This window comes from Pelecanus crispus, chromosome 2, assembly GCF_030463565.1.
Source record: "Pelecanus crispus isolate bPelCri1 chromosome 2, bPelCri1.pri, whole genome shotgun sequence".
NCBI lineage: Eukaryota > Metazoa > Chordata > Aves > Pelecaniformes > Pelecanidae > Pelecanus > Pelecanus crispus.
Window position 1 is genome coordinate 124311402 of NC_134644.1, and position 60948 is coordinate 124372349.

A 60948-nucleotide genomic window follows, 5' to 3' on the forward strand; every position below is an offset into this window, starting at 1 on the left:
ATGTCTCAAACAGCTACCACGAAGGAAAAAAAATGACTGTGGACAAGAGAGGTGGAGAGAGACAAAAATTATATGGAGTTTTCCTAGAGTTTCTGTCAGCCCCTAGGAGATATTTATTACTCCCCTTTCTTGCTCCCATTAGAGAGGCCCATTCCTACTGTTTGCTTTGTCCTATACTTGCTCCATCATCTCTTTTTCCATGTAGAAATGTCCTCTCCCTCATTTCCCTGTGATTCTTCTCAGTATCTTTCCTTATGTTAGCATATCCTTTTGCAAAAAAGGTAACTAAAAATACCAGTAGTACTCAAGATGCACACACCCCATGCATTTATGTAATGCTACAAGGATGCTATCTGTTTTATTTTCAGTTCTTTCCCTAATAATTCCCAATGCACTATTTGCCACTTCACTGCCATGGAGCTGACTTTTCAAAGCACTATCTGTAATGACTTCTACATCTCTTGCTAGACTGGTAATAGCTAATTCCCCTAGCTAATAGCTAATTTAGAGTTCATCACTGTGTACATAGTCATACGGATTGTTGGTTTTTCTCCTTCATGTGCCTCACTTGCATTTATTGACATTTCATTTGTGATTTTCATTGAATTTCACCTGTGATTTTATTGCCTCATCACTCAGTATTGTGAGATCATTCCATAGCTGTTTGCAGTCAATTGCACGTTTCACTATCCCAAATAATTTTGTGTCTTCTGCAGACTTACTTGCCTAATTTTTAACCTTCTTGTCCAGATTACATTTGACAATTTTGAAAAACACACATCGCAGTACAGATCTTGTGGGACTGCCCTGGTAACATCCAACCATCATGAAACATCATATTTTATCCTTGCTCTTTTTTTCCTGTTTTTCAGCCAGCTATTTATCCATGTCAGGACACATGGACTTTTTTCATTAGCTCAGTATATTCGAACGCTTGGTGACTGACTCTCCCAACAGACACCTCCATTATATCTTTCCAGTTGTCCTTGAGCTATACCTAGTCAACCTGTACCCTGTGGCATGTAGGCCAAGTCCCTGGGTGTCCTTGATCTCTGGAGAGATGTAATGGTTGAAGGAGACCATGAACTGTCATGGGGAAGACTCTCTGGAGTCTCAGCATCATAGTGGTATTGCAGGGTCACAGTGCCACCATACAGTGCCACAAAGGGACCAGGAGGCCCACAGGGATTAGATCCTGTTATTGCTCCATCCCCAAGCTCTTATCCACACTGTGAAGAACTGAATGGCTTTTGGAGCAGGGTACCAGAGAAGATTTTAATTTTGTTTTGGATGTGGCTGGTGTGTGGGAGAGTGCTGCTGTTAGAGCAAGTATAAGTAATTCTAAGTCTTAATTTTTAGGTCATGAGGATTCACTGAGCTCCTGAAACCTTTTGTTCATCATACAGGAACCTGGTAGAAATAAGTCTGTAAGACTGAGGGGAAAAAAATAATTTCTTAGGTCCCTATGTTGTATTCAAGTAGAAGTAAATATGTGACTCTTGGTCTTTAGAGCATAAGAAAACTTCTGCAGCTATGCTATCAACATATTTTCCTTGTGCAAATGCTGTATTTATATCCTTCTACTGATGAACTAACAGCCCAGATCAGTCTTTTCTGAATTCTTTGTACCATAAGTATGAGATTTAACTGTAAAAAAGTCAACACAGCCTAGAAGGAAGATAAATTATTGCATGTTTTGAGAGCAATTGCAAGGCAATGTGAATTGCACATTCTAGCTGCTTTGGACCTCTTTGCCAATCTGCATCATACTGCGGAAACAGCAAGTTTTAAATCCTGGTAGGATTAGTCTATTATTTTAATGCCTATTAGCTTTTCCCTCTCAGTACGACTGATTAGTTGTTGTCCCTTTTCCAAAGCAAAAAAGTATTTAATCCAAAATCTGGCACATTAAAAATCCCACCCCAAACATAGTCTCCCACCCTGCCTCAGCTCATCATCCATGTAAGGATTCATCAGTATAAACATGTTTAAATGTTTAAGTAAAACAGGACAATAAAGGACATTTGTCCAAACTTCTAGGGCATATAAACCCAAATATGGGGCTTCTGGATAGAAAAAAACAATGGTTATATTTCACTTAACTTGACCTTTTAAGCTGCCAACCTTTTTACACATAAAACATCTTTATATGGTGGAGCTATTCTCACTGTGCTTTTCTAATATGTGTAATGTTTTAAGTGAGGTCCTAGATGAAGGGCTGAAACAAGTAAACATCTATAACAATCTGAGTGCAACAACATGCCACATGTCTTCACAAAAATGTCCAACGATGATCTTAGATTAGGCTGGAATTTCCAACCCATTTTGATTAATCATAATTGCATGCGTGCATGCATTAGCAAGGAAACCTCCCTTCTAGATAAAATGCAACTGCGTGTTCTGGCCTGGTAACCTTTCCTCCAAAAGTACTGGTACAGCTCAGCCATTCCTCAAAATGGCATAGTTTTCCATAGCTCCTTTCCCTCTGGGATCAGTGAGGTCAAAAGTGGCTGGAAATGTACTGAAAATGCTATTAGTTTATTTTTTTAACAGGGAAAGCCATGCCAGGATATGACTCCATTAGTGCTTTTTTTTTTCCCATGCACCTCCAGAGACATATGCCCAAATGATATTCTACACAACACTTCTGAATTTTGTTGTGAAAGCAACATAACCATAGAGGATGAATAATAGTCTCAGTAGCAAAAACATGCCTTGGCTATTTGTGCACTGGGCCCAGCTGTACATCTAGTGAAGGCAATGGGAAACCTTCTATTAACATGGGGGCAAGCAGCTCGGGCCTCAGAGTAATTCCTTATACCAAAGTGAATTAAATACTACCTAGTATTAGTAATAAAGATACATGTGGCTCTTGGGGAAAATTCCCAATGCCCTTACTCCAATTTATAGCCCTCTCATCATCAAGCAACTGATCGGAGAGAGGAGCTTATCTGGAGTTTCAGTGGCTGCCTGAAGCAGCTACCGGTTTCTGAGAAACTCTGGTGTTGAAGATAGCTTGTCTAGGAAGAAGGGAGATAATTTTAATGGGCTTTGATTTGTCTGCACCTATGTTTTGATGTATCTATCTAACTGGCTCAGAATCAAACACATCTGGGGCTAAACTGCTGGAAAATTGAACCTAACTTCCTTGAGTTCAATGCCCTGCTCTTAAGGCTGGTTTTCACCGCATCAGTGAGAACTTTGTGTCCTCTGGGTTGGACTCCACATAACACTTTCTTTCCATACAGGTTTCTTGCTGGAGTCCTACGCCTGATATAACTTAGTCCTCCATTCACACATTTCTACAGCTGGTGTATGCTGGGATGTACTCTAAACAGCTGCACCCATATGTGCATACAGCATCAGTGGCTGTATGGGTAGTGAGCACTTGCAATTATGCTGTATTTTATGCTATGGGGACATGAAGAGAAAAAGGGCATGGACCTGGCCTGTTATTGGTGTGCAGCGTACAAAGAAAAGCAAGAGTAGGACAAACAGGTCTCCTGGCTTCAGGAAGGGTAGATTGCTCTGTGTCTCAGGTTGCACATCAACCACCACAGGTTTCCTTCCAGCAGTTCCTATTCTCCTCTATCACTCTGTTGCTCTTGCTGAGGCCTGAACTTTTTAAAGTAAGAGAAGAAACAAAGTAGGCTTTTGTTGAGAATGTCCTTGGAAATAGTAGTCAGAAAAAAATTACGTTTAAAAATATGTTCCAGCTGTTTAGCATTTGGTCAAGTTAAAAGCTGGCCTGGGCCCCAGAGACCCTTCTCTTTTTAGTCACACAAATAGTACCAACAACTGCATTGGAACTATTCGCATGAATTAAGGCAATTAGAGAGCTATCTCAAGCTCAACCTAAAGCTGTACTTTAACATGTTGCTCCCTCTATATGTATGTGCATGCACTGTATACCTTTTAACTTGGTTAACTGTTGTTGCTATAAATAAATATAAACTCACCATCTTGGTGCAAGAGACTTCACCCTTCCAGTCCATTGCAATACTTTTGCCTGCAGCTTCCTGCCTCACTGATTCCTGCTTTCTTCCCACATTTTATTAAAAAACTACTTTTTTTCCCCCTTTGCTTATAGCTTTTAATTTGTCTCTATTATTTAATGCTGTAACTGTTGGATTTTGCTGGATGTTGCAAATCATACAGCATAAAAACCTTCTGTGAAGTTTGGACTAATAATTTATTGTCATCCTCAGGGATACTTATGTTTTTCCTTCCCGTAAATGAATAAAAACATTCTTTTGCTCCTTTCATGTAAAAGGTGGCATTCTCTTGTGGATAAGACCTGGGAAATTAAGGAGACCTGAATTTCTTTCTAAGCCATTGACTTGCTCTGACCTTGGGTGAGTCACCTGGACATTGTGTGCTTCTATTATCCCAGTGGTCAAAAGAGGGTATAAAACCTACATGTATCCAACTCTCCATGTGATGGAGATATGTAGATGGAAAGCATTAGGCAAGTGCTTTATGTATCCACTAATTTCCTTTTAAAATCTGGTTTATTACAGAATAAACAGTCTTATTTTAAAAACATTTAAGAAGAGATTAAAGAAAAAGAAGGGACAGAAACTGAAGTCCACCCAAGTCAATGGGGAGGTGCACCCATATTTCAGCAGGTTTGAAGCAGGCTATCAGTGCCAAGTATATTAAACAGATGCTGCTGTAGGTCAAACATTCTATATCACAATATTCACAGTCCACATTACTGTAGGATTTATGTGATCCCAAACAAATCGCCTGGCTGAGTCCTTTTCGTGCACAAATCTTCACTGAATTCATGGAGGGAGGGAACCAGCTATATGCATCTCTCTTCAGGATCAGGGCTCTATTTTCCTTCTGACACACTGATTGGAGGATTGGCTTTTTGGAAGAATCTGAGTGTTTAAATATCCCAAAAAGCGGAAATGCTGTAATTCAGAGACCCATTGTTTCAATTAGCAAAGCGCTGAAGAGCATGCTGCATCCCCCTTTAGCTGAGCTATTCTTTGGCTTTTTGTTCAATTCTCTGGATGTTCAGTCTATGAACATTAGAAGCATGTGTGTCCTTATCCTTACTTTAAAAGCTTGTTTGTGGTTCATTATGAGCTATTAGGGAGCACACATCAAGCAGCAGTTTTGGCAGGGAAACAGGGATTGTTTCACATTCTGGCAGGAACAATTCTCTCATACCGAACATGAGCCTTCATGGTTGGATCTGATGCTCTCTCCCTCCTCCTGAGCATCCTTACGTTAGGAGAGCACCTCTTTGAAGGAGAATATGGAAAGGAGTAATTCTCAAAATGTCAGCTGTAACTTTAATGTGGAGGGTATTTTTCCATTATCCCACATTTCCAAAAATCGTAGAACCATAGAATCATAGAATAGTTTGGGTTGGAAGGGAGCTTAAAGGCCAGCTAGTCCACCCCCCCTGCAGTGACCAGGGACAGCTTTAACCAGATCAGGTTGCTCAGAGCCCCATCCAACCTGACCTTGAATGTTGCCAGGGATGGGGCCCCTACCACCTCTCTGGGCAACCTGTTCCAGTGCTTCACCACCCTCATTGTAAAAAATTTCTTCCTTATATCCAGTCTAAATCTATCCTCCTTTAGTTTAAATCCATTATTCCTTGTCCTGTCACAACAGGCCTTGCTAAAAAGTTTGTCCCCCTTTGTTATAAGTCCCCTTTAAGTACTGAAAGGCTGCAATAAGGTGGCTCCAGAGCCTTCTCTTCTCAAGGCCGAATAACCCCAACTCTGTTAGCCTTTCTTCATAGGAGAGGTGTTCCATCCCTCTGATCATTTTTGTGGCCCTCCTCTGGACTCGCTCTGACAGGTCCATGTCTTTCCTGTGCTGAGGGCTCCAGAGCTGGACGCAGTACTCCAGGTGAGGTCTCACCAGAGCAGAGTAGAGGGGCAGAATCACCTCCCTCGACCTGCTGGCCATGCTTCTTTTGATGCAGCCTAGGATACGCTTGGCTTTCTGGGCTGCGAGTGCACATTGTTGGCTCATGTCCAGCTTTTCCTCCACCAGTACCCCCAGGTCCTTCTCCACAGGGCTGCTCTCAATCCCTTCATCTCCCAGCCTGTATTGATACTGGGGGTTGCCCCATCCCAGGTGCAAGACCTTGCACTTGGCCTTGTTGAACCTCATGACGTTCACACAGGCCCATTTCTCCAGGTCCCTCTGGATGGCATCCTGTCCATCAGGCATGTCAGACGTACCACTCAGGTTGGTGTCATCTGCAACCTTGCTGAGGGTGCACTGGATCTCACTGTCTGTGTCATTGATGAGGATATTAAACAGTACTGGTTCCAATATGGACCTCTGAGGGACACCACTCATCACTGATCTCCATCTAGACATTGAGCCATTGTCCACGACCCTCTGGATGTGACCATCCAAGCAGTTCCTCATCCACTGAACAGTCCACCCATCAAATCCATGTCTCTCCAACTTAGAGAGAAGGATGTTGTGGGGCGCTGTGTCAAAGGCCTTACAGAATTCCAGATAGACGACATCCATAGCTCTTCCCTTGTCCACTGATGTAGTCACTCCATCACAGAAGGCCATAAGGTTGGTCAGGCAGGACCTGCCCTTGGTGAAGCCATGCTGGCTGTCTCAAATCACCTCCCTGGCCTCCATGTGCCTTAGCATAGCTTCTAGGAGGATCTGTTCCATGATCTTCCCAGGCACAGAGATGAGGTTGACAGGTCAGTAGTTCCCAGGGTCCTCTTTCTTCCCTTTTTAAAAATGGGTGCATGTTTCCCTTTTTCCAGTCACCAGGGACTTCACCTGACTGTCACGACTTTTCAAATATCATGGAGAGTGGCTTGGCAACTACATCAGCCAATTCCCTCAGGACTCTGGAATGCATTTCATGAGGTCCCATAGACTTATGTATGTTCAGGTTCCTCAGGTGGTCATGAACCCGATCTTCTCTTACAGTGGGAGGGACTTTGCTCCCCCAGTCCCTGTCTTGTGGTCCATCTGCTTGAGAGGTGTGGGAAGAGAGGTTGCCAGTGAAGACTGAGGCAAAGAAGTTGTTGAGTACCTCGGCCTTCTCCTCATCCGTTGTTACCAGTTTGCCAGTTGTGTTCATCAGGGGGGTATGCTTTCCTTGACTTTCCTTTTCTGGGTGACATATCCGTAGAAGCCCTTATTACTATTCTTTGCATCCCTTGCCAAGTTCAGCTTCATCTGCACCTTGGCCTTCCTGAACCCATTCCTACACAACTGTGCAGCATCCCTATACTCTTCCCAGGATACCTGTCCCTGTTTCCACTGCCTGTACATTTCCTTCTTGCCCTTTAGTTTGACCAGCAGGTCTCAACTCAGCCATACTGGTCTCCTGCCTTCCTTTCCTGATTTCTTACACCTGTGGATCAAGAGATCTTGGTCTCTATGGAAAGCATCCTTAAAGATCTGTGAGCTCTGTTCTGCTCCCTTGTCCCTGAGGGCAGTTTCCCAGGGGGTCCTATTGACTAACTCCTTGAAGAGCTGTGTCATGGTTTAACCCCAGCCAGCAACTAAACACCACACAGCTGCTTGCTCACTCCCCCTGCCCCAGTGGGATGGGGGAGACAATCAGAAGAGTAAGAGTGTGAAAACTCCTGGGTTGAGATAAGAACAGTTTAATAATTAAAATAAAATAAAGTAAAATAATAGTAGTAATAATAACAATATAATAATAAAAATAATAATATACAAAACAAGTGATGCACAATGCAATTGCTCACCACCCACCAACTGATACCCAGACAGTTCCCGAGCAGCAATTGCTGCCCCCCGGCCAACTCCCTGAAGCTTATATACTGAGCATGACGTCATATGGTATGGAATAGCCCTTTGGTCAGTTTGGATCAACTGTCCTGGCTGTGCCCCTTTCTGGTTTCTTGTGCACCTGGCAGAGCATGGGAAGCTGAAAAGTCCTTGACTAGTGTAAGCACTATTTATCAACAATTAAAACATCAGTGTGTTATCAGCATTATTCTCATACTAAATCCAAAACACAGCACTATGCCAGCTACTAGGAAGAAAATTAACTCTATCCCAGCTGAAACCAGGACAAGTTGGAATTTTGCTTTCCTAAAATTCAGGGTCCTGACTTTACTCTTCACCTGACCCATATCCCTCAGGACCGCAAACTCCACCAGTGCGTGATCACTGCAGTCCAGGCTGCCTCCAATCTTGACATCACCGATTAGCTCACTTGCGTTGGTGACCATCAGGTCCAGTATTGCACCCCGCCTCTGGTAGGGCTGTCTGTTAGCTGGCTTAAGAAGTTATCCACAATGCATTCCAGGGGTCTCCTGGATTGCCTACAGCTCGCTGTGCTACTTTTCCAGCAGATACGTGGGTGGTTGAAGTCCCCCAGCAGCATGAGAGCCTGTGAGCGCGGTGCCTCCTGTAGCTGGAGTAAGAAGGCTTTGTCAATAGGGTCCCCTTGATCGGGTGGCCTGTAGTGGATGCCAACCACAAGGTTCCCTTTGCTGCCTCGGTCTCTGATTCTTACCCATAAGCTTTCAACCTGCTTGTAGCTATTCTTCAGAGACAGCTCTTCACACTCTACTCATTTCTTGATGTAAAGGGCAATGCCTTCGCCCCCCATTCCTTGCCTGTCCCTTCTGAACAGCCTGTAGCCATCGATAGCTGCACTCCAGTCATGGGATTTGTCCCACCAAGTTTCAGTAATGGCAACTAGGTTGCAGCTTTCTAGCAGCATGGTGGCTTTCAAGTCCTCCTGTCTGTTGCACAGATAACAGCACAAAAATCCCTTCAGCACATCAGAAGCTCAAGAACTGGAGAGAGGTGTAGGTATCAGTAGGTTTTGAAGTAGAATCATAGAAACATAGAATCATACAATCGTTTAGGTTGGAAAAGACCTTTAAGGTCATCCAGTCCAACCATTAACCTACACTACCAAGTCCACACTAAACCAATCAAGGGTAGACTAGACTAAACCATGTCCCACAGTGCCACCTGTTTTTTGAACGCCTCCAGGGATGGTGACTCCACCACCTCTCTGGGCAGCCTGTTCCAATGCTTGACTACCCTTTCCGTGAAGAAATTTCTCCTAATTTCCAGTCTAAACCTCCCCTGGAGCAGCTTGAGGCCATTTCCTCTTGTCCTATCGCTAACTACTTGGGAGAAGAGACCAACACCCACCTCACTACAACCTCCTTTCAGGTAGTTGTAGAGAGCAATAAGGTCTCCCCTGAACCTCCTCTTCTCTAGGCTAAACAATCCCAGTTCCCTCAGCCACTCCTCATAAGGCCTGTGCTCTAGACCCTTCACCAGCCTTGTTGCCCTTCTCTGGACACACTCCAGCACCTCAATGTCTTTCTTGTATTGAGGGGCCCAAAACTGGACACAGGATTCCAGGTGTGGCTTCACCAGCGCCAAGTACGGGGGCACAATCACTTCCCTGCTCCTGCTGGCCACACTATTCCTGACACAGGCCAGGATGCTCTTGGCCGCCTTGGCCACCTGGACATGCTGCTGGCTCATGTACAACCAGCTGTCTACCAACACCCCCAGATCCTTTTCAGCCAGGCAGCTTTCCAGCCATTCTTCCCCAAGCCTGTAGCGTTGCATGGGGTTGTTGTGCCCGAAGTGCAGGACCCGGCACTTGGCCTTGTTAAACCTCATACAGTTGGCCTCGGCCCATCAATCCAGCCTGTCCAGGTCCCTCTGCAGGGCCATCCTACCCTCGAGCAGATCGACACTCCCACCCAATTTGGTGTCATATGCAAACTTACTGCGGGTGCACTCAATCCCCTCATCCAGATCATGAATAAAGTAAAGGTGTTGTCGGCAACCTCTGGGCTTGGGAGAGGGGCTGGCTGAAATAAGTCACCAGTGCAGTGTTAGGAAGCTTATGTGTGGAGTTTCTAAGTTAGAAATTTGCAGGCAGGACCTCCCATAATACGGTGCTTCTCAGACTGACAGCGGGTAGATGTGAACAGAGACCAACATTAGCACTAAGTTACCCAGAAGCAGCTGAAGCAGTTCTTACGTGCTCCTTCACCTCTTGAAAATTGGACAAGCTCCAAAAGGCATGAAGTTTTGTCAGAGAATTACCATAAAATCTTATGAGCTTTGGCTCTGGTAACTGCTACTTTTTTGGCTAATATAACCTACTCAGAGTGTAGATACCTTCCAAATCTCTCCATATTCCCCCAAATTATTTTCTTTCTTGGTTATTATCCCTGTATCCCAGGCAGAGGCTGTAGTTCTCCACTCTGAAAGTGGTGTGATGTGAAAGACTAGCTTGGCAAAGCAGGAAACACCATGGTCCCTTCCTAATGATAAAATCATAATCATAAAATTACCCAGCAGAAAATAGTAGAAGTGTATTAAGTAGTCTTGGTTTAAGTTCTTGACAGTGAGTTTCCTGAGGGCAGAGACGCTATCAGTGCTATATGTACATCTGGTGGCCAGCCCAGGAGAGAGCTGATTCTCCATTGGGATCCTCTACCAAAGCAATAATTTCTTGGAAGGCACCAGACCATAACACTTCTGCTCCTAGAAAGTGTTCATCCCAATCCTACTGGCTGAGGAGGAGGCTGAGGATGTGGGGTGATGCTGTTTGAGATAACCCGTTGCAGCACCAGCAATGAGGCTGTGGATATGCATGGATACAACCACCAGCTGGAGCGGAGTGAGAAGCCCCCCAAGGGCAGCCCAGAGCTCGGGACAGGCTAATGCCACCTGGCCACTCACTGACCCTCTCTGATGGCTGAGGGGAAAAAGGGGGATGGGGACAAGGTCTTTTCTGCTGTCCCGCGATGTGCTGTGCCTGAGGAGTTCACACCTCATGCCAGAGGAGTTGAACTGGCTGGTGGTGTCAAAACCATGCCTGTGACTGCAGCGCTCGTTTCTGTGCACAGCTTCCCCTCCTGGGGAGCAGTGGTGGTGTTAGCTGCTGTTTCACAAAACTGTCTTGGCTAGGGGACCCTCACCTGCTATAGCTCAACCACGTAATAATGTAATAAATGCAGGTAATTCTGAACAACTCCTTGAAATCCCCAGACCTTGACTGAAACTCATTTAAGCCACTTCTTATTAACTTCAGCCAGATTTGAAGCAGGCATTGGGATATTATTTTTAAACCTATAAGAAAGTCATTTCAGCCTTAATGTTGTTATAGACACAACAGAGAAAGGCACTAAAAGCTCCCAGGTAATTTACAGAAGCTGCGACCAAGGCAAGGAGCCGAGCACTGAGAGACAAATCTGATAACCTGATACAATACAGGTTTGTATCTGTTAATCTGTTCCAACTAGAACTTAATCTGGCTAGTGCCATAAGAGACAATAACATATGTTTCTATAAATACATTAGCAAAAAAAGGAGGGCTAAGGAGAATCTCCATCCTTTATTGGATGCAGGGGGAAACACAGTGACAAAGGATGAGGAAAAGGCTGAAATACTTAATGCCTTCTTTGCCTCAGTCCTTAACAGTCAGACCAGTTCTCTGGGTACCCAGCCCCCTGAGCTGGAAGACAGGGATGAGGAGCAGAATGAAGCACCCATAATCCAAGGGGAAATGGTTAGTGACCTGCTACACCACTTAGACACACACAGGTCTATAGGGCCAGATGGGATTCACCCAAGGGTACTGAAGGAGCTGGTGGAAGTGCTCACTAAGCCACTTTCCATCATTAATCAGCAGTCCTGGCTAACCGGAGAGGTCCCGGTTGACTGGAAGTTAGCAAATGTGATGCCCATCTACAGGAAGGGCTGGAAGGAGGATCCAGGGAACTACAGGCCTGTCAGTCTGATCTCTGTGCAGGGCAAGGTTATGGAGCAGATCATCTTCAGTGCCATCACATGGCATGTACAGGACAACCAGGTGATCAGGCCCAGTCAGCATGGGTTTATGAAAGGCGGGTTGTGCTTGACTAACCTGATCAACTTCTATGACAAGATGATCCGCTTAGTGGATGAGGGAAAGGCTGTGGATGTTGTCTACCTAGACTTTAGTAAGGCCTTTGACACTGTTTCCCACAGTATTCTCCTTGAGAAGCTGGAAGCTCATGGCTTGGAAGGGCATAGTCTTCGCTGGGTAAAAAACTGGTTGGGTGGCCAATCCCAGAGAGTTGTGGTAAATGGAGTTAAGTCCAGTTGGCAGCCAGTCACAAGCAGTGTTCCCCAGGGCTCAGTTTTGGGGCCAGCCTTGTTTAATATCTTTATCGATGATCTGGATGAGGGGATTGAGTGCACCCTCAGTAAGTTTGCATATGACACCAAGTTGGGTGGGAGTGTTGATCTGCTGGAGGGTAGGATGACCCTGCAGAGGGACCTGGACAGGCTGGATCAATGGGCCGAGGCCAACTGTATGAGGTTTAACAAGGCCAAGTGCCGGGTCCTGCACTTCGGGCACAACAACCCCATGCAGCGCTACAGGCTTGGGGAAGAGTGGCTGGAAAGCTGCCTGGCTGAAAAGGATCTGGGGGTGTTGGTAGACAGCTGGTTGTACATGAGCCAGCAGCATGTCCAGGTGGCCAAGGCGGCCAAGAGCATCCTGGCCTGTGTCAGGAATAGTGTGGCCAGCAGGAGCAGGGAAGTGATTGTGCCCCTGTACTCGGCGCTGGTGAGGCCGCACCTGGAATCCTGTGTCCAGTTTTGGGCCCCTCACTACAAAAAAGACATTGAGGTGCTGGAGTGTGTCCAGAGAAGGGCAACAAGGCTGGTGAAGGGTCTAAAGCACAGGCCTTATGAGGAGTGGCTGAGGGAACTGGGGTTGTTTAGTCTGAAAAAAAGGAGGTTCAGGGGAGACCTTATTGCTCTCTACAACTACCTGAAAGGAAGTTGTAGCAAGGTGGTTTTTGGTCTCTTTTGCCAAGTAACAAGAGATAGGACAAGAGGAAATGGCCTCAAGTTGCACCAGGGGAGGTTTAGATTGGCTGTTAGGAGAAATTTCTTCACAGAAAGGGTAGTCAAGCATTGGAACAGGCTGCCCATGGAAGTGGTTGAGTCCCCATCCCTGGAGCTGTTTAAAAGATGTGTAGATGTGGCGGTTAGGGATATGGTTTTGTGGTGAACTTGGCAGTGGTTGGTTAACAGTTGGGCTCAATGAACTTAAAGGTCTTTTCCAACCTAAACAATTCTATCCAGTGTTCATGAACTGCTGCACTTTGTCAGGGATGATTTCTGTGCAAAACCCATCTTTGCAGTGGAAAATGTTGCAAAAGTTATATACAGACTATTCCCTCCACATGCAGGCAATTTCTATGACCAGTTCAAACTCTGGCTTTGTCCTGTGGCTATGTCTCAAACATAGAATTAGTTTAAATTGGTCTAATCTCCCCTTTGTTCAGTTTCTGGTCATTTTGAGCCACTCCATTCTGGGAAGCAGTTGAAAGGAGCCTTGCTCCTTGTCCCGGGGCAACCTGGCAGTTGGAAAAAGGGGGTTGCAATGGAGGGCAGCACCCATTCAGGGTCGGGCACCCCCAGAGTATTTTGGCATAGCAAATATTTAGTTCAAATTAAAAATTCCAACCCAAACATCAGGCAGTTTACCAACAGGATAAAAGAAGACTCGAACCTGCTTGAAGAGGTGTGTTTAGATGAAGTCCTGTATCACACTGGTAATTACACAGACCCTGTTATCACAGTAACTCACTGCCAGGTGAGAAATCCCATGTAAAATAATTACACTTAAGCTCACATACTTATGTAAGGCAAGGCAGTAGTAGCAAACTTTTCATTCTTCCAGCTCAGAGGACCAAACTGCTCTGTACTAGGGAAAAAATGTAGATTAAACCAAAGGAAGCCAGGCATTCACATACACAACTCTAGCCTGAGTAAGTATGAAGCAGGAATTACAACCCATTGCTGACTGGAAACAGCTACGTATAGAAAATAAGCATAAATACTTTAAATATGTGTGTGGACTTAATAGGGTAGAGCCAGAAATTAGATAGTAGGGGAGGAGGGTGGGTTGCAGGTAAATAGGCTTATCAGGAGATTAATTATCTGCCAAACCACACTGATCCTTGTTTATAGTAAACAGCCAGTGCTTAGTATTCAAGTTTCTTAGTATTCAGATTCATTCAATTTGCCAGAAGACCTCCACTTTCAGCCTAGTGGTGGCAGGCACCAGGACCTCCCAAGCTGTTGGCTGGGTTTTTTTAAATTCTTAATTTTGCCACCACTTGAACAGAGATAAATGTAAACAGCAGGCAGAAACTGCCCTCTCTTCAAAACATTAATGTTTTCAAGAAATGGCTGCAGAACTTATACGTTGCCTGTGTTACTGGAAGAATATAAAGAAGAAATCTGGCCCTCCCTTTCTGCAGTTTTCCCCAGAAGAAACTTAGGCACAGAATTAACACACAACATATCTTCAGATAATTTCTTAAGTCCAGGGAAATTGTCCAGAGAAATGGGGAAAGCCTCTGTAAGTATCTGCAACTGTTTCATTTAGCAACCCTTGAAAGACAGGAGCAGAAAGTCCACTTTGATACATGGTATTAGAGACAAATATTCAGACTCCTTCTCAAAATACATGACAAAATTTGCTATGTGGCCTGTGTGGAAAACAGCATTTAGTTTTGGTATTTATTTTTCTGACCAGGCAAGTAGCTGGTTTGTGGGCTCATCTGCTGAGTTTGCACACCGAACAGAGATTCTCACCAACTGCATACACAACCAATGACCTCTGTGTTGCTCTAAAAGCCTGCAATGGATGGGCAGGCAGCACGGGAGGAAGCTACTCATCAGTCTAGTTCTACAAGCATGACTACCACGTGCTCTGCTTCACTGCCATATTGTTCAGCTTCTTTCTTCTTTTGTTGTTCACATCTCTCAGTATTCAGATGCTCACTATCAATTTGACCTCAAGTCGTTCCATGGAGGCTGTCAGGTCTGCACACAAGAGGTGATACATTCAAACTGCTCACCCAGCTGTAAAACCTCTCTGTGCAGCAAGGTTGCCAAATGGCATACTTTCACAAGTGTTGTGACTTTGGAAGAATTATTCTTTGTTGCAATGTGCAAACAAATTCTTCGTGTCTGAAGATTTCAGACCAAAATCTTCTTGATTTGAAACAATGCTTAAACCACTAGATGCTGCTGTTGGTCACCATCAGTCAAGACAGCGCTGCTCAAACTACTACCAGCTCTCTTAGTACTATGATACAGGGCAGAAGGATGCCAGATGTGGTGTCAAAGTGGAAGGCCCTACCCATTCCCCTTCAGCTCCTGGAGGCCAGCAGTGGTAACAATGAAAAGGAAGATGTGCCTCATGCCTTGTCACAGTTTACAGACTATTGCACTCTCTTCTACCAGCCTGTCTTGCTAGTGCAAAGGTAGTAGAGAAGACGGAGTTTGGTAGGACTGGATGCAGAGGAAACAGAGAATCTCTTCACTCTGTTTATGGTGGATTTTACTGAAAATTTCCCCCCTCAGAAAAGGGTAATGCAGGAGTTAAAAAATAATAGTAATCCAGATGACCAATATATAACGAGGTTTCAAAAGAAAGTACGATGATCCCACAGGATCCTTTGAGTGGATATCCTGAGTTTTCAACCTGCAAACTTTGCAGTATTGATATTCCATTAGCAGGATCTCTAAGCTTTCTAGCTGCTTATTCCCAGCTAATCAATGTCCAAATTCTCTGGGGTAGCTCAGAAAGCACATATTTTTGGTGAGGTAAATGATATCTTTATTCCAGTTTCCTTTCTCCTGCATGGAGCAGTGCAGTAGGACAGAGGCACAAGTAAGACTGTGTGTGAATATCTCAGAGGAAAAACATTTAAATGGAGACTGAAGATGATAGCAGTGTTTTGCTTGCAGCTAGTATATAGTGTTCCCAATCACTACCTCATGATGCATCATGATTCAGGATGTAATAATATCCATGTGTACTTCACCAAGCCAATGCTACCCTTTACTGGTGCTACCACTAATAAAGCTGGACCGCAGAGCTTCTCAGGTAGAAATCTAGTGGCAGCCAAAGAGAACCTGACTCAGGAAATGAGGCAGTGGTTGCTGCAGGCTGTAGCATCTTCATCTCTGCCTTTGTGGCCAAGATGAGATTTTTTCAATGTAGGGTAACAAAGCTTCAGGATGAAGCCAACATCAAATAAGCATGTGGAGAGCTGTTTTCTTCTACCACTGATCAAAGAACAGTGTCAGAAGACGGAGAAATAGCACTGCTGCTAAAACAACTTTGTCTCCATGCCTCATTCCCAAGCCTTGGTACAGATGCTTCTCTGTTCCTTTCTACCTCTCGCTTCCTGAAAGGGTTTCCAGGAAACAGGCTGGAAGGTCCCATCTGGAGATCAGATGCACAGCAAAGACCCAGCTTCTCTATTCTGTATGCTCCATTTGACACTTCTCATCCAAAACAGGAGAGACTGGGGAGCTGCTGGGCAGGAGGGCCTGGAAACGTGGTGCAGAGCTCGCAGCTGTTACTGAAGCTGTGGCATTTCACCGCGGGCAGAGTTCCCAGGGTTCTGCATGCTGGCTGATGGACCTCAGGGGAGCATGTCTTGCAAAACAAACACCAGAGTTACTCCCTAAGGACCTTTATTAAAAAAAAGAAAAAAACCTCTGTGTAAATGAAATGCTTGTTTACAGCATAGTGCTACAACTCTATGTGCTAAGTTTCATAGCCTTAGTGGGTTATAATAATAGCCATATTATAGATACACATGATATAAAAGATAGAGAAGATACAGAAAATATAGATAATACAGATAACAAAGATAATAACACCCACTCACCAAGATTTTACAAACAGCCTCCCAGACATTTAATTTTGTGTTATGCTCCCAAAATACAGAAGTCAGCAAAAATTAAGTCAAGATACAAGTGTAATAGCTGTACATAATAAAGCCAACATGTGCTCCTAATCTGTGACACTACTACTTCGTAATTACTCCAAATGTTTCGTCAACTAAGGGAGACAATACTGCAATTATATCCAAGTCTTTGCATCTGTTGTCCCATCTTAGGTGTAGAAACTGCCTTCTCTGTACACATAAAGGGAGGGGTAGGCATAACTGGGGTTATACGGCTTAATATTTATAGAGAGTTTAAAGATAATCTGAGAATTGCCTGAGAACAGCCAAGAACCTGAATTTAAAAGTATAATACAAGCATTTAGAGCAGTTTAACAAAGGGAAGAACAAGTCAAAGCATACCCTGGTCTCCAACTGGCCTTGATGAAAAAAGCAGAATGAAAACCAGGTACATAACAGAGGATTTCTGGGCACAATTTCCACTTGTGATGCTCTGCGAGAGACCCATGGAAGGAAGAAAGGGACACTGACTGCAGTACATCAACAAGGACCTTGGAAGAAACTGCTCCCCAACCTTTGTATCTGCAAGCCATTTCATTGTCTGTCCTCACCTGTAGCACTTTCTCTTTCTTGTGCATTACAATTCTGTTTCTGCAGGCCCCAGGGCAAGACTTGTGATTATGCACAGATAAGTGAAATTTTCTTGAAGTTATTTCCACTGCAAAGAAGAGAGAATTCTGAAGCTGGAAATCAACAAAGAGAGATTGTATTTACAGAATGCTCCTTTGCCTTATGCAGAGGGGATCCGTCTGGCTAATATTTGGGTTTCTGCAGATGTTTTACCATCCTCCTGGGTTAGAGGTTGGCACATTGGAATGGTAGGAGTTGAAAAGATGTTATTTAAATTAAAGAAACCAAACCAAAAAACATGCAAACCCAGTTTCATTTTACTACAAAAGCGAAAAACAGGCCAAAAATGTGTTAAAGTATACAGTACCGAGTGATGTACTCTGAACACTGCAACTGATTATGAGGATACATTGGCATTTTATTGAGAAGGTGGGAGAAAGAAAAGTCACCATTCAAATTGTCATCTTAGCTGAAAAAGTCTAATGTAACTGTGCAACATTCAAAACTCTTGAACTGGAAGTTTTTTTAAAAGTGATTTAATTTATAATATTAGTTTCTAAACCAACTGTTCCATTAAAAACATGCAATGTCTAGGAATTCAGGTAACAAAAAGACTTTGCCCCAGCCTTTAACATGCCAATAAGAGTCTTGTAAAATATCAGTTTTTCCCTAATGACAGAGGAATTGTGCCATTTACTGAATAGGAACACCTCATCATTGTGGGAGTTTCTAGAATGCTTTTGAAATTGCCTTTAAAATGCTTATGTGAAGACAATATTTCTCTTTAATCAACAGAGGCAGCTTATGCCTACCCTGGGCTTTATGGTCTGCCAAAATAGACAGCGACTTCTTCCCACCATGGCACCCAGCAGAACGCAGAGCTTTCCAAACCCTTGCACAACACTGTGGTGCTGCATCATCCCACTTCCTTCCATCTCCTGCTTCAGTAACAAACTTTTCCATCTGAAAGCCATTCATCTGGTGTTCTCACCTATTACTTTTCAAATTTTCCATGTGTTACATTTCTTTTTCTGTGGGCCTCCAAATGAAACTTGTAAATAAGCACAGTTCCACCTCCCTATTTCCCTCTCTTTTCTCAGCATGCTCACCAGCTTGCTACTTAGTAAAAGGAAACCCCTTTGCACTGAGAAGAAAAGGGCACCATTGTTGATGCTGGACATCAAATTACCATGATACAGGATGTCTATGAGGAAACAGTCATATCAAGATAGCCATATAGTCAGCACACATCTATACTCAGATGTTTTAAAGGGAAACCCAGTGAGTTTTAAAGGATAACCCAGTGAGATAGAAACATGAGAGTCTCAATAATTATCAGCTCTCCAAATGATCCCCAAAACTATAAGTGAATAGATCCCTCTCACAAAGTCATGCAGATATATGCTGTGTCCTAAAGCGAGTGGTGGAGGGGGGACAAAGATTTTTGTGAGATGCATGCTTTTGACAAAGGTTCATTCATATTTCTAAGAAGATGTGTTTTGCTACTCAGGCATCTCTCTATTATTGATGTAGAACTTCATAAATTTACTGTAGCCCTGATTGAAATGGTGTATACAAATGGAATTTCACGCTCTCTTTCTCTTAAAATTAATTTCATATGGAAGTTGCTTTTACCCTTAATTTCAATAGAATCAAGATTTTATCCAAATTGCTACTTACTCTTAATAAACCATTCACTAAATGGTTTCACTAAAGTCAGGGTAAACTGACTTTATTTTAAAATAGTAGAACACAGTGTCCTAGAAATAAATACCTTTTCCTCTGTCAAGAAGCTGAAAAATCAGATGTTTCAGCTTACAAATATGCACACTGCTATGGCTGAGTAGCCAAATCCAAATTAAACTCATTTGCCACCTAGCTTAAGCAGGTGGGGCAAGAAGATGGAGGAATCCGAAAGAATTATCTTCCCTAATTTGTCAGTTATCTCCACCTACATATAGGCACTGAAACACCATACTTAGCCCCAAGACCCAGCTTATATCACTCTTAGAAGCACATAACAGAGAAGAAAGGAGAAGAAAATGACTACATAACAAGCACAAGCCAGCTCTCCTGAGCTCCTAAAGGCCATAGCTGAGGATCCAGCAGAATTAGTCCCAAGCCATTATGCACTAGCTGCACTTTTGCTTACATTAAGCCAATCAATGCTTTGGAGAGTACTATGCTTCTAACAGTCATTCATAGCATCATAATGGCAGTAATTTAACTCCTTTGGGGTTTCTGTAAGTTCTCTGCAAAAAGCAAGTGGAAGAGAGTCTATGGCTGCTGCCTTAGGCCTTCTGTGGGTGTTAAATACATGTAGGCAAATAGCTGACAAACCACATATTCAAACTAGCATATGCATATTCATCTGTTTTACTCAGGTTTGCGTAGGACTGGTTTTAACTTGGTCAAGAAAAAGCGTTCTCCCTTTTTTCCTCTGTTAGTCCTACCACTATTTATTGTAAGCAAGTAGCACCCTAACCTATACTTGGTGGATGTGGCCTAAAGAACAATGAGAAAGAGGGGGAATATATATACCTACTGTGTGTATGTATCTCTTGTAGGGTCAGTTCCCCAGCATGCCTCCTCTGCACCTGGTGCTTTTTAGCCCAGGAAGAGTACTGTTTTCAGCAACTCCACTACAGCATCTCTTTATTCTCACATTAACTCCTGTAGTTAAATCCTCTCAAAGACAGTGGAAGTGGGTGGCCACTGTCAGCAGGGAGACTGAAATATAAGGCAGTTAGCAGTAGAACTGCAGTCTCTGCACCAGGATTTTTCCAGGAGCATGGCAGAAAGGGGAGCTGCTGCACAACTGGTTCCCTGCAGGAGTGGGTGGTCACCACAGGCAACCCTGAGATGGGAGATAGGGCCACGGCTTCGGGAGCAAGCACGGGAGAGATCAAGCCCGTGAGAGATCATGTGGTAGGGTCTCAGGCCATTTTTGCCATTTCTCCGCAACTATCTTATGCTCACATAGCATCATGATGATAAACCACCAGAAGTATAGTGGCTGGAAAGGTAAAGGACTCTCCCTCCATCCCCAAGGAATCAGGAACAAGGCCAAAGGAACTTAAAACTGCTGGACTGTACTTCTCAAGTTCACATGTTCAGGAGTCCTACCTGGACTGAGAGAAGATCAAGGTGAAAGTTGGTGTCGTCCCACTGGAGACAAGAAAGGAGCCCTGGCTCCTACTCTTCATTTTCTCCTTTTCAGGAACTAGATATTTGGCATTTGTGGTACCTTGTTTCTTTCTTTCCTTCCCTATCTGCCCTATCTGACCTTATTCCAGGACACAGGCAGCACTAATAGCCAGGATTCAGGTATATTTGCCCCATTCTATTGTGTGCTGAGATGGGCTCTGCAGGACACCCTGCTCATGCTTGCACTGGCTGTGATCAGCAGTCTTTCTAGCTCTTCAGGCTAGTGGTGACCTGTGCCACCCTGCTTCCTGCTGCAGTGGTGAGAACAGCTCCTGCCTCAGTTAGATTTAATCAAGTCAGACTTGTTCTTACCTCCTTGCCGCTGCTCCTTGGCTGCTCCCTCTTTCTTGTTGACCGCAGCTGGCCCTGTTCATCTTCAGCAGGTACCTCTGTCCCCTTCTTCTTTTCTTCTGTTCCCAGCCCTCCCTTTCGCCATTCCTTCCCCTCCTTTTCTACAATTCTGCTCCACATTATAGTTAGCTGTATACACACAGAAATTAAGATAGCATTTCCTTTTGTCTAGCATTTGTCTACCTTTCAACTGATGTAATCTTTTCAAATAGGGCTACCAGGTATTACGTATAACACATACTTTTACTTCTAACCCCCATAGAATGTCTAACACAATTGATCCTCGAAATAAGTTGTGACATGTTGCTGCCTGTTTAATATAAGCAAGCATTTAATAATTATTGAGCACTTTTGATGCTGGAATCCTTTTATCAACATCTTTCCCTATCCCGTGTATTTATATATATATATACACATATACATATATATACAGGGAACCCAGAGCCAAACTTTTTTTCCAGGTGCAGCCTCTTTGCTGAGTAGAAAATCAATCCTGCTACTGGTCAAAGCTTATTCTTGGCTTCTGTGGATGTTTCTTAAAGTTACTCTTTTCCAGTATCTCTTTCAAGTCATTGGATTAATCATCATGAACTTTCTTAGAATTTCTAGTTCTGATGCTTTAATTGGATGTCTCCCCTGATACATTCGGCAAAACTTGCAGTAACTTTTGCTATGAGTGGCCTTCCTGCTGTGTTCCTGCCTATCACTCCAGTAAGGATTGTTCAGCAGAGGTCCTCTCAGATCTGGAGAGTATATTCAGCAGTCAAGGTCTGCTGCGTACTTACTGCCTTGTACTGGCACCCAACCAGAACCTGTGGTGCTCACAGCTGCTGCACCTTTTTTGCCTGCAGCACATTCTGAATTAGCATGTACTGAAAATATTCATTTCACAGATGTTCCGCTTCAAATTCCAATGTTTGGAAGACAGACTCTATTAGAAAAAGAGCAGATTTTAAGGAAAGACTCTTCCCATGGACAAGTGGAACTTTCCACTGAAGCTCTTACTTTGCTTTCTTTTTGAGAGTAGTCTTTGACATAGCAAAATGTCATTACTTGGAAAAGTTTATTTAACTCATATTAATTGTTGCTGTGTGTCTTAGGTTATGCTTACACTTGCAGTCAGTGTACTAGCCCTGAACTAATTAGATCAGTCACAGTAGGATCTGAGAAGGGTCACCCACCTATATTACAGCCCATATATTAAACTTAGGATTGCTGTGGTGGGATGGTTACTGATATCCATATTCTGTATCCTCAGTCTCTTGATGCCCTTCTGGTATAAAATCCTAAAATAACTTAATTAAATGGATTTTTGTGATGGATTTCAATGGAATCAGGATTTCACTTCTAGTTTTTGTTTTGCCTTTGGTGCAAGGCTACAAAATCTCCAAGTAGTCTGAAGATGTCTTTTTCCTTTCTGTTGCACAGCATAAATTTTACTTTTACCTTCATCACCAGGACAGACATTACCAGGAGCTATCCTTTGGACAGAAGGAACATGAAAAGAACTGCAAAATTCTAGCTTGATGAATGCTTGCGAGGAATATTTTCAAATGTGTTTTTCCTCAAGGTTGCTGCTTCTGTGTGCAATGGTTGTTCATTTAATTCAGACAGCACCTGTCTCTGATCATTATTTTTTAAAGAGTTCTAGTAATCCATAAACTTAATCTAGGAAAGAAAACGTCCTGTTGCTAAAATACTCCAGTGGAATCACAGTCCTGTTTTGATTACTCCTTACTAAGGTGCACACACTGAGGCATTCTCTTCACTAGAAATATATAGTCTCTTCCATGCCTTGCTGTGGCCTCCTTCCTCCCCTTTCCTAATTTGCAAATACTTTTTCTTTTACTGCTTCAGGATTTCCTTACTGTTCTTACAGTGAAAATTCCTCTGATATCAGAAGCTAATATGAGCAGTGTGGATTTTAAGGCCACCCCAGGAGCAGAAATTCCATAATTTCTTATTGTTGTAGGCTATAGGAAGTATCATGAAAACCATGGCTAACATGGTGCCCTTTTATTTAAGGTCCTGTCCCAGCTTGGATTGTGGCTCCGAATGCCATGAGGCACCATGGATGGATAGGCACATAATGCTGAACTTCCTCTATGTCTGGAGTTAAAAATGCTTTATGTTTGTTTTCTGCTGATGGCTTTTATACTGTCCATCCACACACTACACATGCTACTAAGATTGGTGCTATTTCCCCGCTTTTTGGTGGTGAATATTTACCATGAAAAGGGCACTTGACTACTCAAGAAATGAAAAATATAACCACAAATCCTCCCTTTCTCTTTTTATTAGGAATGCTGGTATGGACCTGTTCACCTCTGCTTCCACTGTTCCTTCTGCCTACTGGAGCTGGGAGTTGGGTGTCTGTCTCAGCCATGGTGTCCTCAAAGGCAGTGGCCCGCCTTCCTCTTTTCCTCTGGGACAGCATGTCCAACACCATCAGAGGAACAGAGGATCTTCTCTCACAGGTCTTCTTGGTTTCCTCCTATTTTCTCCCCGTCCCGTGGGAGAGGAGAGTGAGCAGGTTCTCTCTGGGTGCCAATAAAGGCAGTAGGCACGCAGCAGACCTTGACTGCTCTCCAGATCTGAGAGACCCTCTGCTGATCAGTCCTTACTGGAGTGATAGGCAGGAATACAGCAGGAAGGCTGCTCGGAGCAAAAGTGACTGCAAATTTCTCAGAGCATAATATCAGGAGAGAGATCCCATTAAAGAGGGGACTGAGTGAACGGCTGTGTGGGTGTTTGGCTGTTGGCCGGGGTCAACCCACGAAAATGGTGGTGTGAATAACACCTTGGTGCTATTGTACGATGTGTAGGTAATAAAAACAACTTTATGTTTTCACTCGTTTGGGTTAAGGAGATTTATGCCTTGGACTGTCTTCTGACCGAACTTATAATGAATTGCAAAAACTCACAGGAAGAAGAACAAAAGAAATCCTCTTATTATATCTGGAACAGCAACCCTTCAGCTGTGTTTCCATACATAATAAGATTCACTTATTTTGTTAGTACTGAACCTTCAATTCTTATGATGGAAGAGATACACAGCTATGAGTAGAATATACTGTAATATATTACAAACTAGAATATTTTGATTCCTTACTTTATGAAATGTTCTGCTATCCTCAAAAGTAGCAAAGTTTCTGCTGTTAAACCACTATGGTGACTGAAATAATTGTATATACACACACACACACATGTATATATATACACACACACAATTTTCCAGTGGAAGATTTCTTCCCTGCAGCTAAGGGAAAAAAAAAAGATGTGAGAAGAAAATTTTCATTAATTAAGCAGAGTTGTAAGACAATAAAAGAAATTGCTTTCCTCATCTTTAGCGATCAGATGACAGTTTGCTTAGAATTACTGAGACCAGAAAGGAGTTTTCCACCTAAGCAAAAAGCTGAATATTTAAGTTCTCTCTTTAGAAACGCAGCACTCCCATAACTGCAAGTGCTGAACTGCACTTCACTGTTTACAGCTTGGGACACTGTGGGAGAATTTTGGTGTAATGACTCATTTAGCTGTGACCTGTGATGGCTAAGGAAGGGACTCATCCTCCTTTTTGCCACACCTTACACAACATGGTGTAATCTACCACAGAAAGACGTGGTGGGCTGCCGGAAGCAGTAGTTAAGTCACTGCAGCTAAAAAGACCTGAGATCAACTATTAATACCCATTAAATTTCAGTGCTAAAGTTTGCAGATCTCTAAGAAATAAGTGTCATAAGCACAAAGACAAGCAGTATTTCCTGAACTCTGAATGTAATTTTCCTTTCAACACTCCTACAGTCCTGGCATTTATGATGTTTCTTTTGGTACTGAAGTTGTGGATAGAAGAATGCAAGAATGTCTGTGCATATTTAAGATATTAATCCCAGATTATTTTTAAAAGTCAGCACTTAGGTAACATTAAAGAAGAAAGAACTAATGAAGTGGTTTGGTTTTGGTGTTTCTGGTCATGAACGAATCACACAGCGTTTGTGTTTCTCCTATTAAGGATGGTGATTCTTTTACAAAGGGCAGAGACAATGTAATCCAATCATTTAAATATGAGATAATTTTATAGTTTTACAGTCTAATTTACATGTAGCTCAAGTTCAGTATTTGTGTTGGCTGAAACAACGGGTAATGCACTATATTAGCAAAAGCTTTGAAAAACAAAATTGCCCACCATCTTTCTCATCTGATACAGTAGCTCTCTCACAGTGTTTTTGAGAACTAGGGCATTTTTAAGTCATACCTCTAATAGAGTTGAAGCAGAAGTTCTCTTTAAGTACAAAAACACAACAGCATCTATTTCATTGAATCCAGCCAAGTACTGATTGCAGTTAATTCAGTTGTGCTGACAGACTGATCCCTGACAGCTTCAAACTCCACAAATAAAAAGCATTAACTTGTCTTCTGAAGCCTCTGAACTTGTCTGAAACCTGTTCTCTTGCCATTACCCAAGTGAGGGCCCTCCTCGATGTCTTACAGTGTCAGGAGTGCTGTGCTGGACCCACCTTTGTCCCCTAAGTGAAGTTGCAGGCACTGAGATCTTCAAAGAGGGTTCCCCAGTATGGGGGTTCCCCAATATGGGGGAAAGTGGGAGGGTCAGGATTTCCTGAAATTAGTTCCCTTGACACTCTAGAAATGCAAAGCAGTCTTTTCCTCAGGATGGTCTAAGGAGGTGACACCTCCTTCCATAATGAGGGTGTAACATATTTTTCCCTTCCCACCTCCTTTGCTTTCTGCATAATCACCTGTTCTTCCTCTCTGGAGGCCCAGGAACAAGCATATAAGAATACTTTTCATTTTCTTCGGCCTTGCTCCACTGCTTCAAGTCCTTTTTATACGTTTTATTGCCAAGCTCGCACTTGACTGATCTCTCTCTATTACTGTTCTTCCTGTATGAACCGTGTTCTTGTAGGAGCGGTTGGCAGGCACTGGGTGCCTGGATAGCTCTGAATTGTTTGATACTAGAGGTAGAGGGTATTAAACATAATTAATCTCCCTTCCTCCATCAGCCTTTCCCTTTCACCCATTTAATCGCACTGGTGTTGTATTTGTGTAATTCAGTTATGCAGTCCCTGCTATGTATCTCTGTAAGCTGGTGTCTGGATGAGGCACCATCAGAAAGGGCTATTCAGTCAACCAGGAGACCACAGTGGGCAATCACTGTCCTTGGCCAGACAAACAGGCTGTCTGCAGCTCTGCTGAACACTGATGTTGACAAAGGTTCAGCTGGGTTACAGCAATTTTTGCCCTCATCAGGATGCTAACTCTAAGGTTTCCCTAGCAACAGGAGCCGTAAGTCCAAAGTGACATCTTATTTCTACTAATCTTTTATTTCATTTTCAGTAGGTAATTGCAGGTAAATCCTCCAGCAGCTGTTCCAAAGCAGGATGAAGTGGTCAATACATTTCATTCTGCTGCCTGCAAATAGGAGTATATTAGGGAATGGTGTCAACAGACTTTTATCTGAGCTACTTAATCTGTGTATTAATAAATATTATCTGAATAGGTAGGTGCTCTTTCTTTGCAAAACTATGACGTACACCAGCAATGAAATATCAGTCTTTTCAATTAGATGACTAAATAGAAGTGCAGCTCACATTACTGAGGCTGAGGTATATCGTTTAGATAAGAGGCTTGAAAATCAAATTCTTATCATGTGTCTCAGTAGCACTGTGGACTTAAGTATCACTCAAGTGGTTTCATCCCCGTTACTTTTAGCAGAAAGAACAAAAGAAAAAGGGCTATTTAATTCCCCTTTTCTTTCCTGCCAGCACTAGCTAAACAGCATGCTCAGTCTTTGAATGCTGTAAAAAATTTGGAAGGAGTGGTTAACGTTAGATGGGAGACTTACAGAGCATTTGCAAACATCTGGCAATAATTGCAGGAGTGAGTTGTTATAAAGTAAAGCACAGCACTGCTCATTCCACATTAGATCAGCTCTCTGTCATGCAGTTGCTTTGCAAAGGGAGTACTTTACAATATCTGCACTGGCTCCAATTAGTTTCTTGGGAAGTGTCAGGTATAGATTGAAAGACTGTTGTCTTGCTTTCTGGGTGATAGCAAGCAGTTGTGATTAGCAGCTGTGCTAGGGCTAAAAATCTTAACAGACGTGAAAAGCGGGTAGGAAAATTTTCCTGTGTTGTCCTTAGCACTGGAAGACCTGTTTCTTGCTAGGACTAACAAAGCTTGCCTTTGTCTGGGGATTTGACTTTGGTAAGGCAGAGGAAGCTTTCATGAGGAAATGACTTAAAAGACACACGATGGTCTGGTGTAAGCAGTTGTTACTTTTCAAATTATTGAATAATCATGCCCTTTCTTTTTTATGAGAGCTGGGTTTGGTTTTGAAAGGGCAAATGAATCTTGATAGACTTGACATGTCTCTTATATTCTTATTTTGTAGATTTTTCCAAGGAGTAGAAGCCTTAGTGAGGTGTTTTAAAAAATGAATCTAAGGACAAAGAGACAGAGAAGCAGGAGAAATCTTAGTATTCATCTTACTGCTAGCTAAAATGAGGAGTTTGTCCAAAACGGATCTCTATTAATTTAGTTAGCAAAAGAGAAAAGAACAATTTTGCTTTATTGGTCACTGGTTTGCAATTAAGGATGAGTTTTGAAATTCCTGAATGCTTTTCAAGAGGATGGAGGAGGAGCAGGGAGTAGACAAGAGAGGGCAGGGAGTAAAGGACACAGAGCTTGTATTTCTGATCATCATGGTCTTCCAGGAATAGAAGTAGCACATTTCAAGCTGCTTGCCGGTTGCTTTCAGCAGTGGGAGTCCCCTCCGGCATTTATGTCTCAAACACTCCCTTTGGCTGCTCAGCCTGAGACTTAATAAGCAAGGACACAAGCTACTAACAAAAGAAGAAATGTTCCACTTATTATTCAATCTTAGGGCAATACTTAGAGCACTTTCTTTGTTTATTTAACACAGGTAAATGTAGTGCAGGCAAAACCAAAATAGCAGATACATCAATCCCACCCGCAGAACATTTTTCATACAACTCTCAGGCATACACCCGGGTCTTAGCATAACCAGTGAGTAGCTGCCTGGAGTCTTCTCTGCTAAGGATTCAGACAGTCTGTTTAGTTTGTCTGAAGCTGCCCAGACTTCCTCTACCCGTCTTTTTTTTCCTACACATTCAGATTCCCTCTACATATCTGCTTCCTGACCAACTTAAGCACTTAGAAAAAGCATGCAAACCCAACCCATGGTTTTCTATCAAAGAGCACAGAACAGAAAAGCATCATGCTGAGAAGGACATCAAAAAGTCATCTGGTCCTTTCCCCTATCCAAGACAGGATCAACTGCTGCTTCTGACAGATCTTTCTCTAACCTGTTCCTGAAGTTCTCCAAGGATATCTACTTGGAATACTCTTCAATCAATATGTTCTTAATCCTTATCATTTCCAAAGTTTTCCTAGCATTTCATATGAATTTTTTGATTTAAATGAAATCCATTATTTCCTAACCTTTCCATCACAGAGGACCCTGTTTTACATATCTGTCAGTATCCTCTTCCAGGTGTCTCTTCTGGAGTCTAAGAATTATTTAGCTATCAGGTCTGTCTTTCCAGCATCCATTTTTCTAGACCTCTGACCGTTTCTCTTGCTCTCCTATGGACTATCTCCACTTGGCCTACCTCCTTCTTGAAGTTCAGTGCCCAAACCTCATAGTACTCTGAGTAGAATGGAAAAACAAGCCTCCATCAAGTTTTATTTTTCAGGGGCGTCATGCAGAAGCTTTCTCCTGGTTGCTTAAAATCATCTTTTCCTAGACGATGCTCCAGCTGGACTCCAGTGGGAAGCAGTCTGCAGGGTCAATCCGCTCATACAGCTTGGTCTGTGGGGCCCTCTGCAGAAACTAACAGACCCTGCAGGAGTCAGGTAGGCTGGCTAATGGTCCCTAACGTAGCCAGTGAAATTTGCAGTCTGTTATATATATCAGCATGGATGCCAGCCTATACTCATTTTACAGTGCCCTGCTTAATTGCGTTAGCTAGAGAGCCATCACAGTAAGAGCAGAGCAAATGCCTGTGATGGGCACAGTGAGGAAGCAGAGGATAGGGGAAGCCAAGCATATTCCTTGTTTCTGAGCATGCCCAGGGACAGAACTGCGTACAGGAGAGCCTTTTCCTCAGGGCAGCTGGTCCTGCTTACAGCCATGTGAAATTCAGGGACAAAATAACTGGTCTGTCAAGAAATTTAGCCAGTGGAAGTGCAGGCAAGCAGCTACCAAAGGACCTTTGTACTCTCTAAGGTCATCGGTAGAGCCAGACTTTTCTCACAAAATTGTTTGTACATCCATGTCTCATTTGGGCAGAAAAGGGAAACATTCCAGTCTGAAGGAACAAAGACTTTATTTGATTTGCTGGTTGCTGTCTTGAAAGGCTCTTGTCAGCCTGACTTTCGCCTAGGGGGAAAGAATTGCCACGGTGTGAGGCTTCCAGGCAGATGGCTGGAAGCAAGCGCCAGGCTCAGCACCTCCCTGTCAGCCCAGCTGTAGCTCCCAGATTGGAAGGATCTCACGGTCTTTGCCTCTAGGTAGAAAACGTGAATGATAACAGCCTGCCAGAAATGTCAGCTCCCAGCTGCGTGACAATTCCTCCCCAACACAAATTTAAAAGAAGAGTCAGGTAAAATTGGAAATTTTCAATGAAATATTATCTGATGGACAGTTATTAAAAGGACATTTTCTGCAGAAAAGAATGACATCCTTTCCATTCTGACGGGAAACTGCCAACCATTTCTACACACTGGTGCCTCAAAACCTTCCATTTCTTTTCCAAAAGCTCTTTTCTCATCAATGAGCTATTGGCTCTGATTCCCTCTTGTGACTCTTCTCACAGCCTCTTCTATGAGCCTCACGCTACTCACACTGCCTGCCCATTTTCCGTGCTACCCTTTCCCGTCTCGCCAGTGTCCCTCTGCTTTTCCAGCAAGAGAAAAAAGGGAGAATGTACCAGTCAGAAATATCTTGATATTAGTGTTTGCAAATGATAGCACTTGCAGCTTGGTGATGCCAGCTTTCATGTTTCTTTCTTAATTCTTTTTCTCCATTCAGAGTTAAAATTTATTAAGTCACTTATACTCCCATATTATACAACATCTTGCATTCTGGCACTTCAGCTTCAGCAGGAGTCTCTAAATCCACACGTAGTCAAACAAAGGGAAACTGGGGAGGGAAGGCAAGGAGAAGAGGTAATCGTAAGGAAGCTGTAGCTCACCACTACTTCTGTCCCGGCAGTGTGTATGTTTCCATGGCTGATACAGTCACAGCTAGACAAGCTCTCCATCAATGCACATTGGTACTGGATCTTGCTGCTCCTAGATGACATAATTCTATTAAAATCGACCTAGCAGCCATTTTTCTGAAATGGCTTGCCCTTTCTTTCTGGGAAGCATGTTGCCAGCCCCCAGACCTGTTAGAGGTACGGTTCGAGAACGTGCTCACTGCTGGGACACTGGGGTTCTTCCACCACAGCTACACTCTCCTGGGTACTCTGTCTTGCTTGACTGCAATTTACTGCCAAAACCATGGGCAACCTGCTGTCTGAATGTCACTGTTCACATCCATTTACAATTATTGATCGGCACTTAGTTAGATGCTGAACTCCAGTGTTGTCCCATCAGCTCACCAGGAACTCAGCTAACATCCTGAGAAACTGTAGCATTCATCACCTGCACCAATGCATCTGCCTGTTTTTGCTATGCTTTCCAGTGCTAATACTCCTGGAGCGGAACCCCTCTTTAGTAGGGTGAGAAATAAAAACCCGAGTTCTAAACCCCATCCTCCATAGTTGCAGGTGGAGTGGGGTGCCATACTCTTCCTTCAGATTCCCTCTAAATCTAAATCAACTTCTCTGGGGCCCCTGCTGAGATCTTCAGTAGGAATTTTTAATGTGTGCACTGCAGGCCTCACCTTCTGTATTTCTACATCTGTATGTGTATTTATGTGAGGTCGAGTAATGTGACATTCAGCTGGGGAGGCAAGTGCCAAACACAAATAGCGTGTAGGCTGGCTCTCGCTCGGGGGTCGGAGGGGTGAGCAAAGCCAGTACATGAGCATCGTTTCCTTCCCCTGTACACCCAGCTTCCCGCAAACAATTGACTGCAGAAGTCACTGTTTTCTGCCAGCTAGCAATACCCTGTTACCAGTAATTGCAAAAGCCATTAATAAAAGAGGGGAGGGGGGGAAGCAAGACACAAAAGGGAATAAATACTGTACATAGCCGGAAGGCCTTTCCCTCCCACACATATGATTCACTGTTGTTCCTTGCCTCACATGGGAAAATGTTGTCCTGCTGAATATGTACCTTAAAGGCAACTCTGCCTCAGAGACATCACATATGCATATTGATAACATGCACTTTGTAGTGCCTAGAGATGTTTTTAACGAGGCTTGCTGAAATGTACCAACAACTTTCTCTCTTCTTCTTTGTGCCACAGATGATTTTTAAATGTGTTTCCTGGTGGTCTTTATCCCCTGTTAGAAAGCAAAAAGATGGCACAGACAATAATTCAGGATGGCATGAGAGGGGAGAAATGGCTCTCCATCCTCCCCAGTTGTGCAGGCTGGCATGGGCCCGGGCACCCCAGTTCCCTTGAAGTCTCCACATAAGCTCTTGGGGTTTTCCACAAGAAACACACTGAGCACCGCTTAACCAGACTATAGGGAGAAGGCCAGGAGAGAGGCCACTCTGCCAGCAGCGAGGTGGGTGCAGAACCACTCCGTGCAGGTCATCCTGGGAGGCTCACACCCCATTAAACTCCACTTGCCTCTGCACCTCTCATTAATCTTACTACGTGATTGGCAGAAGTCAGCTGAATCTTTCTTGTGGTCTCAAGGTGGTGGAAGAGCAGTGGCATGTACTTCCAAGTCTAAGCTTCCAGTCCCCCTTTGTGTAGCCCTTTTTAACTAACACTATTAAAGTAATATAATTTATTTTCAACAGCTGCCTCATGGTGTCACAAGCAATTAAAATGAAGATTCAAAGCCATTAGAGGCACTGAAATCCTACACACCCTATTCTGTCCTCTGTGGAATAACTGGTACTGTTGTACCCATAAAAGACCTTTCTGGTCCCTTTCTACCAGTGGAAAGTATCTATAGTTGTAACTCCACTGCATTTGTGCTCTGCAAAACGTTACACAGATGCAGTGCCTGCTCCAAAGTGTGTGCCTCCTGAAAGCAAACCTGCAACCCCCCCCAGTCATCACCGGTAGTGCACCATGTGCTTAATCTGCCCCTTCACACTCCTAAAGCAAACAGTCTGTTTATACTGCACTTAAAAGCATTATGTAAAGATATATGAGCAAGCTTTAAATAACTTTGTTCAGGCATTGAGATCAGCTGTTTGCAGTGGGACAAATTCACAACAGTGCTGCTATTAGACTGTCCCCATCACCTGAGTTAGCTTGTTTAAAACTTGTTGCTGTGTCCCTCCATCAGGGCAGCCAGGACAGAGGTGGAGGACAGGTGGAGGGACTGTGTGTGGCCTGAGCTCTCCCTCATCAAGGGAGACAGTTACACTGGGCAATGCTAATGTGATGCTGTGAAGCCTCTGCATTCCCTTAGTTACCCACAGAAAATCTATCCCACACACTTTCTTAAACTCTTGATCTATTCTTGCTTTTAACTGCTGAACCAATGCAGATAGCAACCTTTAAACATCCTACAAACAACTGCTGTGATGGCTTATAGATTATGACACCATTCCTAGTTTGTGGTAGAAATCAGAGAACTTGCTCAGTGATAGTTCCAGAATTTAAATATAATGATCCACTCTTGCCTGGAACCCCCCTACTCTAATAAAATCAGTTACTATACATTCCACAGCTTTGCATTGTGGGCATAATCAGATTTATCTGTCCATTATAGCAGGATATTTTCTTCTTATCTGAGAAATTGTCTTCATGTTAAGCCAATTTAGAAATCTAGAAAATTTCAAATAGAGTTTAAAATAATTCTGAAAGACAGTATCTATCCTTCCTTCCTTCCTTCCTTCCTTCCTTCCTTCCTTCCTTCCTTCCTTCCTTCCTTCCTTCCTTCCATCTCTCCTTTCTCTCCTCTACAAAATTAAGATATACTTTCCTCTACTGAAAAAAATTTTTGGATTTCCACTTTCTGTTGACATGTGATTACAGGTGACATTTTGCTTGCTAGGTGTACCCAAATCCATAGCATTCATTACTAAAAGAAAGGAAATTTGTAGGTAACCTCAGATAAATTATCATAGTCAGCATCATGAAGGTATACAGATCCATTATAAAATGATTTTCACAGCAAAATGTCTTTGAGGGAAAGCAGATCCTTGCTGTAAATGAGCATACACAAGTGGAACACACAGAGAGAGGCACACTGCAGCCTCCATTGGTTGTGAAAGCATGGAGACTACTTCTAATAAAAATAAAAAATTAGATAATGATTAATCTGCAAAATTTGGTGAAGTTTGTGAGGCACCGTACCACCACACTGGCTTGATTACAGGAGACATCATGTCTCTGGGCCAGGACTCTGAATAACTATGATGTTTTATAGCGAGAAGAATGCTCTGTGAATACTGACACAAACAAGGAGCTTTCTGGGAACCTGTCAGCAGTGTGAACAGTTGAGGAAGTGGAGCTGACACAGTGCTCCAGCACAACTGGAATGCCCAAGTATCCTCACTGTGTACTCCCCACCTTAGTATATATTCAAGTGCCATTTTCCCCTAAATTTCCTCTGCTTTCTTCTGCTTAAATTGGGGAGAATTACAAAGGATGGTTTTCTCCATGATATTGTTTAGAGGAGATAGGTGCTTGGTTTCAATTTTGGATGAAGTCCCTTAGACTATGTATGCATATTCTGCAAAATATACTTAACTTTCATGAACACATTCAAGTGTTATCCAGTATCGGCTCATTTATATCCCTGCAGATATATGGAGAATTTCCCAGCCTTGAAAGCAAAAATAAAGAGACTAGAACTGGCAGCTATTGGCACCCATTTGGGTGAGAGTTTTTGCTGTTTTTTGCACAGGTCTATATTATTTTTATCCTTTTAGGATTCATTCTTTTATTTTGGGGACTGCTGGAGGGGAAGCTAAGGAAGAAAACCAGAAGCCTTAAGGTAATGACTCAAGTAAGAGTGTTCACACCTTCATTTTCTACGTGTGTTAAAACAAGAAGGGAAGAATGAAAGCAGGCAAATGTAGTCTGGGAAACTAGTAAACGCTCGCAGAGAGCTGCTGGCAGCAGAGGCAAGAGTGGGGTGATGAGCTTCCTGGCTGAGACACAGCCCCTTCCTTTCGGCACTGGGGTCACCAGTGGTTGTCACACAGGTGTGATCCCAGGGAAGGAGGGGGGTGAAGGGCTGTGCTTTGTGCGTGAAGGATGGCACCCCCAGGCAGCAGGTGTACCGGCAGGGTGCGGGGGAAGCCAAACGAGAGGAGGGCTCAAAGATGAAGAAGGGGTTTCATTGAGAAGGATGGGGAGGGTATGATGAAACAGAAGGAAGAAGAGGTGTTGTAAACCAAGGTCTGTTGGTAAAGGACAGGTGAGTGTAAGCTAGCCATGAATAAGTTCAGGCTGGAAATTAAGTTTTCTAGCTTTGAGACCTGTAGTCTCTGGAGCAACCTTCCAATTAGAGCAGCTATAGAAAAAACGCTTAGCATAATGTTAAGAAAGGTTGATGTGTGGGGTAGAAAGCACTATGTTTTATGGTTACTGGAGACAATAAAGAACTGGGCCCTGTAGCCTACAAGATCCTGTCCTGGTCTGTGTTCCTAATTAAGTGAAGCCATTGTTTGCTGTGTATCAAGCTGGGGGTATGTGAACGAACATGTCAAAAGCACAGAAACCTTTCCGTTCTTCCTAGAGCTTCCCCACCAGCAGTCTCCTCCACAGCACAAACCTTATTGTAAACAGTAAAATAAATGTGAGGCTTGAAGAACAAACAAACACGCACCAGGGGGATTGATGTTAAACAGTGAAACTCTCAACTGCTTCTGTGTAGGTTAATAAGAAGGGCCACATTCTGACATCCTCGCTCCCTGTCTACCAGAAAAAGCATTTCTTCTGCCATAGAAAACTATAACTTGGTGATAGAAGCTGACTTAATAGCAAAATTCCTGTCAAATTATCAAACAGAAAGTACAAAAGGAACATTTAAGGGTCATTGAACTGTGTTCCCAAGGGCTGGGCAGAAGTGGTGTAACTCTAGACAGCATCACCTTACACTCCTCATGCCACAAGGCAAGCAGGGCCAAGATAATTGTCACATTTTGGATAGCTTTATCATAGTTTTTTAGCACCATTCCAGTGGGTTTTGGTTGAGTTGAAATCCAAAGTGAGCCTGCAGGTTCGTTTCTAGTTTCTAAAGACCGCTTCACCTTTTTGTAGTAAATGTCATCAATCTTAGTGTTAATAATCAGAGGTATTGGAACTGCCTGATTATTATATTATTATAATGAAGGACAGATTTTAGGAGATTAACTGCAGCAGAATGAGCTGCAGCAGAAGCTGCCTGATTGACAGAAAAAACGTTTGGACTGTTTTCTTATTTGGGTTTTTTTTAATGTTAAGGTGAATGGGCATGCTGAAGTAAATATAAAAGGCAATGAGCCAGAGGGAAAGTAGAAACACAAATACATTGCTGTCAGAAATACCAGGGTGTGCGTGCACGGCTCCTGGGCACCATTATGAACCTGCAGCCCAGGACGACAGGTCATCCCAGGAATAGTCTGTGCTCGGAGCATGCAGTGTCATGGGTGAGGACTCTTGCGTATTGCCATGTGGTGCCAGGTTTTATTCTGATGGAGAAGCCAGGAGCCTGGCAGAGGAATGCATTTATTTTCCTCACATACATGAGGTTAGGTCAGCTTTGGAACTGGAAACTTGAAATGGTTGGAGTGTATTGGATCTCCAAGGCTGACTAGGAAATTGGGGAAAGGTAGAGTTTGCCCCATGCCTCTTTTTTTTGACAGTGCCAAGTCATTGCAGTAAAAGGCATTAATGCCACAGTCGTAACTCTTGCCTTGAGCTCTCAGGGACTTCTGTGTGCTTTTAAACATTCAATGAGCAGACGCACATTATCAAATAAGCAAGACTGATGTGGCTGTTCTAATACAAAAGATGTGAAAGGATGAGCTGTATGAGTCCCAGAGTACTTGAACTATGGTTTTGTGGGTCAGAAAATGCCATGAGACTGGGAGCATCCTCAGTGAACAGAGGAGGAGAGTCCTGCTGGGAATGCAGTGGAGCTGTGGGAGTGCTGCACTGGAACGGGGGACTCCAAGGAGGCGGTGGAGGGGGGAGGTTTGAGAAGTAGTGAGGGCAAAACATCAGAGGAGAACAAGGTACCAGAAGCAGAGAGAGAGGAAGCCATGGGAACACACCCTTCAAAACTGATACAATGACAGAATATTGAAAAAATAATGGCAATACTTTAGTCATCCTCTTACCTGAAATATTGTAGCTGTGCAGAGGAGCATGTGCCGAGCCTCGTTTGCAATGGAGCCAGCACAGAAACATTCAGTCAACTCACTTGGTATCATATGTTAAATGCAGTGCTTTTAACAAACAATCCTCTTTCACTTTACATATGCATGAGCAAGTGCTAAACCTGATGACATTTAGCCTCTCTTAGCTTGGTTCACTATTTCATCTTCTTTGGCAGATGGGGCATTGCTTGATGCTCTGGATGTGAAGCTTCAAGCCTGTTTTCTAAACATGTCACAGCATAAAGAGTTAATACTTTCTTCCCACGTCTCTCTTTCAGGGAAAAGAAAAAGAGAAGAACAAAAAAATCAAAGCAACCCCCGTCTCCCCCCCGCAACACCCCTGTGCAAAACAGAGAGGGAAAACAACTGGTGTTGCCATAAGAGGGCACACTGCAGCTGTAGCTTCAACACAGCCCAGCAAATCTCTCCCAGGAATGAGAAGTGCCAGTTGCTTCCCCTCTAAGAGTGTACAGTGTTTGTGTACTGAAGAAAGTGCAGAGGGCTTTCTATTAACTTTCCCACTTGTTTGTCTGTCTGCTGGCTTCTCCCTCCCCACCCTGCCTCTCACCCTTGCCATCTTTTTTTGGATTGCTTTTAAGTGGAAGTTTCACCGCTTGCAGAACTGTTGCACTTCAAGTTAGTATTTCTGGCCACAGTTTTAAAGAATCTGTAATTTCTTGGGTTTAGTGTATTACAGCCAGGGAACACATTGCACTGCTTTGGAGAGTTTGTACTGTAAGCAGGGAGCAGAAGACAGCAGGTACATGCAATGACATCCTATCTTGGGGTGAAGAGATGTAGATCTCTCAGTGTGTATCACAGGAGCCACGTGAGCAGCATTTTTGCAATGAGTCTCAGGCCTAAAAAGATTCTGACAATATCAGTATCAGGAGTGTGGACAAAAATAAGAAAAAAGATCAGTTAGCTGAAGGGATCAACATGAAGAATGTAAGAACAGTAGGTGTTCTTTGATTAAAATCATATTTACAGAAACCCATAATATTTGAAGGCCACAGACTTACCAGATAGAGAGAAACTATGTAGCTCAATAGAGACAGGGTATAGGAAAATAGAAATAAGCAGAGGCTACTACAAATCTACTCCTGACTTTCAGAGCAAGAACAGCAAAGTCCTTTTGCAGGTAGGGTGGAAAAATACTAATACATGAACTGTAGGAAACGATCTGTCCCTGACAGAGGGGTACCTTGGATGTACTCAGCATTTTTTCCCATACTTAGTGACTTTGATAAGTATACAGGGAAGAGATTAAGGATGAATTACCTTTGTATTTAAATGGTACTTAGCATAATGATAAAGGATAACATATTTTGCAACCAAAAGCCCAAACATATTCTGTGTCATTCCCTTTCCTTTTTTAAAAAGTCTGGAAACATACCAAATTCTCATGTATGTCCATAACATACACACTGAACTTACAGTAGAAGTTCAATCTATTGGGAGATTTCTTGTATCAGTGAGGCATTTCAGAAACTTGAAGAGAGTCTCCTGGTTTGATGTTTTCCTGGCTGGCTCTGCACTGTTTCCCCAGTCCTCTAGTTTGAGTGTCAGGCTTCTGGGACAGAGATCATTTCTTTGTTATACTTGCACACTTTCTAGCATGGTGAAGCCCTGACCTCCAGGTTGTCATACCACAGTTAACTCCTAAGAATGATAATCTGACCTGGTCGTACAGAATGGCATGTATTAAAAAGTGATAAACATCTATGTCAAGGAGCAAAACTCACAGCCTTCCTAAATAAGTTGATAAGGCTTATATAAGTTGATTATCACATCTCTGCTAGAAATGCCACAGCTCCTGTATATTGTTGTAAGTCTGGCCATTGTCAGGAAGATCAAACTATCTACTTTCAAGTATTATGACACTAGTGTTCTATACCAAGAGTCCCCTAAAAATACTTGCAGAACACTTATTGCTTGTAGACATCACATGCTCTTAGCATACGCTGCATGTTGCTTTTCTATCCAGCTGACTGTGGGAATGGTCAGACAACCTTGTGAAGAAGAGTCTAAGAGCTATGGACATCACCAGTGTTGTCTTGTCCCTTTGCTATCTCCTGAGCAAAGCTCCTAGGACTGACCATTTAAATGGTCTTCAAATGTATCAGTGCAAACTCTGTCAGCTCTGTATGAATAATTGTCATAGTTTAACCAAGGTTGCTTTCCACTGAGGAGCACTCACTTGCTCTTTTCCAGGTTCTGTGGGAGATGGGTAATCTGGAGCAAAGTGAAGGAACAGGATAGCAATACCCAAATTTACTCGCACTAGATCTCTGCAAACATGTCCAACTATATGCTGAAGTCCCTTAGCAGCAATTGCCACTCCTATGAACACTGGAACTATTTCAATCTTTGGCACAGCAAGTGCACTCAACAGCAGCATACACAAAGAGAAATGGCTTGAAACCAGTTGCTAGAAACCCATGCAGGTAAAAATAGACTGTGCCTATGCTTGTGAGAAGGTCAGTCATTGAAAACATGCATGTTGACAATTTCCTCTCAAGATCCCACAGCCTTTGCCTGTGTCAATGATAAAGAAAAGGACTTGCAGACCTTTGGGTGCAGAGCCCTGACATCTAGATTCAAGAGGCTTGCTTCTTCCAAGGAGCTCGGCTGCTTTATGGAGCACACTTCAATCAGCTAAACTAAGTTCTGGTAACAAGGACTTAGAGCACGTTATCTTGTCATTTGAATAATTTCTTTTTGCTGTCACTGGACAGGATACTGACTTATCCTTGTAGCACAACATTACGGCTTTGTTTCCATACATTAGCTTGACTGAGTAGGCGACATCCTGCAGAAAAAGGAGATCTCATTTCTTAACAGAGATTAGAACAACTTATTGCTGCCTCTGGGACTGTGAGCTCATCCTCGAGTTGGCCTTACTAATTAGCAATGTAAACTCCTGCTTCCCTTATGAGATTGGTCTGCAACTGGATTTTGACAAAAGCTCTGATGGTCACGTAGGGAATGTTCTGAGGGACTCCTCGGGATGATAAACTGAAGAAAAAGTACTAAAATACAGTGCAATTCCTAATGTGGAACACTTAATGTGAGATATTGCTTGCTGTGAAATGTCTTTTGAAGTGCCTACTTCCATGCTCTTTATTTCACCATCTATGTTTAAAACAAATTTTACTCTTAACACAACCATTTTTCCCATAGTCTCATTGAATTTATGTTAACAGGGTCACACTGTACAGAGCACACCACCACCACTACTGCAGCATCTCTGGCAATTTCTGTTAACTATTGTCTGAGACAGCTTCTGCACCACCTGAGGCCACCTCCTATTATGCAGTCCAAGACTTCTGGTATCAACTGATCTAGCCCTGTAGCCCTGTCCAGAGGTTTTTCAAGCTCCCCTGTGTTCCTGTGAGAGGAATGACCACCCTAATCCCCTGACAGCATTTAATCCCAGGGTTATTTCCAGTGGAGATACTTCCCCTGCTTCATTATAGAACCACAGCATCATTAAAAAGGAAGGACTAATGCAAGTGTATAACATCATTGCTACTCATAAATTGTTTCATTATCAGACGGGGTGTATTCTTTAAACCCTGGAGTCCCAGATCATGATGTTTCCAGCTCTCACAGTTGTAACAGATGATCACATGAGGTTTTAAAAAAAGCGCCAAACAAAATGTTTTTCAGTCAAAACTCATCTGGCTTTAAGAAGACAATATTGTGATTCAGAGTCCTACTGCACAACTGGTAATATTTTGGATTTGGCACACCAGCTATTGTAAAGCTGGTCTTCTTGTCTTGTTTTCACCAAATAGACAGCACAAACCAAACCAAATGAAGACAAACTTAACCTTCCCCCTATTTAACAGCAGCTATATGTCCCCGGGTACTCATTAACGGTCTCTTTCAACCCCAAACTCAAATTTGCGGGTCTGTGGCAGCTGAAGAATATCAGACCACACACTGTAGCCTTTTCAGTCAGGAGAGCTGGCAGTAGTGAGCAAGGGGAAGGGAGCTCTCTCTCATCAACCAAAAAGTCACACCTGTGACTGAGCAGGTTTTTACAGCCCTGCTGCTGCCATTAAGGAGGGACAGGAGAGGCACAGCCACAATGTGAATGTATATGAACAAGATTGTACTTTTGGCACCATCCTTCCTTTAGGTTCCTATGTAGGTCTGTAGAAGAAAAATAGCTGACCTACAGAAATCACCATGCCTGGGTTATACTTGTGTCTCTTAGGCATCAACCTCACTAGTAAAGTGAAATTAAAAAAGAATTACAAAAAGAATTAAAAATATTCCTGTGGTTATTTTTGTCAAGGGATTATCACCACCAGAGGTGCTCTAAGCAGACAGAAGAATCCACATAAAAAAAAAAAAAAAAAAGAAGAAAGAAAAAAAGAAAGAAAAAACCTGAAGTGTCTGTATTAGTTCAGCTGATGTTCTGAAGGAAAGGATCTGGTAAGACCTACAGCCATGGATAGAAATGAACTGGTTGATCTTCAGGACTTCCTGACCTGATTTGCCTTCAAGAAGGTACAAAGCGGGCAAGAGAAAACCATCATGTTTCAGCAAAAGCAAGCTGCACTATGTTTACTCAGTGCATATGTAATAATTCGATACTTACTGAGAGCACTCGTAGCTTCATGTTAAATCAAACCGCAGGAAAATGCTGTCCATGTAACAACCATGACAGCAGACAAGGCCTCCCCTTTTCAGATTTATCTGCAGAATAAACACTTTATGTTGGCTGGAGAAATGTTAGCACTCATAAGAGAGAAAATACCAATGTTCAGAAAAGAAGAATGGGAGTCAGGTTGCCTGTGTTATCTTCCCGGTTAAAGTTTATTATTAAATCTGTGGGGTAACCAGAGCACTTCAAGACTGCATAGCCATTTGTAATATATGCACACACATATATATATGTGTGTGTATATATATAAACATGTATAAATATAATATTATATATAAAATACATGCAAACACGTAAATTTTAAAATTTTATATATAAAATATATAATATATCAACAATAATATAATGTATAATAAATTATAAAATTATATATTATATATAATTATATATATAATTTTATATATAAATTTAATTGTAAAAATAGTTTTAACCATTTCATAGAGCTGCAGGGCTCAGTATTTGAAAGCTGCTTTAGCTATAGGATTTCCTTGTGGGAACTGGAAAGCTTATTGTTATTTAGGTCCTTCTACCACATCCTTTCTTGGAGATGGAGGTAAGAACTCTGTTTGCATGGCTCTACAGGAGATGTCTGGGGAACAGCCCAGCGCAACACAGCTCATTTATTGATTTGCCAAGTGCCTGTCCCATTCTCTGCCTGCACTCAGCTTGCCTCCTCATCGACTCTGGCCGTGCATGACCCTATATGTATTTTCCAACTCTTACCTTAAACCCACAAATGAGTTCAGACACATGAAATCCTGCTCTCTCTGAATCTTCTGCCCGTGGAGACACTCTGAAGAGAAAGTACCTCTGGTGTTGGTGATGGCAAAGGAACCTTCCAATATTTAGTAGATGTATCCTCTAAGCTGATTTAGCCCCAAATTGTACAAGGCAAATTACTTTCACTATAAATGATCCAGCCACCAAGCCAGGAGATGTGGGGTTGCTACTCTACCCTTAATTAGTTTAGTGGTGGACTTGGCAATGTTAGGTTAATGGTTGGACTGGATGATCTTAAAGGTCTTTTCCAACCTAAACGATTCTATGATTCTAAGGCAAATTTTGTACGTGAAAAATCACTTGGGAGCCCTTTCCAGGCCTGAGGAATATGATGTAGATTTCCCATCTGCAAAACTGGAAATTAGTATGTAGGTTTTTCACCTTGCGTTGTTAGGATTATACATTTCCCAGTTAACCCTGAAACCTATGAAATGTTTCATGGTTGACTAAAGTTTGTGTTAGCAGAGATATAAAATGACAAATTTTCAGGCTTCTTCCAGCACCTAAGACTTCAGCTGTGTCATATATAACTGCTAGAATGTGAGTTTTCTCCCTTTACACAATGTTTATGTGTTGTTGGCACAAAAACTGCTGGCCCTTCAGACACTGAAAATGAGAAACAAATGGAAGGGAATATAAGAAACACAAACATTAGTTAGGCAATTGCCTCAAATATGGTGATTTTAATGATAAATTCTAAATGATTAGCAAAATGTTGAGAAAATGGATAAAAAAGGGCTGGACTAAAAAAAAATTAGGTCCATCATGAAATACAGTTCATGGAAACAATGTATGTTTTATTATGAAAAATACCATCTGAAGTGAAAATGAAGAATCTGAATCAGAAATTCAGATGCTTGGAGCTTCATTGTAAAAAACTCAGCAGTCCCCATAGGGTCTCAAATTCATCGAAGGGACAGCTGTCTACGCAGGAAATATAGACAAATGAAGACCATATGAGGGAGGGTGCCATCAAATCCCACAGAGTGAAGACATCAAACAGCCAGAAAAGTTAAAGCATCCTCAAGTGACATTCTTTGACAAAGGAAAAAAAAAAAGGATAGCGAAAGTCTTTGCTAGTTGAGAAAATTGATTGTTCTACTTAATTCCATGAAACGTTTGAGGATTCAACCTGTAGAAAGATAAAATAAAGTGTGGACAACCTGAAAGAAACAGAGCTCTGTAAGAGGAAAAAAGACCAACACCCCTCCCCCCCCCCCGAAAACAAACACATAAAGCAATTTTTCTAACTGGGGAGAGAATAAAATCATTTCACTTTGACCTTTTCCTCACCACCCAGACACAATAGCAATAGCTACTACATATATACCTTGGATGTTCTTCAGCTGCACTGAACCAAAGGGTATTTATTTTAACTCAGAAAGGCTAGTGGTAAAAGAAGTTGGGGGATATTTTATTTACACAGTGATAAATTAACCTATGGATCGCTTCTCTAAGGGTAGCTCTACGAATGACTAGGCTGCAGAGGGATCCAGATGGACTTTTTGACCTCCTTTGTTAAAGCCCCCTCCATGGTATTTGCTGGGCTTTTTCAAAGCTAAAAGGTTGGAGGACACAAAGCGTTATTCTCACATTTTAGTCTTGAGGCTAGAGAAGCTTCTGCATTTATGCCCTAGCAATGTTTGCCTCCAGTAAATCTGAAGCATGCTGGGCAGCTGTGGAAGGAGGGAGAAAAACAAAAAAGCCTTGTGTCTGAAACATTTGTGTTTGTGTGCATCCTACCCTGTACAGCTGGTCTGACTCAGCTCTGAGAAGATGCTGTGCAGCTGTTTCTCTGGAGCAATACCTGTGGGCAAACAGCAGCAGAGTCCAACATCTATGTACATCTTCCTGATCTCCAGAGTTCATTTTGTCCCTGCTCTGTCATCTTTAATCATGAAGCATTAGGCTTTTTCTTACTGGATGTTCATGTGCATATGTTCAGAACTTACAGGGCCAATCGACCATTGTTCCAGTTTTCCTATTGATGTTTTTCTTGCAAATCAGAGCCCAGGGACTTGCCACAAGCTCAAATCCCATCTTTTCAACATCGGTTACTTCTTTTCTGGGACAGTTTACTCTACTGCAATTGTCTAAGACTGGGTTTAGCTGGTGCAAACTGACTTCACCTCTTCTGTGAAGCTAAGGCAGGATATAGCCTGTGTACTGTACAGCTCTGGCAAGTCAAGGCAGATGAGATGCCCCTCTCTGGGACAACTCTGCTGCCGCCTTCAGAAAGTGGCCCCAAGTCCAAAGTGGCAGCAGCAGCCTGAAGAAGCTCAGAGAAGGAGGCCCTAGAGACTAAACCATCTCATTCCAGCTCTGATGAGCTCATTCAGCAGGAAAGGCAGGGAATAAAGCAAAACAAAATAAAATAAGCATGCATTCCTGTCTGAAGATGGGACCACTAGGCAGCTAGGCACTGAGATACCATGCAAATGCAGATAATTAAGCACCGGAACAGAGAGTGGAGATATCACTGGAATTATCAAAGGAATTTTTTGAGGAAAAATGAATGAATCCCCAATGCCTTGGGATTTGCTGCTCCAAATTAAAGCAATAATCCCCACAAATGGGGCTGACCCTAAGGTAGAATGGGGTAACAGTAAAATATTTCTCATGCTAGAAGGTTCCAAAATGTGTAAGGTAATCAGTTTTTAAATGGTTCAAGTGTGGGGGGAAAAAAAAGCCTTATGGTAAATGGACCTTGAGAGGAAGAGCAGCAGAGCCCAACTGGCTCCATGGCAGTAGGAGACAGCCATGACCCCTCTTCAAGCTGAAAGCCATATGGCTCAGAAATAAGTGGAAAAAAAATGACCGAGTCATTAGGATCCCAGTGGGACATGCAGCAATCTCCAAAGGCAGCTGATCTCCCACAGTTTTACCCACTGATGCTGTCCACTGCTAGGAAGGAGTAAATCCAATGGCTGTGCAAAGTTGTGCATTTCTGTGCATCTTTCACACACACGTCTGAGCACATATAGAGTATGTTAATACAAACTTTTAGATGTATTGTGAATTCCAGAGCTTTTTATGAAGATTAATATCAAAAGGGAAGTAGAGATGAAGCATCATAGGAAGGTCATTGCTGTGCATGAGTGGAGAAGAGCAGTTGGGAACTCTGTCTGCCAGGCACAGCTGCAGAAAGCCTCTGCCTACCACACGTGGCAAGGTGAGACACAAATAATATAAGCTCCTTTTGCCTTTCAAAAGAATCTTGTGATTGCTTTTTTAGCTAGATTATTCCACAGTCTGTACTTGTAAGGATCGCTTTTCTAATGAGGCAAGAAAGGTCAAAAGAATTTAATAGCCAAGATAACAGTTATCAGTCTGATATAAATAAAGCGGCTTGTAACGTTTGCAATACACCACAATCTGCAACAGATAAAGGAGTCTAAAGCCAAAGGAGGGTTCAAAAGGAAGCTGGTATTGGGAATGTCTACACTCTAAGTTCTCTTTTTAAGCAGATGACTGGGCCACAGTTGCTTTTTGCAGTTGTCGCTGCTGAAGCCAGTGTTGCCACTGAGGCTTAGAGTAAGGATGTCACTCACCCGGCGTGGCTCAGCCTCTCCCATTCCGTGCCTCAGATGTGATCCCGCAAGCCTATGCGCATGTCCTCATACAACAGGGACCATGTTTTTATCCTCTAAGTTATACCACAGTGCCAGCAAACACTGGGTAAGTGGTGCACTATAAAGCTCTCCCTTGCCTGCACTGTTGCTTTCCTGTTCGTCCCAGGACCCTGCTGCATCTTAACCCTGGAGACAGCTACGTCACTACTTGTTTGCCTTTCTAACTCTCCGGACACTTAGATTCCTGCTTGTGAGTCTCCCAAAATGTCCAAGTGGCTCCTACCTTATGTATTTGTGACACCTAAATAATTTTATTAGTTCTGCCTAAGTTCCATTGGGAACCTCCTTCAGTAAGGTACAGATCATGTGTGTAGTAAGATATATGCCACGCACTCAGCCACACACACCCCCCTAAGCCTCTTGAGAGGCGCCTCTGGAGCTTGGATATGAAGAAGTTGAAGGCAAGAGCTGAACCTCTGCAAGGGGTGAGTTTTAGGTGCAAGTCTGCTCTCAGCTCTTCCTGCTGATTTGATGCTATCCGTGGTGATGGGTTTTCATATTAATCATTTTCAGGATCCTCATTTCCTCCATGAATGCCATATGTGTCTTAGGAGCTAAAATTCGCGTTCCAAGCAAGGAGCCAGACAACCAGAAACGTAAGTGCTACAGGACCCGATTTCCATTGCTGAAGTTCCCCATGGGACTTTGGTCTCACCAGCCATGCTTTAGCGAAAGGACTCTGAACCGCCAGTGTCATTTCTGGCACTTTGGCAAAACCTTAGCTTTCCACTAGTCCTATGAGTTTTAAAACCATCTAGCAAATTCAGTGATGTACATACACCAGCATAACTTCTGCTCTAACTGGTTTAGCTTGTTTCCATACAGATATTATATCTCTCTCACAATCACCTCTCTTCACTGATGAATGAATACTTTTCCCACAGTAAATAATTCATTCTCAGCTGCACACACTTCCAGACTCCTCTTAGACATGTTCCATTGGCTGGATTGGTTTTTTTTTCCCTATATTTCAGTCCTGAGTTTTAGGATCATTAAACATTTCCAGTGACCACATGATGGCTTTTTTTTTTAAACAGATAATTTATTTGCAACAGTAGTGTGAGATACAGTAGAATACAAGTGGGAACCAGAAAATCATGTACTATTTTATACTGTATATTTCAGTAGATTATTCCAAATGTTACATATGGAAATTTTAAGTCCTATAACATTAGTTCTGATATCGTGGTGACTAAGCATTTCAATAATCACCAGTCTTGTGGAAAAATTCATATACAGTTTGCTTTACCTCATTTGTTCTAAATTACAGACTGCATCAGTATGATTTAGATCATATAAGTGGGTAACAAATAGTTCAGTCTATATTTGCATCTTGTCTATTTAGTAAGTCCTTAAGAAACTCAGATACACACAGCTTGATATGAGATACAAAAAATTGTGCATGGTGTTTTCATCCCTCACCTTGGAAAGAAAGTTTCACAATGTAAATTCTCACATTTTATTTAGATTAAAAATATTGGATGGTGTATAATATCCTGAATGTGTTACACAGACTGCAGATAAAATATTGCAGAGCACAGAAGCAACTGCTCTGCCACCAAGCACTAGAAGGGTGGAAATTTGAAGGCCATCTAGCTTTCTAAGCAGATACTGTGGCAATTATTAATAATCACAAATACATTTTTAAAAGCTCATATGTAAATACACGTGACAAGCCTAAATACTGCATAAGATGAGTCTTGCTCCTGCTTCCACTGAATGAATGAAAGATACAGCTCCCAAATACTTCAACAGGAGAAGGGTTATGATGACAACTCAAATGCTGCAGGTTTTCTCTTTTCCTTTTTTTTTTTTTTTTCTGAGAATAGTTAGAATTTGGCTGATGAACTCCTCAGAGCTCATGCAACCTGAAACATATTTGTGTGCCTCAGGGTAACCACCCTTAGCTTCCATCCTTTCTTTTCTGAAATTCAGTGATTAAATATTTTGAATGTGTTTGTTAAAGTGCAAATATAGTGTTGGAAACAATCGTGCCATCATGGACAAGTGAGACACTCATCTGTGGGTTTTTTTAGGACCCCAGAATGATGACATGCCTGGCAGACTTCCTGTCGTATCCATCCACCATCACAAACAAAAGATATTTACTATTTCCCACCCCAACCAATAAATACTTTAAGAGGACACCACATTATGTTATGAGGTGCAATTTAAGAGCTGAAGGCCTTTAGAACATAAATCTCAAACAGTATTGAAGTACATATTTTAAAATCATATTAAGGCAGAAGTATTTCCAATCCATAAAAAGGTCACGCTAGTCTATTATTTAACCTAATGTGACTATTGTAGAGTGATACCACTGCAAAACAACTTAAAGAAGCATACATCCCTACAGATCAAAGCTAAATCAAGTCCTAAGGGATGCTGAAGAGTGACGATGGCTTACATGGATGGTGATCTCTCATAGTGGGGCAGAACTGGCTGTCATGACAGCCACTCCTAAGGATTTACTTTAGGGTGGGTCATAATCCTCAAGTCGAACGCGTCTCCTTCCAGAACTAAGTATCTTGCTGAAAGACTCTGATTTTGGAAAAAACACAGCGAAGTGCATCAGGCCCCCAAAAAGCTCAGGATCATTTCCACTGTAGTCAATGACAAACTCTTCCATGAGTCTCGTTCTGTGGGAGCAGGAGCAGACCTAGCATATCTTGCTTTCCTACTAATGTCCAACGGCATGGCAACATCCTTTACTGTCTACTGGTCTCTTTATTTTAGCTTCCCTTCTTTCCCCTAATCTTTTCAGGAGCCTCAGTATCTTATCTCCGATACTCTCTTTGAGCGAGGAGTTCTCCTAGGACTGGTTCTGAGTGTTGGCCACACATCATTCATAGAAAGTGTTTCAAGGAAAAAATCCTCCTGAGGTGGCTGGCGTGTTCATGTTACGCTCACCTTGGCAGCAGAAAGGCTGATGAAAATCAAGCCATTTGTGTAAAGGACCCTTAAGCATAAAACAAATCAGTTTCTTATTTAAATAACACAGTTCCATGCAAAATTCACAAATTAAGAGCTTCTAAGGAGTGTCTTAAATGAAAAATGCAAACCTTTGCTTAAAAATCCAATAGTGCTCTGTATTACTCTTTACCTGTTTAAGCCATGCAAAAGGTTTAATCAAAGTGTCCCTTTAACAAATACAGCATTTGAAGAAAAAAAAAAGCCAGAATAAATGCCTAGACAAAAAAAAACCCCGCAAGTTTTGATCCTTCTCACTGACTCTATTTAGCATGGTATTTACTCATCTAGGCAGAGGTATGCAGGGGTCTAAACGCCACACTTGTGTTGCACTTCCCCAGCAGACGTAGTCCTTTCTGGGGGAAGGAGCTCTTCTCTGTGATTTGACATTGTCCCTTGCTGGTCCCTAACCATGCTCATGCCCTTGAACCATGAATGCTGTCACTGTGTTGGGGCACAGTTAAGGACAAATCTCAGCTGTTTTACCAGACCCCACAGGCAGCCACTGCTGTGATGCTGCCACAGGTATGGGGACTGTGTCTGGCAGGAGGGCTCACGCGTCGGGAGCGGGGCAGTCACTGGGTCACCCAAGGAAGCCCTGTCCTGTGCCTGCGTGTGCTACATGCTGTGCATGCGTGGAATAAGGGAGAGATCACGGCCCAACTGCAAATGCATGAAGGAGTCATGAATCTCATGCTCAATGCAGGGAGCTCGCACCACATTAACAGCGTTTAAGAACAGAAAAGTGTGAAAGTAGGAAAATGACTACGGCAGGACATGCTGGGACTATACAGTGCTGCAAGTTGGGATAGTAGAATTGCCCTTCGATCATAGTGCACAGATTTGAGGGTAGCAGTGGTTTATTATCTCATTAGAAACATCTAATTCCCTGTAATAAGGACTGCATGTAGAGTATGTCAAAGAACAGACAAGGCTATTACAGCCCACAGTCAGGACTAATGCTTTTTTCCCCCTCTTATTGCTAAATAGGCAGGAGTAGTTTTTCAATTTCAAAATAAAAACTATATAATTACAGTAATAATACCATGCTCCTGACTGCTCTGCAGCTGCATATTGTAAAGCTCAAGCCACTTATCAGAAACAAAAGCAGTAAGTCAGTAACAGCTTTACAGAAATGTTCTGCTGGGGTGATCACGTCTGTCAAAACACTTCTATAAGGGAAAGACTGATTACTGAACATATTTCATATCCCTTTCCCCCTAAAAAAACCCTGCAAGTACTTGCATCTTTTCCTAACAACAGATAAAGAAACCTTTGCCAGAGGTGTAATTAAGAATATATGAACACTGGAACAAGCATGGATCCCGTTCAAATAGTTAGGCATCAGTCACAACAAAAAGCCAGAAGCAGTCGCATTTTTATCATCCGTTATAAAAAAAAATATTTCCCAATCAGTGTTTCAATACAGTTAAAAGTTAAAAACCATCTACATTACTAATAAATTAAAAACCCCATATCTCCAACCATCTTGTAAGAAAGTAGGTAAGTGATTTAAACCTTTAGTTTACATAAATTAGCACAGAAATGTGTATTTGAACAAGTGCACTGAAAACAGATATGCCTTCTTTTCTTCTGATATCTCTTATTTGAGTTATTAAGTAACAGGAAAGCCTTTATATTCTTTGCATGACCTTGAGAGTCTGCTAACACTAAGTGGTCAACAGTCAAACCCCAGGAGAATGTTTCACCAGATAGACAATGACAAGAGGGAGCATGAAGTACAGTCAAATGCTTTGCAGCCTTATTACAGTAGACTGCAACATCCAATTTTATCATATGTACTCTTGGGAAGGGATGAAGGTAATATATTTATACTGCAAATCACATGAGTGGAATTTGATGGATTGATAGAAAATTTTTTTTTAAACCTATTAAAGTATCATTTTTTTCAGAGGCAGTTTGCAAGGCAATAGTGATGTACATGAGTAGAAACAATACTCCTTTGCTTGACTGTAGATAAAACTCTTAAATACTGTTGGTGCTGTTCCTGAACCTCGCAGAGAACACATAATGGGTAAGATGTTCTAATCGGAGCTGACAACAGCCAATTAAGTGTCAGAAGAACAATCTGATAAGTAGGTCTTCATGTCTATAGGCATTTCCTGATATGTCTTAACTGTCAATCTGAATGTTAAACATCTCTATCTTTATCTCATTATTGACTGATTTATTAGAGGAGAATGCTTTCATCTCTTTTTTTGACTTTGGGGTTGCTCCAGAAAGAAGGAAAGGAAAATACTAGGAACAACTCTTAATTTGGAATAATAGATGGGGAATCCTAATTACAGCAAAGTCCTAATCTTCCAACTGAGCAGGTGTATGGTTTGGTGACACCACTACCATGCAGCTGCCCACACCATACCTTTTAAGAAATGGTAGAGGCTCAGTCTAGAGGAGATCTGTTTCTTTAATAGGTGGAAGGATATCTGTGGACATGCTAGCAGGCTGCTCTCTGCTTTCAGTGCTTCTTGCTAGTCATACAGAAGACAACACCTCGCTGGATGGATCTCTTCCCTTCTTGTCCTCACCCCTGTCGATATCAATCACATGAACTGTGCCAGGCTTCAGGATCAGGTCATCGGTCTCTACGTGGCTCCTGTTATCGTCCACCTCGATGTACTTCCCTTTGGATGGCTGGGTAGCCTTACTGAAGACGTCTTTAAAACGGCGCTTGAGTTCAACATCTGGGCAATAGACGTACTCATAAAGAGCACCAGCAAGGACTGCTCCTATTATTGGTCCCACCCAATATACCTGCAAAAAGAGGTGCAAAAAAGACAGGCATTAAGCTCTAGTGCAAAAAAGACAGGTGTTAAGTTCTAGAGCAAATAAAGAAGCCACGGTCTCAGAGAAAATCATGTCACTACAGACTTCACCCAGAAAATTTTCTGCAAAATGCCCTGGCCCAATTGTTAAAACCAACTCTCCAGAAATGCATGGTCACACAGTTCCCTGGCTTTCATGAACCACGATGAAATCTGCCATCATACCAGTTTATGAGGCAGAGAAGTGTGACTACCATAGGTTTCACAGATGATGACCTGGAGCTCAGCAATTAAGTGACTGTTCTAAAATCACATAAGAAGTTAGTCAAAAGGCAGTCTCTTAGGCAGTTAATGGCATTAGTCCTAGGTCAATTTTCTTTTTCTTTCTGCCTCCTCCCAGTCTCTCTCTCTCACACACATTTCACACTCTTCAGAAATACTCCCTAGTCACCTTGAATCCAGTAATCTAAACCACCTCGTAACCATGGGTGCGGCTCATCCCTAAAAACTCCTCTTGTGCCAGCATTTAAGGAATCACCAGGCAGTGGACACCACAGAGCAGAGGAGAAGAGGGACCTGTGCTGATATGCCAGTGAGATACAGTTACTACTTCCCCACTGCCTCAAAAAGATTTCAGTCTACCTGTCTGGTTAACAATGTTCTGGGGCAGACCGGATGAGCGGCAGTGAAGCTATGGACACCTCCCACGGACAGACATGCAGGCATCCTCTTTGGCTACCCTACCTTCTCTTGTTAACCGAAAGCAGTTTTTTTCCTCTCTTTATGGGAGATTTAACTTTAACTCTTTTTAAACTTTGCCCAATAAGACAAAAGTACAGGTTCTTCACCATCCTTATTTGGATCAAACGTAGCTATAACATTTCGTGAGACAAAAAAGGCCACAGATCCTGGTGCAGTCATGTATGACTTGCCAAATACAGCTCTGTAGTCACATATAACATACAGTTGCCCTGGCATAGCTTTGCTTTTAAACTAGCAGGGGTAAGATGATTGAGAAGCAGGCCCTCATCTTCAAAGAGAAATAGTTTTGTCAAGTTTTATTGATCCACTGCTTTCCAAGAGGCCTCCTCTATATTTTTGTCACTCATTGCCAGCTGTAGACAACATATACGGACTGTTTGCAAGATGACACACAAAATAAACACCGATGTAGAAAACTGATTTTCTTTCTGCATTTTCACCCAAGGTGACAATGGACTTTTAAGGAAACAAAACCTTTCCTAGTGTATACACAAACAGTTCTATGTCAGTATTTCACACTCACATTTCCAAAATAATCCAAATTTGGCTTCTGATCCTGCAGAATCCAACAGGCAGTCAGCTACCTGATTATTACCTAATTTGAATAAGCAAATACAACCGACATGCACAACTTCGTAGGGTACCTATCCATTTCAGCATGACATGCAGCAGTTCTGTTACATTAACAGGTGCAGAAGCCCACAGGCTTCTGCCAATGGCATGCCAATGTCACTGCCCTGGAGGAGGAGAAAAGGCCATCTTTCCAAGTGACCAGGGCAGTAGCTAAGCTTCTTCTACAAGTTCCTCCATGGCACATTTGTTTATTGTTTATAGCTTTAGTTATAAATTACAGTCTTCCTCAGAGTACGGATAATTAATCTTGTGAAAAACTACAGCAGTTTTTCATATGAACAAGCCATTCACTGGTAACTGCGTAAATCTGCCTCAATAGGATAACTCTTGGGAACAAAGTTACACATAGTATCGTGTTTGCAGAATTGGAGCCTTAGGGCCTGAAGACAATGCTATTTCTGTTATTAGCTGCAGTGGGAGCAATGTGGGCTTCATACTTTAAAAATCAAGAAAATCCTTATATGTACTGTAATATGCAGCTCTTACAGTTAGCATTGAAAGTGTCCCTAGAAGTGCTTTCCCTGTCTTTAATTAGGTGAGGCTGAGCTGCAATCCATCTCTCCCTTATAAAATGTGAATTGGTTTTCAGTAAGTTTAATAGTGGGATGCTACAGAAAATGACTGCATCATTCACAATCTGTTTATCAGATTGTTTCCTGCACAAATACTCCTAGTTAAGCTGACGCTTTCAAACTGAAGCAGGTAACATCTGGTCTGGCCTGCAAAGACCAGACTGCAACCCCTTCATCTCTCACCGCAGGCATTTGCCGAGGCAGGTTCTCCCTGGGGAACCAGATCACAGAGGGTCCCTGCTCTCATTTTATACCTCTGCCCCAGTTTGCTGCAGAACCAGGTGAAACGTGAAGCAGACAGAATTATTTCCATAACTTCTCACCAGCATGACCCGGGGGTTTGCAGCCTGCCTCGGAGGATTTTTCTTTCTAGCAGTTCAATTCTTTCAGTCTCGCTGGATTGCGTTTTTTGTTCTGAACTTTTTGTATGATTTCCCTTCTACCCCAGCTACTACCTCCACAAATCGGCCCCTGAACAGCAAGACGCTATTCCAACACGCTGCATACGGCACCGCAGGTCTGGGCAAGGAGCATAATTACACCAAAGTTTGTGGCAGGCCAGCTCCTGTCTTCCTCAGTGATGGTCTCTTATGGTACATACTGGGATAGATAACTAAAAGCAAATGATGTACGGAAAATCCTGGTAGATATTTGTTGCTATGGTGAAGGAAGCTTGAAAGCAGAGTTACCCATTGGTTTTCCCATCTCCCCATGATCACAGCAGGTCCAAATGATCGAGCAGGGTTCATACTGGCACCAGTGTAATTGATCTAAAGCAGAGACAAAATGTTACCTGTTATTAAAGTCTTGAAGGTCGTTATTCAATTTCTACTAGTCCTTGTTCTATGGGACGCCCTGGTTTTGTATGGCTTTTATTCTTGACAGCTGGTATTGTCACTCTGCTGTCTTACCACAAAATTAACAAAGTCATCACATAAACAGGCAGAAAAGCTCTGATGCAACACCCTACCCAAGGGGACCCTCCTGCTATTCCAAAGGGTTTTGGCATGGTTCCATAAAGAATACAGCAGCTATATAGCTATAGCAGCTATAAAGACCACAGAAGTTTCCATTTACTTCTGAAGTAGTCATAAAGGGAAAAGGGATCTATTTTTTTAAAGAGAAGCCATTAACTTACAGCAAATAAATGTCCAATTGCAACAGAAAATCCAATTGCTAAAGCTACTGAACCAGTGACATCACTTCGTTTTGAATCACAGCTGGCAAAAATAGTAAAAACCAGCTGGAACGTAATTATCAACTCCACCAGGAGTCCATGGCCAGCGGAAAGATCCCCATGTACCTGGAAGAAGGGAAGGAAACACTGCAGATGAAACAAAGGTGATTTTGTAAATCAGAAAGCCACCACATACATGTATTTCAACAAAAGGTATTTCTAAATGGTACAGAGTGAAGGACAACAATGAAATTTAGAGCCACAGGTTCCCCTCCAACTTTTCTCCCTGTTTTTTAAATTTTTTTTTTTTTTGAGGCCCATGGAAAATTACTGCCGGACTGAGAACAGAAAGCTTAACAGTAACATCCAACAAGAACTTCAGAGCTAGACTGCAGAAGTATAGTTTATTTTTTACACAGGGATTTGCAAATGCTGCACTTCCCCTTCACCATTTTTTTCTTGGGAGCACTGTAATTTACTATTCAATTATAAATTCATTAATTAGCCCTGACTTAATTAATTTAAATTTCAATTAAAAATTAAGCAGTGTGCGGCTCAAGTGCATTTTTAATAAGTCCTGCAACAGGGCTAACTGATGGCATTCCTTATTAGTTTAGAACAAAGCTGAAATCTAAGCCACAATCTATTTCAAAAGTATGTCATTTTAAATTGATGTTTTTTCAATCCCCGTCATAATGGCATAGAATTAATTTCCCCCTCCCCAGCCCATGTAAAAATGGCATTTCATGCATATATTATTTAAATTTTTTATGTAAATTAACATTACCTGCTGTCATCAGATTTGGAGAAGTTCAAGGAAAGAGAACTTCTATAAAAAGAACAGCTATAGATATTACGCTGCATAAACCCATCCTAAGGAGAGCTTTAAGCCCTGTCTAGATGTCGTAAATAAACTGGCAAGCTCTTAAAATCTCTACTTGAGCTCTCTTAATTCTGCGTGACACTGATTGCATTTTCTTAGGCTCTAAGCTAGCCTAGTTCAAGAGCCGCAGGAGAAGTGATTACCGCAGTGACTCCCAGGCCTCCTACCACGCTTGGCGGTGTGACGAGGTAAAGGATGCCTGCGCCCACGATGGCTCCGAGGCACTGGGCAAGAATGTAGAAGACGGACTTGGCGAGGCTGATCTTCCTTGTGCAGACCATTGCCACGGTCACAGCAGGGTTAATGTGGCCTCCGCTGATGTGTCCAAAGCACTGCACCATGGTTGCAATGCTGAGTCCAAAGCAGAGGGAGATAAGGACCATGTCTACAGGAAGGGGCTTCTCTGCTCCACCCCAGTTGATCGTGGAGCCGAGGCTGAGGAGGACAAAAATGAGCATGGCCAAAAATTCTGCCGAAACGGCTTTCCAGAAGGGCTGAGTCCAGACTCCTTTAAACGCCACCATGATGCTCTCACACTTACACAGACGTCCACACTTACTGAAAAGGAAAACAAAGCTTCATCAGAAGCCACCAAATAATCCTTATACTCTCCTGTTAGGGGGTTGCTATCCAGCAGACTTTGGAGAGAAGGTGGCAATGCTGAGTACCCTTGGGCTGGGACAACCACAGACTGCACTCAGAGCAGACTGCCTTTAAACGTGGCCAGCGTTTGAGTGCCTGCAGGACACAGGGTAATTAATCACCCCTTGCATAAGTCTGTCTGTATAGCTTCAGTTCACAAAAAGCAACCTCTGTATCTTTTGAAATAAATATGAAAATAAGGGTATTCTTCTACACTAGCTGACCTCTGCCTGACTTAGAGTCTGTACAAACCTACCACTTCCAGTGGCCTGCTGACCATCATGCTCATTAAATCAGTGGGTATCCTCTTTTTCCAAGCAAATCTGTGCTTTTCACAAAGCAGGTATGATAATTCAATAACAAGCAGTATCTTAGTCAAACCCTAATGGTTTTGATAACAGTGTAGTGTTGGGAGGTTGCCCTGGGAGCTATAAGAGAAAGTCTATTTGTTTGACCACTCACACAGACCAATATTTCAATTTATATTTATGCAAAGAGCAGTTTCTTCACTGTGGATGTAGGGGAAAAATTGAATTCAGCCAGGAGAATAGACGCAATCCCAAATTCTGACCTTTAAATCAATCATGCAATCAATAATGTGCTTTCTTTTGGGCTAAGGGTGCCAAGTAAGCTGTGGAATAGAGTAATATTTTCTGTATGTGTGGTGTGTAGAACTCTGTGTGGCAAAGAAAGAAGCGTCTTGATTTTCCTCTCTGTCTGGAGATGCTATTTATTAGTCTACACGGCCTTCTTGATGAGTTACAATTTTGCTAGATGTTCAGATACCTATGAAAGTGGGTCACCAAAGAAAAGTTATTTGTGGTATTAATAAATTAGGAGAATAAGCCAAAAGGGAAGCATTTTAATGAGTTTCTAAGGAATGCTAACAAGATTCTTCTCTAAAAACAAAAGCAAAAAACCTCCAACCCCTCCAAAAAGTAGAAAACAAAAGAAAGAATATTCAGCTGCTACAACTGGGAACAGAATTTCAAATGGAAGAGCAATGAATTTATGCTCAGTTATCTAAGGTAACTGAGCTAGAATGCATATTTAATACCACTTACATCAGAAAGAGGCATAAAAGACATGTCTGCCCTTTTCAAGTTATTGCAAGAGGAATGGCCCATGAATTTCTTAACAGTTGCAGTGAGTTAGGGAAAGGCAATTTAATCCTGTGACTGGAAAAAATAATTTGTTTCCCTGTCTCATTTCTTATGCTAATTTACTGTGTATTTTAGATAGGTCATTTGAACTCTATCTCAGTTCTCTAGACTCTCAGATGAGAGCAAGAATTACATTATCTCCTACAAATGGCTGTTGTAAAGTGCTTGTGAAGTGACCTGAGAGTCCTGAGCGGGACTTGCTCTGCTAGAGAACGGAAGCCAGAACCTCAAAAGAGAATAAAGTCATCCCCAAAATCTTCTGATTTTGGGTCAAACGTGAGACAAATGGAAAGATGTTTTTGTAAGATCTCATATTAACAGTCAGTTAATGACCAACTATCTAGACTAGACTTTTTGTACAAAATAGCTGAAAAACCATTGCCTCCCCCAATGCTGAAGCTCACAGGTATTTGGTTGTCCTTACCTTTGAACCCTATGCCTAGATTCTCACTGAAACCTAAAAGCTTACCTCTGACACCCTTACTGCTTCCTCACTAATAATTTATTTTAGGGTCCCGAGTAAGATACAGTTGTTATACCCACACTGAGAAAAGCTCATTTTCCCAGGGCATGTCCCAGGTGAACACATCATATAGAGATGAAGCATATCCTGAAGCCCATGGAAAAGAAACCTGGATGCACAGACAAGGGAAGCAGCACTCATCCACCCCTTCACCCCCAGCTCAGTTTGGATGCAACCTGGGTTTCCCCGAGCTTTTGCTTCCTAAACAAAATGCAAGCCCTTGTGTTATATGCCAGACTTCTGGAAAATTTCCCACTACCAAGGGCACTATGGGGGGAATGTAGGCTTTTGGGGCATGGGAGAGAGGGGTATGGTGACTCCTGACTTTGTCCGAGTGTGACCATCTCTTTCTGTACACTGACAACAGTGAGATTTGCAAATTAATTACATTCCTTCATCCTGTAGAAGTGGACAGAAAAGGGTGGGCTTTTTTTGTATTAAAATCACGCAGTTAGCTTCCCTCTAGTTGTGGAACATCTTGGAAGAACACATTAAGAGTAAGTGTGCGTGCACGTGCACAAGAGAGAGGCAGGGAGGATCCAGAAGATCACACCTTGTACTGAACTGCTGATGGGCCTGTCTAGAAGGAGGCTACCACTTGTAAAGGGCAGACCTCATACTGCTTCCCCAGCTGAGACCACATCCAATCAATTCAGTCAATGTTATTTATAGCCCTGAAAATGCAAAAATGCTGCATGCAAGCCAAAAGCGTAACTCAAACACAGAAGCTTGCTCATCAACACAAAGAATGTTTCTGTTCTTAAGCAGCATGCTACATAGAAAAAAATCAAAATGGTAGAACTACACTGTCAGCAATACTTTGATAGTTAGTGATCTAAACATCTATTTTTAATGCACACGTTTTTCTGAAGCAGAGTGTTTTTCTGTGATTTCAACACCCAGCAAAATGCCCAGCTGTCACGGCCAAATTTTTCTTTCAAACTGCACACCTTTCTTCCCCACAGCAAAAAAACCCTACAAATGTTAATAAAAGCTTAATACTGCATTTGAGCCCTGAGTCCAGGTTTTCACTTAAATCAAAGGCTATCAGCAACTTAGAAATCAACACCATCTCCAACATCCGCTGTTTTTTCAGCATGCAGTTAATTTAAAGGCTTGAGATGAGACAGAGCGATGGCTGTGCCAGGTCTAAAACCAAAGTGGGACTTTCCAGCAGCTAAGATTTGCCATCAAAGTCGCCAAACAATTTTTTGGAGTAGTTGTTGTTCATGGTTGCCTTAAAGAAATACAAAATACAACAGAAAAACAGTAAGACACTTTGATGCTATGGTCACACATTAATTTCACGTGTGGCCACACTTGAAATTCTCTGGTCTGTACTACAGCATTACACGGTGGACTGTGCCCGACAAGATGCAAGGTGGGTTTCTAGAGGTCACGTTGCCATCAGGGCTGCAGGCATGATTATGGCGTCAAAGCCATAACAATATAAATAATAACAAAGTACAGAAGTCAAATGGTATTTTTAAAATTCTTCCTTTTCTAACGAGTATCATTTCAAGGAGCAGAGCAAACAGCCTGGACCTGGGCTTGCGGCCAGCCACTCCACACGGCACTACTGTCGCACAGAAGTTTTGCGCGTGCGGCGGCTATTTACAGTGGCATCTCCACAGCAAACTCAGATACTCCCCGACCTGTGCTGGCACAGCCGCCTGCAGCTCAAATGGACCTTAGGCACCCGCTTGCCAACTTGGGGGGAGGAGGGGGACAGGCTACTGCTGCAAAACAAACGCACTATCGCAGGGCTCGCTTATAACCATTTCGCCTCATTTTGCAATACGATGTCGAATGAACGACTGGACCTATCGACAGGAGGTGGGAAGGGGAGGCTCGGGAGCCCAGTACCGCAGCTCTATGGCTGGGCGGCAGCTGGGCTTTCTGCACAAACTTGTCTCCGTCGCAGGGCCACAAGCGGCGAACAAAACTAAGTTTTAGGGTGCGGAAAAGGAGGGGGGGGGGTTGTAACCCTCTGCCTCCCTTCGCACCTCTGATGTTAAAACCCAAAGACGACCGAAAGAGCTCCGGTAGCGCCTTCGGGGAGGGGGAGCCCGGCGCCCCGGCAGGCACCCCTCGGTGCAAAACGCCGGGAAAAGGCAGCTCGCAGCACCCCCGAGGGCGACCCGGCTGCGCACCCCTCCGGGGGCCGGACAAGCCGGGCTGGGTGGGGTGGGGGGTCCCGGCAGGCGCGAAGAAGGGGCGCCCGTCCCGCAGCCGCGCACCCCCCGCCCCTCTATCCCCAGCCTTCCTCTAAAGCCATCCTGGGTTTGGGTGCCCCCCCCGCGCACTCACCCGCGGCGCGGCGCGGCCGCTCGGTCGCTCATGCCTCCCCGGCGGGCGCGGAGCCGCGGCGGCGCGGGCGAGCGGCGCGGGCCGGGGTGGGCTCGGGGCGCGGGGCGGGGGGGGTGGCACGGCTCCCAAACATGCGGCCGGCCAGCGCCGCGCTCCCAGCCGCGCTCCCCTACCTGCTGCTGCCTGCGCGCCCGGGGGACTTGGGAAGCTGCCGGCAGAGCAGCGGCTGCGGGTCATTTGCGATCATGTGAATATGCAGATTAATTCAGGGGGTTCGCGGCGGCTTCTTAAAAGCAGCGGCCGGGGCCGCAGCGAGCCCGCTGTGCTGCTGCGGCGCGGGCTGGGAGGTGTTGGGAGACTCGGAGCTTTCCCCATTTCTTCTGTGCCACGCACCGGCTGGAAGGGAATAAAGTCTAAGTGACTCTGCAGTCGGGGAGCTTTATCCATCTAAAATACTTATCGGTACATTTCCAGAACTCTGCTGGTTACCAAAGAGGCAAAGCGTGTAATTTGTTGGAAGTTGCTAAATTCAACAAAGTTTTGCCTAGTGTGGAAAGCCAATGCAGGCCGCTGAAAGGGACTGTTGAAATGAGGCCTGTGGTGCTGCTGAGGAAGTTCAGATGGTCCTTGCCTTGAGAAGAACCCACTGAACCTACAGTATGAAAACAATGCAATGAAAAAACAACCCTTTACATAATAAGAAAAAATCAAAGTGACCCAAGTTGCCAGGCACTCTTATTTTGTTAGGTAATGCATGAAGAAGAAGAATGTCACTTGAAGAAGACAGGGGTGAAAATGGAACAAAGTATCTAGAAAATCCTTTTTTTCCAGTGGCTCAGACCTTTGCGTGTAGTAAAAGAATCTGTGCATAAGTTATACACAAAACATTTTAAGGGATATGTTCAAGTGTTAAATGAGGTTAAAGCAGCACGCACAGAGAAACCGCATCTACTGCCATGCATCCATGCAGCAACAGAGAAAGATTCAGTTTTGCATGATGATCAGCCAGCCTGTGT

The 60948-nt window shown here is 42.9% G+C and overlaps 1 protein-coding gene across 3 annotated transcripts; it reads right to left on the reverse strand.

Annotated features, from left to right (window-relative positions):
* Positions 1-50977: 50977 nt before the first annotated feature.
* Positions 50978-60179, reverse strand: AQP4 (aquaporin 4). 3 transcript variants are annotated; one of them, XM_075704897.1, is made up of 5 exons: positions 60106-60179; positions 55438-55852; positions 54373-54537; positions 53924-54004; positions 50978-51256 (listed from the first exon to the last, which is right to left on the reverse strand). In XM_075704897.1, exons 1-5 carry the CDS (start codon positions 60177-60179, stop codon positions 50978-50980), a joined length of 1014 nt encoding a protein of 337 aa, XP_075561012.1. The 3 variants fall into 3 exon arrangements, with proteins under 3 accessions (XP_075561012.1, XP_075561013.1, XP_075561014.1); XM_075704898.1 differs by lacking the exon at positions 60106-60179 and adding an exon at positions 59933-59964; XM_075704899.1 differs by lacking the exons at positions 53924-54004; positions 60106-60179 and having other exon boundaries at positions 55438-55845.
* Positions 60180-60948: the final 769 nt, after the last annotated feature.

What these genes read in the sequence shown, in the direction of transcription:
- AQP4 (XM_075704897.1), bottom strand. Translation starts at nt 60,179, where the DNA reads ATGATCGCAAATGACCCGCAGCCGCTGCTCTGCCGGCAGCTTCCCAAG. An exon ending in GAGGCCTGGGAGTCACTGCG is followed by an intron (nt 54,538 to 55,437) that starts GTAATCACTTCT and finishes CCCTTCTTCCAG; the next exon opens with GTACATGGGGATCTTTCCGC. An exon ending in GGAGATGGGAAAACCAATGG is followed by an intron (nt 51,257 to 53,923) that starts GTAACTCTGCTT and finishes CTCTTTTTGCAG; the next exon opens with GTATATTGGGTGGGACCAAT.